The sequence below is a fragment of the Cricetulus griseus genome, chromosome 5 (genome assembly GCF_003668045.3).
Source record: "Cricetulus griseus strain 17A/GY chromosome 5, alternate assembly CriGri-PICRH-1.0, whole genome shotgun sequence".
NCBI classification, from domain to species: Eukaryota; Metazoa; Chordata; class Mammalia; order Rodentia; family Cricetidae; genus Cricetulus; species Cricetulus griseus.
Window position 1 is genome coordinate 89,375,879 of NC_048598.1, and position 71,604 is coordinate 89,447,482.

A 71,604-nucleotide genomic window follows, 5' to 3' on the forward strand; every position below is an offset into this window, starting at 1 on the left:
CCACCTACTCAGCCTCAAACCCAGGGCCTTGTGGACTTAAACATTTCTAAGATTGAGATTATCTGTTGCATGTGTCTATGTGCACATTCATGCATGCGTGCATGTATGTGAGCACATGTGTGCCATGACACACGCATGGAGGTGAGAGGCCAAATTGCAGGACCACGTTCTCTCTATCTTCCATGTGGAACTGAACTTAGTAGGTCTTCAGGCTTGTCACACATCCACCTACTGAGCTATCTTGCTGGCCTTTCAAGTTTTTGCCCACAAGCAGCACAGTCAATGCTTCCGCTGGCCTAGCTTTTCAGACGTCTCCATTCTCCTCTCACAGATATGTCTCCCTCAGTCACTCTGCAGTCTAAGCTTCCTTAGAATCCCTCTGCTAGCTTCCCAGTGTCCTCAGGATGAGGTGAAACCGCTTTGTTTTACAAGGCCCTTCATGATGTAACCCTTAGTCATGTCTGTGTTCTGTCACTCCAGACCTTAGGAGCTGCATGCAGCCTTCTGAAGGAGCCTGGCTTTGGTCTCCCATGCTGTTAGCTCTGCCTGCCTGTTCCCTCTTCCTGTGAGTCACCATTCCCCTCCCCCCCAAGAGCTCAGTGCGGAAAGCTTTCTCTGTAGGATCAGAGTAGCATCTTCAGTAGTCCCAGAATCCCAGAGTGCCTGTGGCTGTGGACCCTCCAGAGCTGTGCTGAGGAAGTGCCAGCCTGTTATTGGTCATCATAAGCCTGGAGTCCAGGCTCTGCAGCTATCATGTTTTCTCACCCTCTTTCTCCAGCCTCTGCTTCAAGAGCCCCAAACTAGAGAAGTTCTTTATCCTTTCTGACCCAGGATAAACTGGAGGGAAAGCATCAATTTTTGCTTTTTTTCCCCCATAATTGTGATAAATATACAAGCTTCTTGTCAACAGCCTGGCTTGATACATGGTTAAGATCCCTTTTCTTTTGTACTTATTAATAACACAGATATCTTCACAGAAAGGTAATTAACCATAGAGGAGACAGGACTGGCTACCCACCCAGGCATTGTCCCTTAGGATCCTAAAGTGTCATAGAAACCACAGGCCTCAGGACCTGAAAAGCAGTTGATCATTTCAAGGCAGACAGAACACTGTGTGTTCCACATAGCTGAGCCACAGCTGGAGACCCCAATCAAAGGCAGAGCCGGTGCGAGCATGGTGTTTGTGTGTATGTTCCTTATCTCAGTCCCCCGGAAAAATACAAATGAAGAAGCAACTGAAACTTCTAGACACTTGCAGTGAGAACTGGGCCAAGAAGCCTGTCTCCTCATCTCCCCTTCTCTCCATCATTAATATGTCTGCCTTATTAACTCCAAGGCATCAAGGCTCAGTGGTACCCTACTTCCTGGGACCCCTCCTGCTACAGGGGAGCTCTTCTAGTTTTCTTTCTCCCCTTAAGTGCCTGTCTATTAGTACATAAGAAAGTTCTCTCTAACACCCTCTATGGTCTGCAAATTTCCACTCTTCAGAATTTCCAGACAAAGAAACCTCAGGGTAACTTTGGTGGCAGTTGAGTTTCTGGGGCCCTAGTTCCTCAAGAAAGGCTCAGTTGTCGTCCAAGACTCCCCGATAGTCTTTATCACTAGGAGGAGCCTGTGAAGGAAGAATTCTCAGTGGACTCTGTGATACTAGAGCTGACTGAGGGTTACTGTAAAGGAGAGTTTGCCAAAGAGACTAGAAGGAGGAGCAAGAAGGGCTCTCTGGTCCCGTGTCCTCATGAAATGCTTCTCAGAGAGGGGACCCCTTGCATTTTTGGAGCACTTTGTACTTCTCAAGAGTTCCCAGCCCCTGCTTACTATAGTAGCTATTTCAGGGAAGTAAGATGTAGGGTCATGACCCCATTTGAGAGATGAGGAAAGCAAGGAGCTGAGCCAGTCCCATGCAGTGAGAGAATCACCTGCACTACTTAAAAAAATTACTAACCCTGGTGCCTGCCCTGGTTCCTTCCTGGGTAGGGCCTGGCCTCAGCATTTTTCCAAGCTCACTTTGAAGAGTCAAGTGTGCAACTAGCTTTGATAGCATGGTCATGATTCAGTGTATGCCCCGATTCTACCAACCTCAGCCCAGGCTTGCCCCTAGGGGCAGCTCTGCAGATTTGTAGAGTAACTCTCTACAGCAGTCACAGGTCTGAAGGGCCTGGAGAGGCAGTGTGATCAGAAAATCAGAGGAGGGGCCTGGAGAGGCAGTGTGAGCAGGAAGTCAGAGGAGGGGCCTGGAGAGGCAGTGTGAGCAGGAAGTCAGAGGAGGGGCCTGGAGAGGCAGTATGAGCAGGAAGAGGAGCTCCGACCAGACAGAAAGCAAACAGCTCGAAGGGTGGCAGGCTGCTTTTTATTCATCGTTAATTTAAATACCCTTTAGTCCTCTCTCAGAGCAAAGTGCTGCTCAGAAGGAGAAATGTGTTGTTTTCAAGTGCTACAGGCTTGCCTGCATGCTAGAACCCCACCCCAGAGAACGCAGCATAAAAAAATGAGTTGTAAAGCCAGGGCCAGCTTCCTTGGGAGGAAGGACAGGGGTCTCCTGTCAGGTGGGTGCAGAAAGGCCATCGCTTCTCCTCAGCTCACAGTGAGGCTGGCTTTGCTCGGCATTCAGTGACGTCACGGGCAGGGTGCCTGCTGGTACCAGGGCTTCTCCAGGGTCACAAGAGTCCAGGCCACATGTCTGTGCTACCGAGCCCACGTGGGGCCAGGAATGGCTTCCGCAGATCCTCCCCTTTCCCGCTCTACAGGAGGAACCTCCAGGGTCTCCCAACAACCCCAGCGACACACGGACAAGCCCAGCACCTCTTCTGGATACTGAAGGGCCCTGAGCTGCTGGCTGGCAGGGCCTTCTGGACACTGATAGAGATTTGTGCTTTTTTCTTTTCCTAAGAATGTAAAAGATTACATTAAGGTAGACCCAGGCAGCCCGGCGTTGGTGGCGCACGCCTTTAATCCCAGCACTCGGGAGGCAGAGGCAGGCGGATCTCTGTGAGTTCGAGGCCAGCCCGCTCTCCAGAGAGAGTGTCAGGATAGACTCCAAAGTTACACAGAGAAACCTTGTCTCAAAAGACCAAAAAATCAAAAAAAAAAAAAAAAATAGACCCGGGTGGCCCACAGGCCCTGTGATGGCTGACTGTGTTACTGTCGACTTCGGCCCTCCCAGAAGCATTTCCTCTGTTAATAAGGGCTTGGGTGCCCTCACTCTAGAACCTGTAGGAAGAGGACCCTGCTGGGGGGCGTGGTGACCAGCTATTTCTAGGGGTGGGCTTGGGGCTGGTTGCTGGCGTCTATGTAACACATAAACACATGCACACTGTACATAGAACTCCTCGACACAGAGAGGAACAAAGCCGGAGGAGATCTCTAGAGAATTCAACAGGAAAAAAAATCTTTCTTCTTCAAGTGGCCCCACCTGGAAGGGTCCCTCAAGGAAAGGACTAGTTTGTAAGGCCGCTGTATGTGGGTACACCTGTGCATGGGCACACCTGTGCATGGCATGCAAAGGCCAGGGCTCAAGGGTTGAAGGCCTGAGACTGCCCAGCCCTTAGACCATCCCACCAGGACCTGGGGCCTCATTTGGAAGATACAGGGGCTGACTATAGGTGGCTTTCGTGAGTAACAACACCAACAGCTGCTTCTCTTTATTTACCCGCTCAACTCTAAGAAGGCCTGAGGCTCAGCCCCTGGCCTCTGTGTTCTGTGTGGCTACAACCAGAAGACAAAGGATTATGGGAATCATACTGTGCCATTATAGGAGCTCACAACATTACAGGGCCACAAGTGTGGCCCTGAGGTTGAGAACCTTGGTGAGCTGCCAGCCATGGGTCAGACTAGAGATACCTGTGACTGTGGAGGAGGCGTTGCCATCTAAGGACATGGAGTCCTTCTTAGGAAAGGGGCCCTGAACAATGTCATTGTTCCCATTGTTCTTGCTTCTCGGAGGTTCCCTCAAACAAGAGGTCACACTGCATGACCCAAATGCTCCATCAAGTCCTCTGACCTGGGGAGCCACAGCTTTTCAAGAGCTCAGCCCCCAAGGCATCTGGGGCACTGAATCCTTTGGTCTGGACAGGGCACAGTAATAGGATGTCATACCACATAGTGGGACTGAGACTGGTGTTGTGTGATGAGGACCAGTGGGACAAGGAAAACAATGTTCGTGTGTCACCGGTTCCTGAGATACTCAGAGGACAGACATTTCTCTGGGAAGTCATGAGAGGGAAGGAAAACAGGGGCTTCCTTTCCCTGACCCTGCAAACCCTGGTGTATGCTTCCCTGTCTGCAGCTTTGCCCTATCTGCAGCCAGTCCACCTCCTTCCAAAGCCCACACATAGGAAAGGAACTGAGAACGGCTAAGGCTGTGCGGCATAAGCAACTTAGGGGGGCCTAAGAAGCATGGTGACGGAAGAGTCTGCCAAGGAGAGCTTGGCATTTCTCTTTCCTGGAGGAGGATCCTGGTGGTGGTTCCCCTGCACCCAAGGAGACAGGATTCCACACAGCGCCATGCATTCCTCAGTATGGTGGTTTGGATGTCTTATTAGGCGGTGACTTAGTGGCCCAGCCTTAGCCCCCCTGTGCTGTTGCCAGGGTTCCCTCCCCATGGGCAAACTGCTATTTTGCCTGGTCCAGATGCCTCTGCCATGGGAATCTCTACTTCCCCCTCTGGATGGCTCAGCTCCCCAAGTTATTTCCCGTTGCCTAGGTGACATCTCTAATTGGATGCTTTTAATCTGTTCCTCTTTTAAAGGGATAAGCCTGGTGCTTTACTTCCAGGTCCCGTCAAAAGCCCTATACTGGAGACTTATGAGTATGTAGTCCCTTCCTGGGACCAAAGCCATTATTCAGAGATAGCTCATGGGCTGGCTCTGATGGACAGTCATAGTGGATCCTGGAAGCATAGTTTCTGGAGGGGTCTACCCTTGAAGATTTAGTAATCTTCTCTCTCCTGCCAGCCCTACCTCATTGGTTTCACACCAGCTTAGAACCTGTGTTTAAAAATCAATCCCAAACCAGATTGGAAATTACCCAAACTAATCAAGTCCCAGTGCCCTTGGTTATCTTTTTTTCCTTCCTATCTGAAGCTGGAAGGGGAAAGAGGAGTTGACATTCAAATACGGTTTTAAATGTTATGTGTGAAGCTGGGCTGTGGTGGCGCATGCCTTTAATCCCAGCACTCCGGAGGCAGAGGCAGAGGCAGGAGGATCTCTGTCAGTTTGAGACCAGTCTGGTCTACAAGAGCTACTTCTAGGACAGCCTCAAACCTCGTCTAGAAAAGCCAAAAAAAAAAAAAAAAAAAAAAAAAGGTTATGTGTGTGAGTGTATGTGTGTGCATAAGTGTACACATACTCCAGGCACATTTGTCAGGGAGACAGACAGTATTGAGGTGATAGCATTTGCAGAAATTCCCACCAGAAGTGTTGTATATTGGATCACACTGTGGACGGACACTTTTCTGTTCTGGAATGTTGACATTTCTTTAGCTGAGACAAGGGGCAGAGGTGTGTTTCTTCACAGCTTCAGTGAAGCCTTGGGCATCTGTGCTTCCCTCTGCAGAGGATGAATCTGGGAGATGCTGACCCTCCGCCTGAGGACCACGATCCAGAACATCACTTGTATCTCATGACTCCTCCCATCCGTGGGTTCCAGCATCTCCCTCTCTCTTGCCTCTTCCACCTCCAGGGTAGACTATGCAGAGAGAAAAGAGACCTACCTGGCTATTTGAAGATCTCATTTTGCCTGACCCTAAACACTATGTGGTAGGCACTGGAATTTAATGGCCTGGCATTTGCAATATGGCTGCTTTTGGCTTCCGGTGCTGTAGCCGTCCCCCCACCCCCCATAGTGGTAGAGGGCAGAGCCCCGAATCACAGAAGAGGTGGTTGGGGGCTGTGCTCTTCACCGCTGGGATCTCTAAAAGCGGGACGAGTTGAAGTAGTCACCAGTAGTTAAGAAGACAACAATAACAAAATCTTATCCGAGAAGAGGCAACCAGTCCTGGTTGGTAAAGGGAAAGCGGCCCTGCGTGTGCGTGAAACTTATGAATGAAAAGGTCAGCGGCTCATTCCAGAGATCACGCTGAAGCAGAGCGGGACCCCCAGTCAGACAGCGCCTCTCCCTGCGGGTCCCCCTGAGTTTCCTCAAGTAGAACTCAGGAAGTGAACTAACTGAGGGCTGAGAAAGGCCAGTTAAGCCCCTCACCATTTACAATTTCCAAGTGTGTGTGTGTGTGTGTGTGTGTGTGTGTGTGTGTGTGTAGGGGGGAGATGCCACCAACCGCCGGTTGGTGCTGTGTTTCCTCTCATTGCATAATACTACACCATTCCCTGTGTGTAGTGGCTGTTCTATATATATATACTCGGGAGGCGACATATGGCGCTCCCTACCCCCACCTGTCAAAACTGTGACTATATCACTTCTGACGACCAGAAGGAAGCTGCTAGGCTGGGCCAGGATTCTAAAGGCTGAGGAGGTAATTCGGAGCCATGGAAGGAGGCACCATATGCTTAGGGGTTGCCAGCTGCTTGTGTGCATGGGGAAGGTTTTAGTGCCCGTCTGCAAAGCCAGGAATGCGCTCGCTTTGGTGCAGTATGCACTGGCGCAGGGAGTTGGGCGGGGGATTTGGGGTGCCACTTTTTCTCTTCCTGGAAGGGAAATCTGTTGGGGGCCACGGTTCTCCAAGAGGGGGGCCCAAAAGATCACAGTCTCATCTAAAACTTGCTCTCGATAACGTCAGGCCTGGCCAAATAGTATTTCTTTAGAAAATATTTTTTTTTTTGTCGTTGTCATTTTTTTTTTTTTTTTTTTTGGTTTCGTTTTTATTGGATAAAGATTAAGAAAGCTCCATCTCAGAGAGATCTGAAGCAAACCCGCCCTTCGGCGCGCAGCCCGGGCCGGGTCCGCGGCGCTGGGGGCGGGCGGCCGCTCTACCTGGAGGCGCTGGTCTCTGCCAGCCGGTTGTTCATGATGCCCAGCGCGCCCACGCCGCCCGAGAAGCCGTTCTGGCGTGTGTTGACGCACACGCTGCGCGGGTAGCCGTTGGCCGTCTCGGACAGCTGCTTCTGCAGCAGCGCCAGCGACACCTTGTTGGACGCCGTGAGGTCGCGCATGGAGATGAGCTCGCCCGACAGGCGGCGGCCCTCGGCGTCGCTGTCGCGGGTCGCGGGGTCGGCGCCCATTGCGGCCAGGCGGCGGCGCAGCCGGGAACCCGGGGTGATGGCATTGCGCCTTGCCAGGGGCGCACCGGGCGCCGGGCAGCAGCGCGTGCAGCAGCGGCAGCTCAGCTTGCGCAGCATCCAGTTGAGCACCTGCTTGATGAGGATGGAGATGACGTTGAAGAGCGAGTAGATGCAGCACACGCCGAGTAGGATGAAGAGGAAGTTGCCCAGGCGGTAGAGCCCCTGGTTCCGGTAGGCGGCGTGCTGGCTGCTCACCAGGTCCCCGAAGCCGATGGTGCTGAAGGTGACGAAGCAGAAGTAGAGCGAGTCCACGTAGTCCCAGCCCTCCACGCTGGTGTACATGGCCGAGGCGCAGCATGCCAGCAGCACAGCGAACAGGCCCAGGATGAGCAGCACGTGGTACACCGACGGCTTCCAGCCCGCTAGGCTGTCGGCCTCTGACAGCGCCGAGCCTCGACGGAAGGTGGCGGGCAGGAGGCCGCTGCGGCGCAGCTGACGCTCTCGGCAGGCGCGCATGATGAAGGCCAGCAGCGAGATGATGCGCTCCAGAAAGAGGTTGAAGAAGAGGATGGTTCCCGCGCAGCCGAACAGTCCGTAGGCGATGAGAAAGGCCTTCCCGCCCACTGTGGCTGGGGTGGTCATGCCGAAACCTGTGGAGATGAGAGCCAGGGTCAGCGAGGGCAAGGGGTCCTTATCTGGTGTGGGGGTGTGGCAGTTCGAATACAGATGCTGGATCAACTCCTGTCCCAACTGATTTAAGTCAGGTGGGGGACCGGACAGCACTTAGACACTTCCCTCTCTTGGCGGCTTTTGATCATGGGAACCCCAACAAGATGGAAAGAGACCTTTGCCGTGGGAATATTTACATAGCACGGGTAGGGTATATAGGCGCTAGGATGGGTCCAATAGGATGTGCCAAGCAGCAACAGGTGCGCACACGCTAACTATTGAGCTTGCCCATAAAGCCAACAAATGACACCTGTTCCCCTGACTGAATTTTTTTATGGACTCCCAGGCAGACAGACAGCCTTGTTGGGGTGGACTTCCAGAAGGACACCTTGTAATTGGGATTGCTTACTCGGGGACCAGTAAGAGAGAATGACCAGAAAGCTTTAGTTCACTTACCGAGCTTACACAAGGGTCCCCTCCCTTGGCTCTTAGAGTGCAAATCTGGACATCTGCCACTGGGTTTCTGATCCCTCTCTCTCTCCGGGACCATCATCAGTCACCCTTGCTCAGACTTTAGACAAGGGAAATGTTTTGACCCAGCTGGACCCTGTGGTGCTGGTCTACTGCTGGAGCTTTGTCCTGGAAGGTTTTCAGCCCTTATAATTAAGAGAAGTAACCTACCCACCATCTGTGGAAAGCTGTGCTTTAAAGACATTGTTAACAGATTCCCACAGAAGGACTGGCTGCCCCACCAGTGTGCCCATTAGAGTTGCTTGAGAAAGAGTGGGGGGCCTTGATTCTCTTGGTCCTTAGAGTCTGAGCTCTCTGACCACTGTCACTCATTTCCATGCCCGTGGGAGCAAAGCTTCAGACACGACCCCCACTTTCTTCACACCCAACAGAAAGGGAGAGCCCATGTGCTGCTGTGAGGTATGTCCAGCCCTGGGGAGAAATCGAGGGTGCTTTGTCCCAGTTGGCTTACTGTCTCCTTAACTAGGCCAGAGAAAATACTCCCTAACATTTTCAGAGCAAATTCCTTAAGCTTGTATGCTAATCACTTTCTTGAGTCCCTGGAGGAAATGCCCAAGTTGTCTATTCATTTTACGCTTACTGACTCAAGTTCAAGGAAAATCCGATGACATTACTCACTGGGAAATATGGTTTGTTCCCTGCGTTCCAAGTCTGGCCACAAAAGAATGAAAAATAACAGCAAATAACAGTAACAAGATCAACGAAATGTTAGTGGTTTGCCCAGGAATGTGAAAGAAGAATTTAACAATACTCTAAAGCCAAACTCTTCTTGGGCTCACAAAGAAATAAACTCTGTATTTATTTATATTAGTGCACGTGCAGGTAGAGTGCAGACAAGCTGATTAATGTTTGTAATCCTAGGGTTTAGGAGGTAGAGGCAGGAGGGCTAGGAGTTCAAGGTCATCGCTAGGTACATAGGAAATTGGAAGCCAGCCTAGGATATAGGAGACCCTGAATGGACTCTAGCCAGCTGAAGCATAGCAAACAAGGCCCTGGCAGGCCTTGACCTTCTACACCATTTCATCTTCCTTGCTAAAAACCTTTAGATTACATTCTTAAAGCTAGCCACCAAGGTCTAATCCTTTATTTGGCCACTTCCTCCTCCTGAGGTTGCCTACCAAGGTCCAGCTATCAAAGTATTGAAGCCCAACACTCAGAAGCCCCTTTGGCTCACCTAATTAACATGCCCAATTAAAATTAAACACCTCATCCTAACACAGGGTTTTCCCTTTTCCCTTTATAAACTGCCATTTCCCAATGGGCCATGTCTCCTCTCTATCCAGAGGCAGTCTTCTGTCCCTCCAGGACAAATATCCCTTCCCCCCTCCCTATTCTCTTCCCCCTCTCTCTGTTCCCTTCCCCTTCTCCCTCATCCTCTGTCTCCTGTCTTTGTCTCTTATTTCCTTCCCTCCATCTCTCTAGGGAAAATAAATCTCCTTAGTGCTGAGACCTTGGTCTTGGGGGTCCTGAGCCGATGGCGATCCTTTCAGACAGTCTCAAAAACAAAATAAAAGAAAGTAAATTTAGAAAGTCCTAGATCAGGGGTTGGAGAGATGGCTGGGTGATTAAGAGGAGAAACTGCTCTTGCAGAGGACCTTAGCAGATATCTGAGCACCCACAACAGGTGGTTCACAACCGCCTAGAGCTCTAGCTCCAGGGAGTCCAAAGCCTCTGGCATCCAAAGACTTAGGCACCTGCACCCGCATAGTCCATTCATATGGTTTAAAGCCCTATATTGATAAGCTAGTGCCCAGCAACGTAACTAGACCTCAGTCTGTTCATTACAAGGGAACCTCATTCACTGGGGAAAAAAAATGCTTATAATATGATGAATCTTGCACAAAAAAGAAGATTGAACAGAAACAAGCTGTAAAGAAACTCACTTGCACTGTTTCAGTAATATAATACATTTAAAAAAATTTTTTAGGGGTGCCTACTTGATTGATCAAATTATAAGGAAAAAGTAGGGACTTTCTTGGGGAGAGGATGCAGGGGAATGAATAATGATTTATATGCAGGGATCCTCTAAATGTCACCTGAATGCCAGCTATGTCGGATATGTTAAACTTTATTTTATGTGTTTCCTCACACCTCCATGATAAGAAAATATTCTTGATTTTTACAGTGTTACAACTGGAAGAGACTTTAATCTTCTTTTGTTACAACTCACCTATTTAAGCTTGAGTACTATTTTATTAGTGTTTGAGAGAAAAGCAGCCGGATGTTTTGTTATTTTCCTTTGTCACTGTTGGCGATCACAGCCAAGCCTGGAACAAGGCTGGCGAGTGCTCTACTACCGAGCTCCATGGCCACTTAAGACACCTGAATTTTGACCTGTCCCTCAAGGTGTTAGTGAGGGAGGAGAGGCAGCCAGAGCCTGTCCTGTGATAGGACATGTTTGGAGACAGACAGCCACCTCCTTTTGTCACAATGGCTGCTCTGCTTAGGTGGGGAACAGAACCTCCAGTGGAGGATTCCTTTGTTAAATTCCTAAAGGAATGGAAAGTCCTAAGCCTGGAAAATTGGTGCTTATCCAGGTTATGAAAATGCTGAATCGGATTTTCCTACTTTTCCATTTTTCAGCTACAGTCTCAATACTGAGAACACTCCATGGCATGTAATTCCTCATGCGTGTGTAATTCCTCGTGTGTGTGTGTGTGTGTGTGTGTGTGTGTGTGTGTGTGTGTGTGTATGTGTGTGTGTGTGTGTGTGTTCAGCAGGGTCTCATGTATAATGGCTGCAGATTTACTATGTAACCAAGGCTGGCTTTGAACTCTGGATCCCTTAGTTTATCTCTAGACTGCTGGGATTACAGGTGTGTGACACTATGTCTGGCCAGACACATCCATGCTGGATTAACTAAATAGTCAAAACAGGTTTGACAACTAGGACATCCCCCACCCTGACTCCCTGACTTCCTCATAGGCTAGAAATTATCCTGGGTATTGGTGGGAGATGCATTTGACTTGTTAGAGTCATTGTGTGCCGGCTTCTTCCACATATCCGCAGGCCACCCATGGCTGTGGGGGAACTGTCAAGAGAATAGTCAGAGGCTGGTGTGTGGTGCACTTTAATTCCAGCACTTGGGAGGCAGAGGCAGGCAGATCTCTGAGTTCAAGGACAGGCTGGTCCACAGAATGAGTTCCAGGACAGTCAGGGCTATACAGAGAAACCCTGTCTGGAAAAACAGGTGTGTGTGTTGGGGGAAGATATCAGAGGACAAACAGGCAGCTTTCCTCCCAGATGGGAACTGGCTGAGGTTACAGGAACTTACATGGACTGCACAAATGTTGGATGGAATGTAGGGAGAATTCCAGAACAACCGACAGTGTCCTCGGAGTCTGAGGTCAGCTGTGTTGGCTAGCTGTCTGGGTGGGAATCTGATAGGGACACCTGCACAAGGAGGGAAGGAAGAGGGCAGTGATGAGAGTGGTCTTTGCCTCAAAGGTGGTACAGGTTGGATTTTTTTAAAGATACTATCTAAGGCCTCTTCCTGCTTAACTTCCATGTGGGTGATGTTTGCACTGTGCCCAGCTTACTGTTACTGTTTGGATCTTTTCAAGGGGAGAAGTTACTTATTGGGCACAGCTAGCTTCATATTTGCTATGCATCCAAAATGACCTTTAACTCCTAAGTCTCCTGTTTCTACCTCCTAAGTGACAGCTTTACAACATTCACCACTGTGCCTGGCTAGTTTGGATCTTGAATAGCTTCCACAGTCTCATCTGTTGAAGGCTTGATGCCTACACACTATTAGGAAGTGATGGAACCTTTCGGGTGAGGCCTTAATGGGAGTTTTTAAGGCTAGTGGAGGGCATATCCTTGCAAGGGGTTATGGGACCCTGGCCCCTTTCTCATTCTGTTTTGCTCTTTAGTCTTGAGTATTGATTGACTGGTGCTAGGAGATGAACCCAGGGCTCTTAGAAAGGGCATGCCCGTCCTTAGAGTGGGCAGTGCAGTAAGAGCCAAAAGAGGATGTTAAGGGCCCAGTGACATAAGACAAGTTCCCATCACAACCATGCCCTCCCTTGTACTCAAGCTCCTGAGGCACAGCAGAGGCCAGAGTAGGAGGAACATGCTAAGTTTTGACAGGAGGTGAACTAGAGGGTTGAGTTTGGTACCTGGGAATGAGTCTCAGTCTCAAGGTTGGCACAAAAGCCAAACCAAAGCAGAAGGCTATTTAGAGATAAGGTTAAAGGATGCAAAAGCAAGTTCTAAAAGATGATATACGGAAACGAAGCTGCCCCCTGTGTCAGCCCATTCAACCAACCAATTCCTCTGCATTTGCCCTGCACACCGTGCCTGCCCAGTGTGTATTGGCTCACATCATCTCTATAAGCTATAAAGAGGTAGGTCCCCACTCCACAGAGGAAAACAGGGATTACAGCAGAGCAGTTGCCAGGGCCCCACATCTGGGAAGTAGGGAGTCAGGGAGAAGAACTTTATCCCGAAGTGATGGGGGATGTCCTTCTGTACATATGTTTCTCTTATTGGTTGATGCAGGCGCCCATTATTTGGTACCGACTCCTTTTTACCATTAGAGGAGCGGAGGAAACTACAGATGGCTTTCCCAGTCTTTGACAGGGGAAAACCAAACAAAAGGAGGGAATGGGAGCATCCTTACCCTCGGTGCCAAGAGTTGCAATATCCATGGCACTCTTTACCCTTAATTTTCTAAACATTGACACTCAGGGCCATACTGCGGCCAAGCGCCACACCTCAGAACCTGAAAGGCCAAAGGAAATGGTAAAATGGAAAGATATCTTAACTGGTCTTTGGAGAGGCCCGGATCCTATTCTCATAAGATCCAGGGGAGCTATATGTGTTTTTCCACAGGATGAAGAGAATCCCCTGTGGATCCCGGAAAGACTCACACGAAGAGCCCCTTCGGACCCTCAAAAGTCGGAACTCCACCCTCTCCCCGGGAGTTGAGAGCCGCTATTATCCAGATTAACTCCTGTCCTTGACGGAGAGATTGTCATCATAGATCACTTCAGCTGTCTCCTATTTTAAGGAATGGGTGGGGATGGGATTGTTTGGTGCAGCCTTTTGCTGCGGATTGGTGTTGCTTCTCTGGCTGGTCTGTAGGCTCAGGGCTCAAACTAAGAGAGACAAGGTGGTTATCGCCCAAGCGCTTGTAGCTTTGGAACAAGGGGCTTCCACTGATATTTGGCTAACTATGCTTAAGCAATAGGCTGCCGGCCAGACAGCTCTTGCACACCCGGAGCCTAGGCTCATTGCACAGGGTAGAGTGTCTGGCTTGAGCAGCCCATGAGGGATGTCGAGCAAGGCATCGCACAGAGAGTTGCCCAGTATGCAGGCTTCTCTGGGAGGCATGTTGTCCTGCATAAGGGTTGCCTGCCCTAGTCTCCCTTTCCCAGAAAAACGGCAGAGGACAGGTCGAGAGCGCTTCGGGTCAAGCTAACAGCCTGATGGCGACTCTTGTACACAGTCTTAATGTTTGATTGGGAAGGTACAACCTCTGCCTCTATCCCTCAACATTTGGGTGACCTATTTGCTTGTAAAAATATGAAGCCTTATCATTAATTAATAAAAAAGGGGGAGATGTAGGGAGCCGTCCCTGCATTCTCCATTACAAGATGGCGCCTGCATCCGGCAGGCACCGAATGTAAACAAATTAATGCACAGGTGCTGGGTAATTTTCCATTCCTTGATCTCTGCCTATTCCGTGGCGTCATATGGCCCTATGAGCTGCAGCCAATCATGGGGTGACACGTCCGAGGCGGCGGTTGCCAGCCTTTATTAGGGGACGGGATTCTTGGCTCGGGGTCTCCGCTTTTGTAAGCTTATGCTCTCTCTCTCTCTCAAGATGCATAAAGCTTTACTGCAGAAGGATCCGAGTGTCCTGTGTGGTTCTTGCCGGCGAGACTATCGCGCGGGACAAGGCATCACTGCTCTCCCTTCGTTGTTCCCACCATGGTGGACTTACCTTCTCATAGCACAGATGAGACACACTGGTCAATTAGATAAGAGCTGCCCCAAGGCTTAAGCACAGCACATGAGATGTCTGTTGCTTCTGGATAAAGGTCTGGTGGACCACAGGCAGGAAACTCATCTCTCCCTAGAGGTCACCACAGGCCCACTCTACTCCATGTGGCCAAGACTATCTCTTCCACTTTCCAGTGTGTGTTGGGACTCTAACACCCACCCACACCCCACCCCAAGTCTGAATTCCTGTTTTGCACTGAGGTCCTCCTTCAGCATTTGGCTTTAGGTTGTGAATCTGGCTTCTTCTTGTATAGCTGAACCTTCCAAAGGCAAGATGACCAATACCAGGTAAGTGGCCTTGTGTGCATAGCCTGTTACTATTGTCCCTACATAGAGCAGGGTCAGAGCCCATTCTGGAGTCTCCTTGTGGCCCTCGCTTAGTTTGCACTCAGAGCAGCCACTTGGAAGGGCAATGACTGTACCCCTGGAATGATACTGGATATGTGATTAGCTGTGCAGCCTCTCTATACAGAGGTGACAGCAGGTCTGGAGGTTCCCTGGCAGCTCAATGAATAGCCACTGAGTGTGTTTTTTATTGTCTTATTCTGAGGTCTGGCTCGTTGGACTCACTACACTCCCCTATAAACCATACATAGTTCAGCTCGGTAGACAAGGTAGGAGATGATCCATCTTCCCTCCTCATTAACATGATGGGCACAGGACACTGGCACAGGCTGAGGAGTTGGCCTACACATTGCTTTCCTCAGTAGAGTAGCAGCCCCCTCAAGCCCAGGCAGTTCATGGGCATGCAGGCTGAGACTGGAGAAGGAACCCAAAGCCCCAGCCACAGAAAATGAAATCCCCAGGAAACTGAAACTGTCCCATCCCCCCACCCACTGGTCACACCCCGAAGAGGTGCAATCTGTCCCCAGGTTCATACCAACCCTGCTGTTTATTGTTTATGCCACATCTATGTGCCATCCCAGTCTGCAAGGAGCAGACTTGGGGCTTTATTATCTCACTCTGACAAAAGCTGTGATGCTCATCCCACAGCCTGCCTGCTGCCACCTTTGCTGACAGGGATCCTGCTGACAGGGCCTTTGTGGTTTAGCGTGAGGAATCTGGGACTGAGATGGGCAGATACTGCTAATAGGTATCGTGCACCCCTGGCTGGTAGCCTCTGTGGGACCCTGGACATGGACACTGTCTTCCTATCCAGCCACTCTGTGAAGAGGGTGTAACTACCCCTGTAATGCAGTCAAGGAAGTCAGCATGGAAGTAGGTGCTCACTGACCTCATGTCAGAGGCTGTACCACTCCTGGGCAATGGGAGATGTGGGTCATCACCTTCTAGAACCTTCTGCCAGGAGGTGCTGCTCTGTTGACTCTGGGGAAAGGGGTATGATTTATAGTTCAATCTGGCATTCTTTTGAGACTAAAACTGCCACTAAGAATTTCCCCAGGATGGTGGAACAATCAGGTTGTTACAAAGCAGCTGGGCTGTGTGATTACAGTATAGAGTCCAGGACATGTCCCATGCCAGAGGGTTTATCTAGTTTCCAGTGGTCTGCATTTTACTAAACATCTCCAAACGAATCTGCTATACATCAATTGAAGTCATTATGATATTAAATTTAAGTTAAATATGTAAGTAGGTATCTTGGAGGATGTCTTGGCTGGACTTTGTCCAGCTGCAGGAAGTTAATTAGAATTTTCATTTGGGGCATATTTTTACTAAAAGGTGATTTCTTAGGTGAGCTAGAACTGGAATTGCAGAGCCTGTATTTTTATTTGCTAACCTTGGCAACGCAGACCCACCTGTCTGTCTGGCACTTCCCTAGGAACCCTTTCCTATCATCACCATCTCATTTGCCACTGTCCCGACACAGTTGTGTGTGACCCAGGCTGGCCTTGAACTTTCAGCAATGCCCCTGCCTCAGGACTGGGATTACAAATACTGGGATTACAGACATGCACCACCATACTCCAATACATTTGAATTGGCTAAATTCAAATTTAATTCAACACTCTAGAATTCTAAGACCTATGCTGAATGGTGGTGGTGGTGGTGGTGGTGGCACATGCCTTTAATCCCAGCACTCGGGAGGTAGAGGCAGGCGGATCTTTGTCAGTTCAAGGCCAGCCTGGTCTACAAGAGCTAGTTCCAGGACAGCCTCCAAAGCCACAGAGAAACCCTGTCTCGAAAAACAAAACAACAAAACAAAACAAATAAAAAAAAGAATTCCAAGAATCATACAAGGGCTGGGTGGTGGTGGTGCATGCCCATAGTTCCAGTACTGGGAAGGCAGAGGCAGACAGATCTCTTAAGTTCGAGGCTAGCCTGGTCTACAGAATGAGTTCCAGGATAGCCAGGGCTACACAGAGAAACTGACAGAGGGACAGACTCAGACAAAGCTTGCTGAGGCTCTTCCTCTGGACATAGGAAACAGGAAGCGAGGTGTGGGCTGTGAGGTGAGGGGACTGCACTGTGGATGGAGCACAGCCTGACCCTGTGAGAGAGGAAAAGGGGCTTCCAGCCGAGCTCCATGGGCTGGTCAGGTGAGAAAGACATGAGTAGAGACACCCTGCGCCACAGGTCACAGACCTGGAATTTCAGGCCAGCAACAATCTAGCTGGTCCTACACCACTCCTCTGGGTAGATAACTAGCTGTCTTGATAAGCCTGGAGAGCCAGAGCTAGAAGGAGAGCTGGGAAAGTTTACAGCATCATTGACAGAGAGCTGGGACCGAGGACAGCTAAGAACAGCCGCCATCTAGGGAGCCCTCAGGATCCCAGGCACTGCACCAAGTGCCCCATGCTTACCAATTCATTTAATCCCTGTCACAACTCCAGGGCACCCACCTTGATTCTAACTCACAGCCTTCCCCACCCTCTATGTTTTAACATGTCTCAAGTCGTCATGCACCTGACAAGCAATGACATAGGTTGTTTGGCAGTATTTTAGATTCCTCATGGTACATGCATGGTTGAGGGTATTTATAGCAAATGGTGCCTTAGATTGGATGGACTGGTGGGAATTACTACCCTCCCCATCTGGGAGACTCATAAATGGGATCCACCCAACAGATAAAGATGCTGAAGTTAGTAACCTGCATGGTACAAGTGATAATGGCTGTAGCTAGAAGAGAAGGGAAGAGAAGCATCCACGGAAGAGTTTGGGAGAAATAAGGAAGGCAGCATGCCACAATCCCACTGTGGCAGTGCTCAGACCTAGTCAAATGGCAGCCGCAGCATCAGGAAACATACAGACCATCTGGGTCCCATCAGGTACATCCACAGTAGCTCCTCCTACCCCAGCCAGAGTGACTGGGAAAACCCAGTGGCGGGAGTGTTTGTGCTCAGTTTTGAAGACTGGGATTTCAAGAAAGTAGGAGCCAAACTCCAGGATTGACAAAGGCATGGCACACCCTAGAACTGTACAGAGTCTGGGGCATATGTAGGGGTCAGGCTGTTAGTGTTGGAGTACATGGGTCTGTGGGGAAAAGAAAAGGAGAATTCTGGGAGAAGCTTCTATCTCATAGCTTCACATGAACGGATGCTACCCGGCTCTACTTTCTAGGGACTGAAGAGCTCAGAAGCCTCAGAAGAAAGCCAGGAAGTTGCCATGCCCAAGGCTTGGCCACCTTCTGTGAACTGCTGAGGGCAAGAGCTGTGGTGGCTGTCATGATGCTCCGTCTACACCTGGGACCCACATGAACAGAATACTTCTCTCTAACCCTTCTGCGTTTCCCTCTAAGATACCACTGTGGTTGTGAAGGGTGGAAGGAGGGTATGGTTTTTTCAGGGCCTAGGGAGCCACATGAAAGCACCAGCTTCATGGGAAACACCTCTGGCCATGCGTGGCCCTCGCCTCCTACCACAAGTTCTGCCTGCCCCCATCATGGACTCATTTTTCCCTTGACTGGGCCTCAGCTTCACCTCTGGAATCACTTCCACCTTTGGGCTCTCTGCTGGGTAGGATGTCCATCTAGAGCTAAGTACCAGCTTTGACAATCCCGAGAGATAGATGATAGACAATTGATAGATGATAGATATATAAATGATTGATAGATGATAGATAAATGATAGATATATAGCTAGATAGCTGATAGATAGCAGATAGATAGATGATAGATAAAAAATTGATAGATAGTTGTTTTCAACTAAATCTCAACCCTTGATTTTACCAATAATGACTTGGCAGCTAGATGCTGGATTGAAACCCTGCTAGCTCAGAGAGACAGAAAAAGCACCCAGCTGACCTTGCCCCTCAGCCAATGTCCCAGAGAGTGCTTTCTCTTACACTATCTCAAATAAGACTCCTCAAATTGAATCCCATGTACTTCCTGTGCATCCTCCTGACTCCCTCTTACTCTCTATGGTTTATTCCTGTCAACTGGTTGCTTGCTAGGCCTCTTGACCCATGGTTGATTTTATTCAATTTGTTTACAATATTCAAGCAGAAAGCTCTTAGATTAATGCTGTGTGCTAGGACTGAGCCACACTACAAGTAGGAACAGGTTTTTCCAGTAAATAACAAAATCTTGGGGTTCACACTGTGACCAAATATCCTGAGATAGATAGATAGATAGATAGATAGATAGATAGATAGATAGTTACAGATGATAGCTGATAGACAGATGATAGATGACAGATGGAGATACAGGGCTGTTGGTGGAAGAGCTGAGAATGGGGACTTCTGTTTGTTACTGCTGTGGTTGGGCTAATTCTAAAGGCAGGAGTGTTTGGCTTAGGTCTCTTTGAGGGTGCAGGGCTGAGTGTCCAACTCACTCCAGTGTTTAGTGACTCTGGATACAGTGGCAGGAGCCAGCCAACCACATGGCAAAAGCACTCCCTTCCATCATACTGCCTGGCTAGCTTGTCTTTGGCCGGACCTCTGGGATGATTTTCTCTGTTTAATGGCAGGAGGCTGAGGGCTGCGGAGGACTGAGGGGACAGGGAAGCTGAGAATATAGGACTAAATCCCATGATGCAGACCAGTGTTTTTCTTCCTTGGTGATGAAGATGGAATCCAAGGCCTTGTGCATGTATATGATGAGTGTGGAGTCCAAGAACTCATGTTCAGTAAGCTCCTTCCTGCAGAACTACAGCCTAGCAGCCTCTCAGCCAGTGCTTTTCAAGTCATGAGCAAAAAGCAACTCCCGAGTCCTGGTGCAGCTTCCCTGCAGGGGCTGCGGTCAACCCCCACTCTGCGCCTCATCTCTGGGATTAAACTCTTCTATCCTCACCAGAAATCATTCAACAAAATGAGTTATTAAAAGCCGGCTAACTACTCTTGCCTCCGGGTAGCTACCGTTTAACAGTCTCTCCTGGGGAGCAGCTGTCAAGTGCAGGCCCCTCGGAGCTGGCGGGAAGATGACTCATTTACATAGTCAGGCTCCATCCTGCCCCCAGCTCCGTCCCTGTCTCTCTGGTGACTAATCCCCTTCAGGGATGAGATCACCACCCCTCCTGCCCCCCCCCCCCCCCATCAAAAGAGCAGAACCCCAGCCTCAGCCCGAGACTCTGGGAGGAGATAGAATCAAAGAGCAAACAAGGCTTTTGCTGAGGCCGAAGTGTGGCCAGTCCTGGGGTTAGGAGCCACTGGATGCGGAGGAGACCGACCTTGCCCAACCCCGCTCAGCCCCGCTCAGCCCTGGTCCTTACTCTTCCAACTTCAGAGCACCGAGGTGAGGCTCCAGGAAGTCAGGCCATCTCTCGGAGGGAGACAGAGAAGCCAATGCGCGAAAACAGGCCCTCTAAATAAACCCAATTTACATTGTCAATAAATGTCAGCTTCATCATAATGTATCTGGAATCTTCCCATCTCAGAGGGGCAGGATTTTTAGAGATCTTCGTGGTTCTAGAAGGCAGAGTCTTTCCAACAGTGGCAAGTTCAGCTCTGCTCAGCCAGGTCGTTATGCGCACTCCCTGCCTACCCGTTCAGCCTCGGGCTGCCTTGAGGGCTTCTGTGTCCAGGATGAAGAGATGCGGTACTTAGGGAGTGGGCAGAGCCGGAAAGGCTAGTCGCCAAGCCCTCGGGATGACTTGGTGATGCACACAGAGGCCAGCCTTGGTCTTTTTTGACTATGATGCTCCACATCCTCCCGCAACCCCCACCTCTTTGCACAGAAGACAGCCTGTCGGCTGTCCGTAATAGATAAGAGGACACAATGAACACAGACCCACAGCTTCAAGCTTGGCCCTGAGAAGTACCCATCAGGGTCCACAGAGAATCCTGTGTTTGCCCTGCCAGCCTGCTGACATGCTCTCCACCCAGAGGCTGGCAGATAGGCCAAAGGTCCATCAAAGCAACTACCATAGCACCTCAGAATGTCCCTTAGAGCCTGGAAGGGGTCAGAAGGGGTGAGACTGTCACTGCTGAGCAGAGGACCTAGGCTGGGCTGGTTCTAAATGCGAACGTTGTACAGGAAGCAGTGAGTGGAGCTGTGGAGTGAATTGAACCTTTGGAACCCCAGGCCTGGCACCTGCTGATAATTTTGAGGCACAGTCCAAGGTCATTACACAGGTTTTGGGTGTTAGTATTCAGGCATCTGTGTTGGCCTGCCCTTAGGGTTCTGACAGGACATGCCCTCAGCTGCAGCCACTAAGAGCAACACCTGTGCACATTCACTATGTTCCCTTTTAAAAGGGCCCTGCTCCCCAACCCCGTTGTAGAATATTATTTTAAGGTGTGTTACTTTTGTTTATGCTCTGGGACATTTGTTGAATAATGTAAAGAAGTGTTTGATTAAATAAAATTCACATGGAGTCAGGAGACTGGGTCAGCAACTAGCTGACAGGAAATTGTTAGGGAGGAGCCAGGTGGAGAAGCGTTTATAAGGACGAGAAAAAGCACAAAGACTTCTTGAGAGACTTGAAGAGGTGAGCTGCTTGCTATTCGGCCTCTCTGGAAAGCAGGATTCTGTTTCAACCTTTGAATCTTGAGTTCTTTAGCAGGATCGAGATTTAAATAAGCTTCTTTAGTTGCTTTGAAAGAACAGAATTCCCTCAGGCTTCAGGCTCTTGTGGTCTCACCACTGCTGGTGTAGTGGTGGGACTGCAGCTGTTAAATATGATAGCTGTACTTTAAAAGGCAGCAACAATTAAAAAAAAGAAACATCTCTTTTCCTCTGTCTGTCTGTTCCTTTCTCTCTGTCAACCCCCTTCTCTGTCTCTCTTTTCTACTCTGCTGCTCCTGTCTCCAGAGGCCGGTCTCCCCATCCCATTCACTCTTCCCTAATAAAAACCTTTCCACCTAAGCTCTGTCGCATGGTGTCTTTCTCTCGAGCGCCACTTTTTAAAATTACAGCATGGAGAAGGAACAGATGTGACACCCAAAGTTTTCCCCTTGTCCTTGAGGCCCTGCTCAGCATACAGGTAAGAGGATATAACTGGTCTCTCTTGTAAACACCTGCCAAGCTGTACCGTGCGGAGAGGCTACTGCGGTCAGGGTGCCTGCCCTGGGTCTGTGTCGTGAGTTGGTACTGTCCTCTGTGTAGAAGGAGATGGAGGCTGGTGGTGGTTTCAACAAGAATGTCCCCCACAGGCTCACAGATTTGAATGCTTGGTCATTAGGGAGTGGCACTGTTAGTGGGTGTGGCCTTATTGGGAAAAGTGTGTGGGGGGGTGGGGGGGTGGGTTTTGGGGTTTCAAATGATCAAGCCAGGCCAACTGTCCATCTCTCCCTTCTGCCTGCAGATAGTAGAACTCCCAGCTTCCTCTCCAGCACCATGTCTGCCTGCATGCCACCATGCTTCCAACCACAACTAACCTCTGAACCTGTAAACCAGCCCCAGTTAAATGTTTTCCTTTATAAGAGTTGCTGTGGTCATGGCGTCTCTTCACAGAAATGTGATATTGACTAAGACGGGTGGGGCCGAGTTTTGGAGCTGTCAATGACCTTGACCAAGGTCATAGAATAAGGCACTGCAGTTGTAGTTCAGGACTGCTCACTGCCAAATCCTTGTTCCTCCTCCATTACTTGCCTTTTCCTCTCCCAGTGATACAGAAATGGCCTCTGACACTGTTCCTCTCTACACTGTAGCTCACACAGTGTCACAGAAGCACAGCCTGGCAGTGTCACGTTCTGGCTGTCTGAGCTCTCACTGCTTTGATATTCAGGGGTGATGGACTTTCTGCTCTCCCACCATGTGAATCAACTCATCGCTAGCTGGCACTTCTTACATTTTTTTTTTTTTCTCAAGATAAGATTTCTCTGTATAGACTTGGCTGTCCTGGAACTTGCTCTGTAGACCAGGCCTTGAACTCACTTAAATTTTTCTTACATTTATTATTATTATTATTATTATTATTATTATTATTATTTTGGTATTTTGGTTTTTGAGACAAGGTTTCTAGCTCTGTATATCAGGCTGGCCTCCAGATCCGCCTGGCCTCCAGAGATCCGCCTGCCTCTGCCTCCCAAGTGCTGGGATTAAAGGCATTTGCTACCACCACCTGGCCTTTAGTTGTTTTTTATTGTACCTATGTACACTATGGCCTGTGTGGGGAGGTCAGAAGACAATTTGCAGGAGTCAATCTCTTCTTCTACCATGCGGGTCCTGGGAACTGAACCCAGATGGCCAGGTTGGGCAGCAAGTGCTTTTGTCCACTGTGCCAGCTCGCTGGCCCACCTAGCAGTACTGTCTTCTCTCAGGCATTTAGTTCCATGTTGCCTGCGACTGCTTCTGTTCTGCTGTTCTCTACTGTCCTGAAGAGTTATTTAGCCCTTTGTGTTTTTTCATTCTGTCTGGCCAGCGAGGACACACAATTGCCCAGGCTTCCTCCTACCCTGGGGGAAATAGCTTTGACAATTCCTGCTGGCACTGTCAGTCACCAGCAGCAGGTACTGTTCCAGGATTGTGGATTCCCTCTTGGATGGAGTTTCATTCCTTTCATGGGTTTCTGTAGTGTTTCTCTGCCTTTAGGCTAAAATTGAGTGGGCTGTGTTTTGATAATGAAGGTAGAGAACGGGGAATTCGATGAATAATGTTGTTCCTGCCCCACCACCAAAGACACCAGGAAAACACCTGTTGAACAAATTGGCTTTACAGCCTCATTGTGACAAGGGCTCATTGCACACTGGAGAGCAGCTCTGTGAAGGGACTTCTGAAGGGCTAATTCTGTGATCTGGGCTTGGCTTTGAAGACTTGGTGGGAAGGCTGAAGGCAGCAGGCTTCACTCCGGATTGGATGCTGCCAGGGAGTGGAGGGAAGTGCTTGGGCACCTTGATCACTCTGAGCTGCACAGAGCACTGCCAGCCGCTCCTGTTAGCCAGACAGGGAGTGTTTGGTTGCCCTTGCCATCTGGTAGATGCTCATCACTTGGTTGGTGTTAGGCCTTTGTTCTCTTAGCTTGCTCCATTACAGTTGTACAGTGAGCTCCTCTGGTGTAGTCCAGTCAGAGAGCAGCACAGCCTTTCTCTGAGCAGCAAACTGACTTTTGGGAGCTGCCTTCATCAATCTCCAAATGGCTCTGTCCTCAGTGTCCCAAGGACATACCCAGTTGGATGCCTGATGGGGGTAGTCCATATATATATATATATATATAATATATATATATATATATATGTGTGTGTGTGTGTGTGTGTGTGTGTGTGTGTGTGTGTGTGTGTGTGTGTGTTTCTTTTATTGGTTGATGAACAGAACACTGTGGCCAATAGAAGCAGGAAGATAGGTGCGACTAGGAGACGAGGAGAATTCTGGGAATGTTAGGCAGCAAAAGCCTGCCAGAAAGAGATGACATGTAGTTGCCAAAAGAGTAAGGGTCTGGACCTTTCTCCAGTAAGATATGACCACATGGAAATACTTAGATTAATAGAAAGGGGTTAATTAAGACAGAGCTAGCCAATAAGAAGCCCTAGCCACTGGCCAACAGTTTTATAATTAAAATAGCATCCATATGTTTATTTGGGGCTGAGAAGGGCAGTGGGACCTGGTGGGACAAGAAATCACCAGCTACAGATGCCATTCATTATTTATTAATTTTTTAAAGATTTGTTTATTATGTATACAGTATTCTGCCTGCATGTATGCATTCCAGATGCGGGCACCAGATCTCATTATAGATGGTTGTGAGCTGCCATGTGGTTGCTCGGAATTGAGCTCAGGATCTCTGGAAGAGCAACCAGTGCTCGTAACCACTGAACCATCTCTCCAGCCCATCATTATTTTCATAAGAGAATTTCCTTCCCAGTGTTCATTTTATCTGGTGGTATCCATGCAGGTGTGCATACACATGGTGAGCATGTCTAGGTGGGGAGAATATAATTTTTGTATGAGATTTCTTCTGTATACTTTTATAAATGTTTCACATTTCTGGGCAAAAATGGGGGCTGTTCCTGCTTTTGTCCTTTTGCCTTGGTGGAGACCAAACCTACAATCTTGCACGTTAGACAAGGAGTCTGTAGGTAAGGCCTCCTAGATAACATATATGGTGTAAGAATAGCAGTCACTGGGAGACCTCAGCATTGAAAGGGAGGAAGCCTTTAAAGGAAGTTTCATTTACCACTCACTGAGGGCCTAGAGTATATCAGGCACCATGCCAGGACCTTGTGAGTCATCAGTGATCCTAACAAAGTTCCCTGCTCTATGAAACTTACAGCCCAGTGTGGCAGATGGATGCCAAACAGCAAACAATATGTAGTAAGTTACATGGCATAATGTGCTAGGTAGAATAAACAGCAGGCCGTGGAAGTGTGGAGTGCTAAGTGGGGGGGGGGCAGGTCTGGTGTGGAGTCGGGGGTCAGAGGAGGTCTCAAGAAGGCATCTGCATAACTGTCCCAGGTCCATCAGCAGCTTGAGCAAAGGCACTGAGGCAGGGAACCTGGGGAGGGGGAGGATGAAGAACACAGCAGTCAAAGAGGTCACCTGGCAAAGCCCAACACACTCCCAGATGACACCTGAGAAGATGAGAAAGCCTAACCCTCTCATTGGTTGGAATAAGAGAAACAAATCCACCAATGATTTTACAAAAAGAGAAAGACACATGATGTCCCGGCAGATGTCAAGCAGCAGTGGGGACACTGAATATGTTTACTGACTTTCAGCATTTTATTCAATTTTAGAAGGAAATGGAAAGAACAGCCGTGTGTGTGTGTGTGTGTGTGTGTGTGTGTGTGTGTGTGTAAGAGGTATATAAGAGGAGACCCAGACAGGGCAGTAGTCAGGAGGAGATAAGGGGACAGATCAAGGCCACAAAACAGAAAAAACTCAAAACCTAAATTTGGTAGGAGGTTAAACACAGAGAAACAAGCTGACCGTGCAATTCCAGCACTCAGAGAGGTAAGAAGTCAGGCTCAAAGGAGTTCAAAACCACCCTCTGCTTTATGATGTTTTATCTCACAAAATCAAATCAGAACAACCCAAATGAAACCACAAGCTGAAATAGAACCAAATAACGAAAAAGACAGAAAGCTCATTGTTCTCTCAGGATGGGTGCAGGGAAGCAGCCTGCTCTGGGCATGAGGGAAGGTAGTCTCTGGAGCATTTCCTAGGGACTCTGAGGGCACCCAGACACCGGAAGTGCCACTTTGCCTCAGAGAAGCAGAGTAAATTGTCCATATATTGAGACATGGTGGCCAAACCACAGGCCCTGGAGCCAGGGATTTGGGTTCAGTCAGCCATAAGCCTCACAGAGACCTTCAGCCAGCTACATCTGTTTCCTTGTCTATCAGATGGGTCGGACAAACAGTCGCTGTACTTCTCAGGGTACTTGGTGGAGAGCAGACATCAATAAATATGACTCACCTGTAATGATAACTTGTTTGTACAAATAAAGCTTGTCTGAAGATTAGAGGGTGGAGCTTGACACTAGCTAACCATAGAGGTCTGTACAGACAGGAAGTGAGATGGCTGGGCAGAGAAAGGAATATAGGAGGGAGGAAACAGGAACTTAGTCTCTTTTCTGCTAGGAAGCTAGTGAGGTAAAAGTGGCTTTGGCTTGCTCCTCCTCCTCTCTTCATCTCTCAGCATTTTCCCTTATATCTGACTCCAGCCTTTTATTATTAAAACCTATTAGAACTCATGCTATACTTTATCAGCTTATTATTGAGATTGGGTACCTGCAAAATAGGGAGAGCCAGGCCACACTTGGCAGACCCCCAGCTTACAGAAGGTACAATAGGTGAGGGAACCATTCTTCTGGCTCATCTATGTGCTCATCTGTGATTGGCTTTCCTAAAGTTATAAAGAGCCTACTATGTGACAGCCATGAGGTGAGACTGCTATGTCAAGGAGCTTAGTGTCTGGCTAGGATGAGAGGGACATTGTCTCCCCACTTTGAGTCTCCAGGAGATCTTAATGAACATAGGCAAAGAGTCCCACTGGTGGGAATTCTAATGCCATCTCTTTTAAAAATATATTATTTGTAAATTATGTGATTGTCTGTATGTGCACAAGTGCAGGTGTCAGTAGAGACCTGAAGAGTGTGTCAGATCTCCTGGAGCTTAAGGTGTGTGTTAGGAACCAAACTCAGGTCCCTCTGTGAGAACAGTACCCACTCCTAACTGCTGAGCCATCTCTTCAGCTCTTCCAAATGCCATTCTGTATCCATATGGTGTGATGGGTTGGTTTTGACTGTCAATTTAACACAGTGTAAAGTCACTGGGAAAGCGTATCTCGGTGAGGGATGGGCTGGGTTGGGGTGGCCTGAGGGCATGTCTGTGATGGATTGTCTTAATTGCGTTAATTAATATGGGGTTTCTCATCCCACTGTGGGAGGCACTATCCCATAAGCTTCGTGCGTTAATTTCTGCCTGATATGGGTGTGGATGTGTCTAGCTGCCTCAAGGTTTTGCCTTAACTTTCCTACAATGATTTGTAACCTGGAATCCTAAGTCAAAATAAGCCCTTTTTATTTTATTTTTTTTTTAAAGATTTATTATGTATACATTGTTCTGCCTGCGTGTATGCTCCTTGCCAGAAGAGGGCACCAGATCTCATTATGGATGGTTGTGAGCCATCATGTGGTTGCTGGGAATTGAACTGAGGACCACTGGAAGAGCAGCCAAAGCCCTTAACCTCTGAGCCATCTCTCCAGCCCAGTTGCTTTTGTTAGGGTATTTATCACATAAAGCTAATACAGATGGGTAATCAGAAAATAGAAACCATAGACTACGGAAATGCTCTCTCTATGATTCAATGCTGGCTCTTGTGCCTTCATGAAGGAATGACAGAGGCATCCATCCACTTCAAAGCCTCTGCAAAACCAGAGGGAGAGCATTGCTGTCCATGTCCCATACATAAGTATCCATGAGATTCCCTCCTCAGCACCCGGAACATTGGTTGCTATGACACTTGTTCATTTTCATCCTTTTAAGGAGCCCTGGCTGGCCTCCCTTTGGCCCAATGTGACCACCCCCCTGGGTGGCTCAGAGCCAAGCACCATGGAGGGATCACTGCCATCCTGGGTCTCAGACTTGATCCTCTCATGCCTTTTCTCACATCTCTGAGCTTCCTTCATCCTCCTCCTGCTTTGTTCTTTTCCTCCAGTCTACAGGACCAATGATGAGCAGCCACGGCATGCTCACGGTGGCTTCTGAAGCCCATACCTGTCTGAACTGTGATCCCCTGCAATTCACATGTCGAGGTCCCGGAGCTCTGAGTGCGCCTGTATTGGTAGACAGCCCCTATGAGACTAACAAGGGCAGCAAGGAGCCTCGTCTGATCCTGTGAGAGGAAGCAGTGAGGGCCCAGAGACACAGAGAGTCAGAGCCATCTATAAGCAAAGAGACTTATGAAGAAACCAAATCTCCGTGTTAGCCTATGGCTCTGTGAGCTGCCTGCCCTCACTGTCAGGGAGCCAAACCAGATTCACATGGGCCAGCAGCTTGGTTGGCTGCAGGAGCCCGCATGGCCAACCCTGGCCGCTGTTTCCCTGCAGCGGAGACAGCAGGGAGTCCAGAATGCAAAGCTTCATTCCAGAGCCTTGATCAGGAGGCTGTGTTTATATTTATCCCACTAACTGCAGGGGGATGTTTATACCAAAGAAATGGCCTCCCCTGTGAGATGGGTCATCGCTTCTGGCTCCTGTAGGTCATCGTCATTGGGCCACCTCCTGGAGGCTGATGGAGGCTACTGAGCCCAAGGACAGATGCCCTTGCAAACAAATCCAGCTCTGCTGTCTCTCAGCTTCATTAGAAATCTCAGTGCTTTGTAGGTATTCAATAAACAGGACAAATGAATGCAGGGCCTGGCAAGATGGCTCAGCAGAAAAAGGCACCTGCTCCAAACCCGAGTTCAAGCCCCAGGACCTATATGGTGGAGAGAGAAAACTGACTCCTGAAAGTTGTCCTCTGGCTTCTATTTGTCCACTATAATAGGCATGCACACACACACACACACACACACACACACACACACACACACACACACACGTGCGTGCTAATATATATGTAATACACTAATATATGAATATACAATATATGTATATATACACATAGATATATATACACATGTATACACACTAATATATGTATATACACACTAATATATTATACACCCATATGTATACACAAGCACACACATATATACACACTAATATATATGTATTTACACACACTATATGTATATACAAATTTTTATGTTTATACTCACACAGACTAATATATGTATGTACACATATACACAGACTAATATGTGTTTATATACACTAACATATGCATACACAGATATATATGTATATAGACACACTAACATATGTATATATATACACACTAACATATATGTGTACATATGCACACTAATATATACCCTAATATATGTGTATATATGTATACTAATATATATGTATACACACATATGTATCTACACATGCTAATATATATATACACATTAATATATATGTGTACATACATACACTAATATATGTATAGATACACATATATGTATATATACACACTAATATATGTATATGCACAGTAACATGTATATGTACACATTAATAGATATGTATACACACGCATGTTAGTCTAAGGCCAGTGAGATGGCTTAGCGGGTACAGGTGCTCGCTGCCAAACCTGATGAAATGAGTTCAATCCCCAGGATCCACAGAGTTGAAAGAACCAACTCTCAGCAAGTTGTCCTCTGACCTCCACACATGTACTAGACGGCAACTCTCGCCACGGCTACCACTAACCACTACCACCAAGAGCAGCAGATAGCTACACTCTTTTAAACGCAGTCACTGCCCTGTGACACTTTCTTCACTGAAGCTTGGGTGGTCTTTGCAGTTTTAGACCATTTTCATACATGTCTTATTTCTCACACCTGCCTAGGTAGGACATGCTGATACCGTGTCTTCAGACGTGGAGTCTGAGGTTCAGGTGACGTTGTGAAGGATTGGTGGAGGGGTCAGAACTCCAGCAGGGACCACACTGTGGCTGAACCTCTCCCTAGGTCTCTGATGCCATCACCAGGGGATCTCAGAGCAGAATCAGGAAATGAGGAAAGCTCAGCTGAGCTGCCAGGGTCTTCTGCTCTGCGGGAGGACACTCTAGAAGGCAACAGGGTATGGCCCTCAGGCATGTGCCCTGTTGGTTTTTCCTTAAACAGAATTTGGACCAAGACAGCCATGATACCCTGGAAGTGGGTGTGATCTGGTCCCCGGGGAGCTGGGCATGGGGACGGACAGCCTCTCACCTCCGCTGTGTCTGATTCTGAGGTCCAGAGAGCGGCACGTTGTGTTTTCAAAGTGAGGCATCAGCACCTGGCCTGTTCTCATAGCGGTTCCTTGATTGGCAGGAGAGTGGAGATCCCTCCAAGGAGCCAGTTCTCCAACATAGGTTCCAGGAGCAGGAGTTCCCATCTGTAGTGCTCTAGCCCGAGGCCTGCCTCACCCCACACAGTGAAAGGCCAGAAACATTCCAGAAACATACCCTCCTCTTACGTTTTTCGCGCTCTCGTGCGTGCGTGTGCGTGTGCGTGTGTGTGTGTGTCTACATGCGTACACGTTCACAGTGTGGATGAGTGCATTTATGCACATATGTGCACATGTGAACGGAGAGGTCAGAGGTCAACCTCAAGGGTCTTCCTCCTCTATCACAGTCCACCTTGTTTTTGAGATAGGATATCTTGCTGGGACCAAAGTCTTGCCAGCTAGGTTAGACTGGCTGGCCAGTGAGCCCCAGGGGTCCCTCTGCTGCTGCTTCCCAAGTAATGGGGTCGCAAATGCATTCTGCCGCACCTAGAGTACTTAAATGGGTCCTGGGGCTCAAATTCAGGTTCTATGCTTATGAGGCATGGGTTTTACCAGCTGTGCCACCTCCCTAGCCACACTGTCACCTCTTTCTATTGGACTCAGTGTGCTGAGCGCAGCTAGCCCTACACCATGACGGAGACACACAGGTGTACAAGCTGCCATCCATTCAACCGCCCAGCACTCCTGCCTCCTCATCCACACATGGAGGCTCCCGTGGTAGAACTGACCAAAAGAGTTCTCCCCACAGCAAACCTCTGAGAGATGGCAACCTGGAGGAGTTTTTCTCCTGGGGCTTCAGCCACTGAGCTCTGGGCCTCTGAGACGTTGCATGCTGTGCCAGGCAGCAGCTGGGAAGCCTTTCTTTCCCAGTCCGTCCCTCTCGGGCCCAAGGATAGCCGTACCATTGTCCCAGTGTTCTTATCCAGACACATGGGTTCTCTGTACTTTTCTCTGTCTGAGTAGCTCAGACTGTAAAAGCTATAATTTCCCAGGGTTTGTTGTAGGTGCCCTTTGTTGGCAGTCGTGGGCTGGGTATGAACACTGTAATTTTCCAGCCTTCTAAATGGCCCCTCTGGAGTAACATGTACCATGCGCCAAACATAACCCACCCCATTTCCCACCCCCAGACAACCCAATTACTCATAGTCTTCACCAGGGTCCCCCTGCGGGGGGTGACCTTGGGGATACACATACTCTTGACCAACCATGGTACACCCTCTCTAAGGAATACTACACATCTAGCAAAAAGGATACTGTAAAAAAAAATAGGGAAAAGCAACACCCCAATTTTTATCAAGAGGAAAGACTCAGGTAACCCTCTAGAATTACCGTAGTAGTAGAAACAGGGAATTTTCCACTTTTTCTTTTTGGCATTTGGTTTCTTTAAAGACAGGCTATTACGTTTTATTTATTTATGTTTATATGTGGACACATGTGTATAATTAATGGTCAGAGAACAATTTTGGGGAGTTCTTTTCTTCTGCCATGTTGGGTGTGGGGACCAAACACAGGTTTTCAGGCTAGGAGTTACCCACTCTTGCTAGCCCATTCTTTGATATTGTTTGTTTGAGGCAGGGAATAACCCTGTAACCATGACTGGCTTGAAACTCATTATGCAGATCAGGCTGGCCTCCAACTTGAAGAGATTCGTCTGCCTCTGCGTCAGAGTGCTGGAATTAAAGGTGTGTGCCACCATGCCCAGCTATGGCTTATTTTGGGAAGGGAAACCATGCATGAGTAAGAAGATAACAGAGTTGTGTGTGTGTGGGGGGGTGGTGGTGGTTACTATCACGGACAGAAGTCAAATCAGAAAGGAGGCTGAATAAAGCCAAGTGACCTGGCAGGTTCCTCAGAGCGACCCGCTAGTGCCCTGTGGATATGTGAATGATGAGGGCAGGTGATGACAGAGGTAACACTGAACACAGACCTGGAGGTCCATGACATGGTCTGCCAATCTAGGCTAGAGCCGAGGCTCCAGCGTGGGTGGGCTCCCCTCGCCCCCATGGAGTCGGCCACACCTAGGTGAGACTCTCAATTCTGTTGCCAGCTGGCTTCTTGATCTCAGAAATCCATGAGACCTACCTTTAGAAAAATTTTAGATGTATTTATTTTATATCTTTTGTGTTGATGTTTTGCCTGCTTATATGTGTGCATGCCTGGTATCTGATGAGGCCAAAAGAGAGCATTGGATGCCCTGGAGTTACAGACAGAAGTGAGGCTGTCATGTGGGTGCTGGGAACCTACCTCGTTCCTCTGCAAGGACAAGTACTCCAATGGCAGAGCCATCTCTCCAGCCCCCACGCCCTATCTTTGTTTCAGTTTCCTTTGCCTGCAGATAACGGTACATGCTGTACCTGCCGCCGCAGGATGGAGATGAGGGTGCAAAATGAGCAAAGTGTGCGAGCTGCTTCTCACTGTGCAAACACCTGATGCTGACCATTTGTGCTGGCAGGTGCAGAGCGAGTGCCATAATATCAAGGCCAAGGCTGAGCATGGAGGGCAGAGGTTGTATTACAAATGCCTGGCTAAATTTCAATTCAATTCTTGTTTTCTTTGGGCAAATGATTTGCAAAGGGGTGAGGCCAACAGGTAATGCATAAGGGCTTCCATGGGAAAGAGCCCAATCAGCACCGTCATCCAGGTATGCCTGGGCCCTGGTGATCTAGCATGAGTCATGGGGTCCTGGTGATCATGGAGTCCTGGTGACCTAGCATGGGGTCCTGGTGATCTAGCATGGGGTCCTGGTGATCTAGCATGGGGTCCTGGTGATCTAGCATGGGGTCCTGGTGACCTAACATGGGGTCCTGGTGATCTAGCATGGGGTCCTGGTGACCTAGCATGGGGTCCTGGTGATCTGGCATGGGGTCCTGGTGATCTAGCATGGGGTCCTGGGCCCTGGCAGTTACATGTATATGCAGCACTGTGTTTTTTTGTTTTTTGTTTTTTGTTTTTATTTTTGGTTTTTTCGAGACAGGGTTTCTCTGTGGCTTTGGAGGCTGCCCTGGAACTAGCTTTTGTAGACCAGGCTGGTCTCGAACTCACATAGATCCGCCTGCCTCTGCCTCCCGAGTGCTGAGATTAAAGGCGTGCGCCACCAACGCCCAGCTAGTATGCAGCACTGTGTGAAGTCTTATATTCTCCTGAATACTTGAGCTCTGTTTCCAAATGGACTCATGATGAGGAAAGATACTCTTACACATGTAGCTGTTAATTCAGGGACTTCAGAGGCCAGCGAGTATTTCTGCTGCTCATTAGTGGAAGTATACACAACATGACTCCCTGTGCTTGGGAATATTTCTAGCCTCCCCAGGACTCCCTCCTTAGGGGCAAGTAGTGTAGCACTGAACTGCGCCCTGATCATCTGCACACTTTCATTTATCTACCACCCCTCTTCAGACCATATTAAAATGGTCTATTAGCTGGCAAATCCCACACTTGTATCTCAGTCCCAATCTGTCCTGGTCTACCCTTCCCCATCTCTGTAAAAGCAAGCCATCTTTTTCTTTGTTAATTTTGTGTGTGACTGTTTTTCCTGCATGTATGTATGTGTGACACATGCATGTAGCATCGGACAGGTCAGAAGCGGGCTGGAGATTGAACCCAGGGTTTTTGTGCGTGCTAGGTAAGCAAGCATAACCGGATCCACACAGCCAATCCCTTACCCTGTTGTTTTCTCCTCAAAGGTGTGTCACCACTCAACTCTTATTTGTTGGCCTGTTGCCTGTCTTCCATAACTAGAATGTTTTAGTAGGGGGTCTGTCTACATGCCCATTGCTGTATCCCTGGGGATTTAAACATGTGCACATACAGGAATCCAACAAACACTTGATGAATAAACAGATGACTAGGGTCATGTTTTCTGGGTGCTGAATTGGAACACAAGGTCTGATAATTGTTCTGGAAAATGTAGATGGGTGATTAGTGTAACCCCCACATCCTGTATGACACTACAAGATTTCCTGAGCTCTGCTTTGAGGCTCTTTAACCCATAAAAATGTTCGGTGCCAGTTTTGGCGGAGCCTATTGATTTAAGGTGCAGCTCTAGCCACAGGCTGCCCTGTGCAGAGGCCGGGGAGAGCGCTGAGTGTCACGGGAGAGCTCTGTACACCCCAGCAGGGAAAACCTGAAAACACCACAGGAAGCGAGTCAGAGCCACACAGACATCCACTGACTCCTGAGTCCTGGAATAATGGAGTGGGGCTTCCTCTAGTAGGTTCTGTGTTCCTTCCCTCCTCCACACTTGGCCCTGGGATGTGATGGGGTCATGAGCTGATAGAATTCACCAGGGTACCAGCTTGGAATAGGCATCTGGGGTGCCCTTCAACTATAAATGGCTATAAAAGCAGACATTTTATGGAAAAAACTATTAAAAAGAAAATAAAGCAGGGAGTTAGATGCAGGTAAAGGACAGTCGAAGGGCAAAGGTTCCATGAATTAAGGTCACTGTTACATGCTGACTTCTGCAACATCACAGCCCCAGTGCCTTTCTCTCTACAGGACACAGGAGGCTGTTGTCCTGAGACCCCGGGGAGGGGGTCTCAGTGCTGAGCCTACTTTGGAGGAAGGAGTTTCCTCCTCTAAAGGCTTCTCCAGGTGCATTGTGGAGAGCTCCAGGCCCTGCTAGCCCCTTGCCATGGATCTTCATATGTAGTCTTTTTTGACCCCCAAGACTTAGTTTATTCTGTCTCTGTCTCTCTGTATGTGTGTATATATCTGTGGGTGGGTGTGTGCACATGTGTGTAGGTACCTGTGGTGGCCAAAAGAGGGCACTGGACCCCTTAGAGCTAGAGTTGCAAGTTGTAGGTGACTGTGAACTGCTCAGTACAGATGTTGGGAATTGAAATCCTCTATGCCTCTTTCCAAAGGGTCCACCAAGCCCTAGCTCCTATCACTGGTTCATCTCACCCAATTCCTTCCTGGGATGCTACATTACATCCCCTCACTCTGTTACTTGAGGGATCTCCCTTGACCCTCGTTAGGCCCCTGTCACAAGGTCATTGTGAGAAAGACTTGCGTCCAGCATCTCCATTCCATCTGTCAGATTCCACTAACTGTAGTCCATTCAAACTGTGGCTACAAAACAGAACACCACAAGCACTGAGAACTCACTAAACAATCCACATTGACAACCCTTTGGAAAGAGTGTGGGATCACACAGTGGGCCAGAACTAAATATACAAGCTAAGTACGTGTCACTCAAAGACTGCACTGCTGCTAGAGACACACAGCTCTTGATAAAGTGAAGGGACAGCTGGCAGTGGGCTGACTTAAATGTTGGTAAACAGCTAAGACAAGTGATTACACAATTACTTGGTTGTTTCTAGGCAATCTAGATGCTGATAGCTTAAGCTAGCTAGATTGCCTGACTACGTGGCCAGGATGCTTTCCTACAACACCCGGGAACTTTTAATGGCTCCCGCTCCAAGTCCATACATTTCCACCTGGCCCTCAATGTTTGCCATTAAGACAATTGCAGGTCATTGTTATTTAACATGCTTGATGCAGCCTGCCCCTGCCCTCACTGTTCTTCAGGCCTACCCACCCTGTCAGACATTGTGGAAAAACAAAAGATCCGAGGTCAGGCTCCTTGGCCAAGATCTGGCCACTCGTATGATGTCAGCTCAATTATGTATTCCTATGAGCACGGCCATCTCATCTTAGAGGGCTCATTAGATACAAGGGTAAAGCATCAACATTCATTGTCTCATATTATCTCCCACTCACCATGAGACACAAGTGTTGCTCCCACTCCTGTTTTATAGATGTTAAGATGGGAACTGGATGTAGTAGTAGGGACCCGTCATCACGGCATTTAGGGTGTAAGGGCGGGAGGATTAGAAAGTGAAGGTCATCTTTGGTTACCTAGTGAGTTTGAGGATGGTCTGAGACTCTCTCTCTAAAGAAAAGGAGACATGTAAAGAGAAGGTGGTTCACTTGCAAAGATGAGGGGTTCAGTGGAAGGGGGAGAGGGATAAAAGAGAAATGGGAGTAAGTGGGGGTGATCAAAACACGTCACATACATGTTGTGGAATATTTAGTTTAAGATGTGTTACGTTTATGCTGTGGAACATTTGTTTTAACGATGCAAAGATGGGTTGCATTCTTTTGTGTTGCATTTGTTTAACTCTGTGAAGCTGTATGACTTTGCCACTCTAAATAAAGAGCTAATAATGAGCTGAATGGCCAGTAGCAAGGCAGGATAAAGGGCTGTCAGGAAGAGAGAATAAATACAAGGAGAAAAAGAAGAACAGGAAACAAGAGAGTTGGAGAAGTGAGAAAGAGGAGGAGAAGAGGACAGCAGGGGCCAGCCACCCAGCTATACAGCAAGCCATAGTGTAAGAAGAAAGATATATAGAATAAAAAAAAGGTAGAAAGCCCAGAGGCATAATGGCATAATATAGTTAAAGAGAAATGGTATAATTTAAGTTAGAAAAGTTGGCTAGAAATAAGCCAAGCTAAGGCTGGTCATTCCATAAGTAAGAATAAGACTCCGTGTGTTTATTTGGAGGGTTGGTGGTGGGCCATCAAAGAGAAAAACAAAAAACAAAAAACACAACTGCACATACATGTACAAAATTGTCAAAAAAAAAGGAAAAACAAGTAGAAACAACACCTGCATAAAATTGTGAAGGTCTACTCATTGGCTCTGTGAACACCAGGTGATGGGAATCTGAGAGACAGGTCCTTGCTCTCATATGCAGGGAGTAGGTGGGAAATAAGACTAGGGTTTATTTGTTTGTTTGTTTTGTTTTTGTGACTAGGATTTCTGAAAAGAATGCATGCTTTTAGGGAAGGCAGGAACCAAGTGAGAGGGGACTATAGTTAGAGGGCCAGGAAGGCTCCATGAGTGGTGACATTTTCACTCTAGACATTGAGGTCTGACTACAGCTGAGGAGTTAGCAATCTGTGACTCATGGATCAGTGTTCCCAAGATTAAGAAAGACAATGCTAATGTCCTGAGGTCTAAGAAGATGTCCAGTATGGCCACAGGGACTTGAGCAAAGGAGAAACACAGCACCAGGGCCCTGCAGGAAATGGGGGTGGGGTGGGAACATGACATTGGGCAGTGGGAATTCATTGGAGGATTTCAAGTCAGAGAGTGAACTGACCTGACCTGACCTGTGTTCTTAAAGATCTTTGGCAAAATGATCTGGTGGCTCATAACTGTAATTACAGCACTTAGGAGGGTGGATGCAGGGGGATCAAGAGTTCAAGGGAACCATTGACTACATGGTGAGTTATAGGCTAGTCTGGGCTATATAAGATCCCTCCTTCCCCTTTTAAGGATATCTTTAGTTTTGGAAAACAGGCTGTCAAGAAGCAGAGAAGAAACTAGAAGCTGGCATGGGTTAGGTCCCTGGGCAGCATTCCACAACAGATCATGCAGAGGACTAGGGGAGACTAAGGATGGTGAGGCAGACAAGGAGCAGGGATCATGATAGGTTTTGCAGGTTGAGCTGCAAATAATGGATTGGACATGGAAAGTTAGGAAGAAAGAATTGGGACAACTCTGTGGTGTTTGGTGACATTTACTGGGCTGAAGACCAAGAAAAGATGAGCAAAGGTGAGAATCAATACTCTGGCCTTGTACATGGCTTTTGCTTGTTGTCTTATTGTTGTTGCTTTTGAAACCAAATCTTACCATGCCTCCTGGCTGGCCTGGAACTTGCTATGTAGACCAAGTTGATCTTGAACCTTAATCCTCCTGCCTCTACTTTCCAAGGGCTGATATTACAGGTGTGTACGCACCAAACCTCATTTTTTTTCTTGCTGTGCGATTACTCGTCATTGCAAGGGAGCAGATAGAACCTGTCTGAGCAGTTGGAGAAAAGCATTGCTTTCGAGAAGCCAAGGAGCCAAGGTCATGGCTGAGTCATCCAGAGTGACTGTCAAGGAGTGGAAATAGATTCAGTGAAGGAGCAGGAGGCAAGTGACAGAACGCAATCCCAAACTACGGCTGGAGTCCCCTAGCACTTCCCACTAGCACTGCGCACACAGTGAGCTAGCTGTCTGCTTATGCAGGATCCCTTGTCCTTAAACTGCAGGCACGAATGATGCATACCTACTGTCCACACAGTGCTCATCCGGGAGTTTTGTGAGGCCATTTCTCCCAGTCAGGCCCACAGCCCAGTCTCTGCTGGGCAGCTCCGTGGCCTGCACCTGCTGCAAGCTGTGCAACCTATTGTACACTCTTCTCAGTGGCCCAGGAGGTCCCGCATATTTATTGCCTGTGAATTTGACCAGAAGGATAGAGGCTGCCCCAGGCATTAGGGACTTGCAAGGCAGTGAAGTACAGCGTATGTGACTGCTGGCTTTAAGTTCTGTCCATTTTTAGTGTGCTAGGACAGCAGGCTCAGAGCAGCCCTGCCATTGAGCACTCCAATACTGGAGTTTTCTTTTGCAAAGTGAATCATTATCTGTCGTTTCCTCCCTCCTCCTTCCTTCCTTTTATCCTCCCCTTCCTTCTTTTGTTTTAAAGGTTTTTTTGTTTTTTTAGAAGGGTTCTCAGGTGAGCTTCAAACTCATTGTACAGTAGAGGATGACCTTGAACTAATTCTTCTGCCCAGCTTGTTGTTTGGTTTGTAAGTGGAGGTTTTCATACTTTCCCTCCCTCCCTCCCTTCCTCTCTTTTTCTGCCCCCCCCCTCTGATTTTTCAAGACAGGGTTTTTTCTCTGTGTTATAGTCCTGGAACTTGCTTTGTAGCTCAGGCTAGCCTTGCACTCACAGAAATCTGCCAGCCACCCGCCTCTGCTTCCCAAGTGCTGTAAAGGGATATAAAGGCATCCACCGCCACCACCAGGCCTTACTTTCTCTTTATCAAGCACCCAGGTAGACATGGGAATCCTAACCATTTGTTCAAATGACCATTTATTTTGAGAATGTTTTGGAGCCATGTGCTATCCTTAATTCTGTGGGAAGGAGAAAGCCAGAGACACAGGCTCTTCACCTTCCAGGGACCCATCATCTGCAGAGGAGATAGATGCTAACCAACGATTCACAGTGATTTCGAACCTAACAGGAAGTGTATGACTGGTGGCATGCTGGCAGTGTTGGGGCTGAGGTCCTCCATGTCTGCACTGGCAGGGGCAGAGGTTTCTATATCTCCTTTAGGCTTGGCTAACATGCCACCTCAGCTTTCTGAGGAAAAAGAGAGAGCTCTCTGATCTAAACTCTCCAGGCCTCCAAAGTGCTGCTCTCCGGCTGTGAGTGCCAATGTGTTTTCTTCTCCCTTCTGCAGGAACTGTCCCTGCAGCATTTCTGGCAGGGTCTGGGGTGAGCAGCCAATCAGACTTTCAGAAGGCACTCCGAATTCGGAGCACTTGGCAGAGCAGAGAGAGATCTCGGCCATTTGGAAGGGAAAAGGGAAGGCACGTGGGCTGTGATTCAGGGTTTGCGTTGATCTCCACTGTAACTTTCCAGAAAGCTGGGACACCCAATTCCAATAAAAGCTTCCCCGAGTATTTCTGGAGGCATCGTGGAGGTGCTGGGCTGTGTGGGTGGGTGTGGCTTTTCTTGGTTTTTGGAATTATATTTTTTACGGATAAAAACTTCCATTGGATTTGTGAGCCAGTGTCCATCCAAGTGGTGTGTCCTCACTCGGCTGGTGAAGAAGGCACAGGCAACATAGGGGCTAGAGATGGAACTAAAAGGGGGCTCTCATGACTGAGGGACACAGCTAAGACCAAGACAAGCTGGACTCTAAGGCAATGGGAGAAATAGTACCGGAAGTAGATATTCTTGTTCAGGACTGAACTTTCTCCACCATGCCCAGAGGAGGGGGCCGGACAGTATTGTGTGCTGCGATCTTGGTTTTGCACCAGCAATTCTGACTCGGCCAGGTATCTTTATATCTAAAAGCCCTTAATAGTGGTCAGGACAGGACCCATTTGACTCAAAAGCCACAAAGACTACACTGCTAGCCAGGGGAGTCCCAGACGACCCAGCTGGCTACCCAGCTGCACACCTGCCAGCTTCGGAGAGATTAAGCCAGTGGCTAGACAGAGGGACCAGAAACATGTTGCTCTACTACCCACAAGGGTGGGATTGGGGGAGGAGGATGGGGGGGCACAGCTTGCAGTTTCCCCAGCGGTCCAAGCTTTTCAGTTATCCATCCATTCATTCTGTCCATTCAGCACGAGTTGACTAATTGTGCACTTTATGCCAAGCAACATGCTCCAAGATTGATAGAAACCACTTTTGCTCTCTCATTGTCTCTAGACAGAGAGCCCACTTCATACTAGTCATTCAACACTCGATGCTGATCAGATCATGATTACTTTACTGGCAATGTTGCTAAGACAAAGCTGCTGCTGTGAAGAAGGTATGGACAAATCACGCCCCCCCCCCCCCACACACACAATGTGCTGGGTCATGTGCCAGCTTTGGAACACCCTATGTTCCCCTATGCAAGCTTACTTTATAGTGGGGGAAGCTGTCACAGACATGAGCAATTAGCACATGTCTAAGGGCTGTAAGAGGGGCTTCACACCCAGGACCCTGAAGACCAATGGGTAGGAAATGGGAAGAAAAGGAAGGGACTTCTAGGTGGAGGAAACAGTGTGAGCACTGGCCCAGTGGCTTTTGGATGTGCCTGGAGCAAGTTCGGGTAGATGGAGGAGTTGGAGGTGCAGTGAGGAAGGGTAGCACAAAGTTAGGTCTGGAGAAAGGTTATACTACATTGCTCAACAGCTGGGCAGGGTTTACCTTTGGGCTACGACCTTGGGCAGATTTTGCCTCATATCAACCCTTGGAAGGAGGCACCATGCCTGCCTGCTTAGTGGCCTACTTTCAGAGAGGTGTGGGCTGTGGGATGAAGAACAGGCAGCCCTTGCTTTAGCATAGCCATGGAGGCTAGCACAGCACAGCCTGATCTTAAAGTTCCTAGACTGCAAGTCAGTCCTGCCTGAGAGTTTCTTCTTCACCTCTTCCATCTCCCACCCAGGGCAGACCTAAGGCTGGGCCATGGGTCTTCCTGTGTTGATGTGGGATGATGCTCTTGTACACTGTAAAGCTTTATCACTTGTATTGGTTTAATAAAATGCTGATTGGTCAGTAGCCAGACAGGAAGTATAGGTGGGGCTACCAGACTAGGAGAGTTCTGGAAAGAGGAAAGGCAGAGACACAGTCGCCAGTCAGGTGCAGAGGAAGCAAGATGAGAATGCCACACTGAGAAAAGGTACCAAGCCATGTGGCTAAACATAGATAAGAATTACGGGCTAATTTAAATTGTAAGAGCTAGTTAGTAATAAGCCTGAGTCATAGGCCAAACAGTTTATAATTAATATAAGCCTCTGTGTGTTTATTTGGGACTGAATGGCTGCAGGACTGGGTGGGACAAAAATTTCCATCTACACTATGTGTAAGTCGGGAATAGCAGATAAGATCCTGGGTAGTCAGGACCCCAAGTCCTTGTTCTGCCAGGACTGACTTGTATGACAATTGTCACTTAACCTCTCTGAGCCATCCTGCCTTTGTATCTACCAAATGAGAGTTATTATTATTTTTTTCCTGTCCAAAGGGTGTGGGGAGGTTTCTGGGAAAACATAGATGAAGGGACATGTATTAGACTGACCAGATGACATTTAGCAGGAAGGGGAGTCAGCCAAGGAGATGACGAGGGTTTGTTTATTCCCTTCAATCCCAGGACACGGGCCCTGAGTGCTTGCATGGTGGTCTGGAGAGAGGAGTTGCTGGGATCATTCTCCAGCAACCCCTACCCGGTGGTCTTGCCACAAGATCCACCCAGAGGAATTCAGAAAGAAGCGCCTGGGCCAAGTTTGTTACTTTTAGTGTCTCAACCTCCTTCTATGACTTGAGAATTGCCAAGAAACAGGAAGGTGGGAAGGACGGGGCTGCTGACAGTTCCATGGAGACTGGCAGGAGACTGGCAGGGAGGGGCAGTAAAGCACTTAGTCTTTTGCCAGATCATGTGCAAAATGATTGCGACCCTAGATGGGGCCTGGAGATGCAGCTCAATTGGCACCTCATAAAACAGGTCATAGTGGCACATGCCTGCAATCCCAACACTTGGGAGAAGAAGGGAGGAGGATAGTGAATTCAGGGTCATTCTCAGCTACATAGCAAGTTCAGGGCTAACCTACACTACATGAGACCCTGTCTCCAAAAACACATAAGCAAATAAATAAATAAAATCTAGCTAGGAAAGCTCAAAAACAAAAACAAAAACAAAAAAACCCAAAACTTATTAAGAGCACGCTTCTAGTCCAGGTCTGTAATCCAATACTGGGAAAGTAGATGCAGAAGGATCAGGTGTTCAAGGTCACCCTCAACTGCACAGCAAGTTCAAGGCCAGCCTAAGCTACATGGGATCTTGCCTCAAATGCAAACCAAGCCAAGTCACTATAGTAATGGTTATGTAACAGCACAGGACCATAGCATGCCCTAGAGACAGAGGTCATCTCGGAGTGGCCATGCCACTCTACAGGTGTGGCAGAGACCCAGAGGGCCCTGCACAGGGTGGTGAGGTTGGGGGAGCTTCAAGGGCAGCCCAGGACTCACCAACAAGACCTGGCCAACTCTGGTAAGCTGCTGTGGTGCTGTGGCCTCGCCAGGCACACACACAGAATAAGCCCTTTCAACCTTTAAAGGAGTTCATGGGCAAGAATCATTTTTTATTTTTGGTATGAGTGCTGGCTAGTTTTATGTCAACTTGGCACAAGCTAGAGTCATTGGAAAGGAGGGAGCCTCAATTAAGAAAATGTGTCCACAAGATCTGGCTGCAGGAAAGCCTGTAGGGAATTTTCCCAATTAATGATTGGCTTGAGAGGGCCCAGCCCATCGAGGGTGGGGGCCACCCAGGTTGGTAATCCTGGATTCTATAAGAAAGCAGGCCATGTGGAAGCAAGCCAGTGAGCAGCAGTCCTCCATGGCCTCTGCATCAGCTCCTGCCTCTAGTTTCCTGCCCTGCTTGAGGTTCCTGTTTTGACTTCCTCTGATGATAAACTGTGATGTGTAATCATATGCCAAAGAAACCCTTTCCTACCAACTTGCTTTGATCATGGTGTTTTAACACAGCAATGGTAGGCCCAACTAAGACAGAAATTGGTACCAGGAGCAGGGTATTACTGTGACAGACCTGACCACTGTGTTTTGGGAGGATTGTGGAGGGACTTTGGAACTTTGGGCTGATAGAGCCATTGAGTATTCAAACCTTGGTGAGCTGTTCTTTGGGGGCTTGGAAGAGAAGATTGTTGAGAGAAATGCAGAGGATGGAAGCCTGGCTTGTGAAGTTCCAGAGGGAAGTTTGAGAGTCACTTACTCAATCAGGGTCATTGCATATTTGAATTAAGAATCTGAGGTTTTGATCAGCTGAGGCTGAAAAGTCAAACATGAGTAGCAAGAGACCAGCACCACTGAAGAGAAACCTTTGTGTTACTGGGGCAATTGATGCTAGTTACCTGGGGCTGAGAAATTAGCTATGATTAAGGAGAGACCAGTGCTGGGCTATAGTGGCACACCCATTGAATCCCAGCACTTGAGAGGCTGAGGCAGGTGAAACTCTGAGTTTGAAGCTAGCCTGGTCTACAGAGCTAGTTCCAGGACAGCTCGAGCCACACAGAGAAACCCTGTCTCAAGAAGAAGGGAGGAGGAGGAAGAGGGAGAGAGGAGGAGGAGGAGGAGAAGGAGAAAGAAGGAAGAAGGAATGAGGAGAAGGAGAAGGAGAAGAAGAAGAGACCAGCATCACTGAGGTGAAGTCTAGGAAGAATGTCCTCAGAGTCAGCACACAGAAGCAGTGTTTCAGAGGTGACTACGACTGTATCTCGCACTGGCAGCTGAACATGGTAGTATACAAATCACATAGGTAGTACTAGTTCTGAAAGCATAAAAGGGTCATTGTGGTAGTTTGAAAGTAATTGGCTGTCATAGGCTCAAAGAGAGTGGCGCTATTTGGAGGTGTGGCCCTGTTGGAGGAAGTATGACAGTTTCCTCTTCTGCCTATGGATGAAGATGTAGAACTCTCAGCTCCTTCTCCAGCACCATGTCTGCCTACGTGCTGCCATAATGACAACAGACGAAACCTCTGAGACTGTAAGCGAGCCCCAATTAAATGTTTTCCTTTATAAGACTTGCTGTGGTCATGGTGTCTCTTCACAGAAATGGAAACCCTAACTAAGACAGTCATGGAGAACAGTTGAGGCCTTGTCCTAGGGGGCCAGGAGAGACGATTGGCAAGGGTGAAGCCTCAGTGGCAGTTAAAGACCCAGGATTAAAGAGGCCATATAGAGAAGTTGAGCTTTGGCACCATGAAGAGAGCCTAGAAGAGGCTATTGGTCAAAGTACAATGTATTACAGTATTTTGGAGATGCCAAAACCATGGGGTGACTACCAAGCACAGCAGCAGCAGTGGAGCCCTGAAAACAAGCTGTGTGTGCTACAGAGGGCAGAGCTGGAGAAGTGACTCAAGTCCTTTGGATGAGCTTAGAAGATGGGAGTGGATCCCAGACATTGGATACTGAGTTATTTACACAGTTGGAGTTTGGCTTTGCTTTAATTATGACTGTGCCCTGGTTCTTCCCTCTTGAAGTAAAAAAGTATTTATCTTTTATTTTTCTAGGAGCCTACAGCTGAGAAACATTAAATTTTAAAAGACTTTGGATTTCAAAAGAGATGGATATTTTAAAGAAACCTAATTTTTAATTGCTTAATTTTTAAAACAGATTTATTTATTTTCATGTGCATTGATTTTACCTGTGTGCATGTCTATGTGAGGGTTCCAGATACTGTGGAACTAGAGTTACAGACAGTTGTGAGCTGTCATGTGGGTGCTGAGAATTGAACCCTGGGTCCTCTGGAAGAGTATCTAGGGCTCTTAACTACTGAGCCATCTCTCCTGCTCCTAATTGAATTTTTAAAGGCTGTGAATATTTGTAAGTTTGTAAAATGTTTTATATTGTGATATCTTTATTAATGTGTGATCTTGGGGATGAATAAGAAAGGAAAGGTTATGGCTTAACAGTGATGTATTTGTGTGTCAAGTTGACAAGGAGTCAGTTATGCTGGCTCGTTTTATGTCACCTTGGCACAAGCTAGAGTCATTGGAGAGGAGGGAGCCTCAATTGAGAAAATGCATCCATAAGATCAGGCTGCAGGCAAACCTGTAAGGAATTTCTTCAATTAGTGATTGATGTGGGAGAGCCCAGCCCATTGTGGGTGGAGCCACCCAGGGCTGATAATCCTGGGCTCTCTAAGAAAGCAGGTTGAGCAAGCCATGTGGAGCAAGGCAGTAGGCAGCATCCTTCCATGGCCTCTGCTCAGCTGCTGCCTCTAGTCTCCTGCCCTGTCTGAGTTCTTGTCTTGATTTCCTCTCTCTGATGATGAACTCGTGGTGATATCTTGCTTGTACAGATAAAGCCTGTCTGAAGGTCAGAGAGTGGAGTTTGCCACCAGCTAACCATAGAGGTCTGGAGGTCTGTACAGACAGACAGCAAGTGAGATAGCTGGGCAGAAACAGGATATAAGCTGGGAGCAGGGACTTGTGCTCTTTGTCTGCTGAGATGATAAGGAGGCAAGGTATGGTGGTGGCTTGCTCCTTCTCCTCTCTGTTCTCTCAGCATTTCCCTCTATAGCTGACTCCTGCTTTTTATTATCTAGACCGATTAAGAACTCCACTTACACAAACTGTGATATGAATGTAAGCCAAAGAAACCCTTTCCTATCCGCTTGCTTTGATCATGGTGTTTTAGCCCAGCAATAGTAACAGTGTGTGTGCATATCATCAACATGTGTGTATAAAGATTTATTGATTTGTTTATTGTGTGTATGAGTGTTTTGCCAGCACATATGTACCTCTTGTGTGCAGTACCTGCAGAGGCTAGAAGAGGGCATTGGATCTTCTGGAAGTGAAGGTCTAGTTGGTTGTAAGCTGTCATGTGGGCACTGGGAACCAGCCCCAGGTCTTCTACAAGAGCAACAAGTGCTCTTAACTGCTAAACCATCTCTCTGGTCCCAACCACCTCCTTCCCTCCTTCAAATAGTCTTTGGGTGGCCTTAAACTTGAAACTGCAAGGCTCTGGGTTTTCTACCACAGTCACCTCAGCATGAGTTCTCTGAGACCCAGGGGAAGCAAATGGAGCCAGTCCTTCTGTGGCCCAGGCACCCATGTCATCAGTGACCTGTTGATGTGCCAGGAGTTTAGCTCCATCCAAACCCAGGGAGGTGACACCCAAGACAGGGTTCAAATCCCCCTTCACCACAGCCACTGGCCACTAGAGGAGATCTAGTTGCTTCTAAGAACTAAAATTGGCAGTTGGCTATGGAATGACAGCACTTAGGATAGAACTACCTAGGGCCAGAGCCCTGAGCAGCCAATCACAGCATGGGTGAGGACTAAAGACCTTCTCTGCCCTCCACAGGCACCTCCTCTGCAGTGGGCTTCAGCTCTTCTCAATCCCGTAGAAAGTGGGATGCTTTGGGGCCTTCTTCCAACTATGTCAGCTCCCGTGGGGCATATGCTACTGTGAAGATCTGAGGCTGCAACTTCTCAGTGTGGGTTCCTCAGGCTTCATATACATTTTGCTTGTGCTGGTTGCTGGCCCATGTACCCGTTCCAGAACCTGGGGTCAGTGGCACTGGACAGAGGCAAGGGGAGGGCCGAAGCACTCAGAGAAGACCTGGGGCTGCAACTGCCCCAGGAACAGACCAATGGCTTTTGGTTGTCCCCTAACTTCTCTTAATATGAACGGCTATATTAAGGACTCACAGGGAGGCAACAGGAGTCCCACCCTAGCCGGAAAGGTGGGGACCTTGACTACAACCAAGCACATACTAAAGGCTGTGGCCACCACCTTTAGACCAGGAAGTTTTACAGACAATCTCTTCCTCTCTCTCTCTCTCTCTCTCTCTCTCTCTCTCTCTCTCTCTCTCTCTCTCTCTCTCTCTTTTGAGACAGGGTTTCTCTGTGTAGCTTTGGAGCCTATCCTGGCACTCGCTCTGGAGACCAGGCTGGCCTCGAACTCATAGAGATCCACCTGCCTCTGCCTCCCGAGTGCTGGGATAAAAGGCATGTGCCACCAACGCCCTGCCTCTTCCCTTCTTATTTCATGTATAGTTGCGCACTCGCACTTCTAGAAACCTAGGTACTGGCTTGGGAGAACTTTGACCTAATTCAGTCTTTGACTTCCCTTTGAGCAGTGTTTGCAAGAACTTGAGGCAACTTCAGGGCCACTCTGTACCTTGTGTAAGATAAGGCATAAACTTAGCCCCTTCTGGACTAGTCCCAGAAGGACTTTAAAGCTCCTCAAAGACTTCAAGGGCCAAGTGTAATATTTTATGCCTGCAATCCTAGCACTTGGGAAATGAGTTCCAAGCCAGCCTTAGCCATATAGCAAGTTGCAGTCAGCTCAGGCTACATAGCATGACTCTGTCTTGAGGAGAGGAGAGGAGAGGAGAGGAGAGAGAGAGAGAGAGAGAGAGAGAGAGAGAGAGAGAGAGAGAGAGAGAGAGAGAGAGTTCAGATAGTAGATGGCATCTGAGGGGGTGAGCCAGTGGTTGGGATTCTTGCCTTTATCTCCAGTTAGCACAGCTCTGCTAGTCTGTTCTATAGTGGGTTTTGAATGGCTTTTCTTTTTTTTGACAAAGTGTTCTTCTAAATGCTTAGAGAAAGTTCTAGAAACTCTTTGTGGTACCTGCAGTTATAAAACTAGAAGGTTGTTTTTTATCCGTTTGGTGCAACTCTGAGCTACTCAAGACTGGGGCCCTTGGGCAGAGTCAGCACTGAGTGGAAAAATGCTCCCCCTCAGCTACCCGAGACTCAGAAAAATGAGGGTCCAGATGTTCCTTTTTGACAACCTGTAACTGTCCCCATCTGTTTCTCCTTGTCCTTCTCTCAACCAATGTTCCCACAAGAAGCAACAGCGAAGGCTGAAGATACCTCAGTCTGGTTCATTGTGATCCTAGAGAAAACTTATATATATGGCCTTCATCCTTGAAGCAATTAGCAGATGGCTATGCGACCTCTGTGAGGATTTGTAGCATCTCACTTCAGAGAAGAGCCAACAATTTCTCCCTTCAAGAGGGCTGGCCAGAAGCTGTGAAGACAGCAACACCCACTGACTCAGCAACTTCCCCAGCAGTGCCCACTGACTCAGCACTTTCAGTGCTAGAGACTCACCCTGAGGAGATAGATGCTCTACTGAAGGAACAGGCCATATGCGTCAAGATGTTCATGTGGCATTACTCGAAATAGCCCAGCCAGGGAACTACCCAGCTAGCCTGCAGCAAGAAAGCACCAACTACAAAGAATCTTATGCACTTATTAAAAGCCACATGTGCAGGCCGTGTGGAAACATGGACTTGACATTGATGATACAACAAAGGGAAACAGTGCTGCCCACATCGGTTAGGTCCTTTCGATTTTCTCACTGCAGGGGACCCCCCCTGCCCAAGAAGAGTTGTGTTGGAGCAATGATATAGCATGATTGACTTGTTCTCTGAATCACTTAACAATCACTGTTTACTGTGACCTGGGTCAGCTATGAGGTGTGTGTGTGTGTGTGTGTGTGTGTGTGTGTGTGTGTGTGTGGTGGGGGAGAGAGGGCAGACACGACACAGAGAATAGGAATGCATTTCCTGTTCATCTCCTGCTTCAAATCCAATGTATATCTCACTGATGGGGGATGTCCTTCTGTATATATGTTTCTCTTATTGGTTGATGAATAAAACACAGATTGACCAATAGAGGCAGGAAGATAGGCAGGGCAAGGAGATGAAGAGAATTTTGGGGAGAGAAGGCAGGGAGAAGCCTTGGAAAGGGACTCCATGTAGAGAATGGGAAGATAGGATGCGCCAGGCATTCTCTGGTAAGATAAGGCCATGTAGAAATACATAGATTAGTAGTTATGGGTTAATAATAAAGAGAGATCTAGTCACTAAGAAGCCCTAGCCTTCTGCCGACAGTTTTATAATTAATATAGCATCTGTGTGCTTATTTGGGGCTGAAGGGTGGCAGGACCTGGCAGGACAGAAACCTTCATCTTCATTTCCCCACATCCTTCCATTCTGCCACAGCCATCATTTTCCAACAAAAACCAGTTAATGAAAGAAGGAAATGAATGAAGGCACCCCCTTAATTCTGGGACATGTATGTCATGCCAGGTGTCAAAACCACCTCCAGCTACATTACATACGTGTTAGAAGAAACCCAAATGAATTATGGTAATGACAATTTGGTCTTATAGTGTCTTAGTTTCCTCTGCAGCAAAAACATCTTTTAAAAACCGGTGTTTCTTTTTTTTTTAAGTGTGGGGGGATGTGAGTGCAGTTAGGACTTGCTACTAATCTTGTGGCCGAATAACTAAGTGTGCTTAATTCTGAAAGCAGCAAGCTAAATTATGCAGTGCCAAAAGTGACAACTCTCGTACCTACACCATGTCGTCTCTACAGGCATGATTTTAGCTTCACAGCTAAAAAACCCTGCCAAGGGAACCTAATAAAAGGAAGTGAAAATATTTCTGTTGCGACCAAGCTGCCATTTGAGAACGACTTTTAAATATGTTCTCTATGCGTAAAACTGACGGCAGATGCGTAATGAAAGCCCCAAGGGACAGCTTCCTTTTAATCTTTTCAAAGCAAACCAATAAAGCGGCCTTTGAGACGTGAGGTGATGGATTAATAGTCCTTGGATGGTTCTGCATTTCTCCAAACCAGAGTGCTGCTGCTAAAAGCACAGTTGGGAACTAGAGGAGAAAGAACCGCCACTGTCTTCATCATTAGTTCATCTGATCCCAGATAATGATGTGTCAAAGGTCACACTTGCATCTGCCTTGAATGCTGTTCCTTTGGGTGATTGTTAAATGGAGGAATGCAGACACCAACATATTCACACTAAAATAAACTTAATCCCCCCCCAGGGAATATGTCACAGGGAGTAAATGGAAGAAGTAGTAATTACCAGGGTTTCAGATCTGTGTGAGCAATCAAGATGAATAATTTAGAGTATAAAGTGGACTTTTAAAATATCTCACTCGAGCTACTCAGATGACTTTTTATATTGCCTCAACTACTGCTGAGTAATCACAGGCACGTTTCCCCATGGGGTCTGTGCCGTGTTTACGAAGTTGCAAAGTACCCAGCTCAGGATATGGGGCCCCGTTCAAGCCAAGTGTTAGGACCAATATTCCCTCTCACTGTGGTGTTCGGTCTGACCTTGAATACACATGGCCAGACTGAACCTTCTTTTATGCTGCCTACTACTGAAGGCCAGGTCCTGTCCTTTTCATTACCTCCCCTAAGTACATGCTCTTGGGAGTGAGAGTTCTCGGACCATACATCAGAATGTCCCCTCCTTGCTAGGGCCTGGCTCTGATTCTCTGTAGTTTGTATTGACTCTTGCCTATCCAGCTATTTAAGGCCTATGGCTGCTTCTGACTTATTTGCCTGAAACATCTGTGTGATCCTTCAAGTTTTTTTCTGTACTTAATCAGTTGCTGCACTGACTAGCAAACTAGTCTCTGCCTTGGTGTCAGATGTATGCATATATACAAGCAGACACACACACACACACACACACACACACACTCACACAGACAGACATTATTAATATTTCAGTTTCACACAAGGATATTCCCACTGCTCTATTATGAAATTACTGTAATACACGCCACACGAATCCAACTCTGCATTGAGGTGAGTCCCTCATTAACTGTGTGACCTTGTATAGACCCCCTAACACTACCACACAGACTTGACCTCTGTTCTGGTCTCTCCTCTCTGTTCTGGTCATCTTTGGTGAGGATAGATTAACATATGCTGCATCTCAGCTGCCCACATTGAAATACACTTAGACCCCTGGCATATAGGACAAAGCTTAACCTTTCAAAAACACAGCACTGGGCCTGACACACACACAATGCTTCATGGTTATGAAGTGAATGAAAGCATGTCTATACTGAAACTATACAGATCGTTTAATCTGAGCCAGATAAAGAACACCAAAAGAAATGCTCTATTTCATTGCGCAGGTCCAACATAGTTGGACCTCTGAATTCCATGCTGTTGCATGAGCCACACACCCCCAGATGATGGTTGATCAAGTAAAATCCTGAACATGATAGTTTCCCTCTTCCTTGGATAAGGTGGCAGACTAGAGAACCCCTGGATATTCATAGATAGCTGAGCTTTGGTTCCCTGTGTGATTGTATCCATAACTGTATCAGTGATATTCAAGTGGACATTTAATGGGAAGGGCATATATAAGGAGAAAATAAGCTGGCGTATATAGGTCTTCACTGAAGTCTCTGCCACCCATAGAGAAAGTGGGAAGGCTAATCATGCTGGTTGGGGACTCAGCAGAACTTACTTGGTGACATAAGAGGACCGATTTACACCACTATCCCTACATGTTGCAGCAGGCTAGCACACACAGCAGTGTCGGTATCCCCACAGAGGGCCAGTTCAATCCTGAGCCATCCTCAGGCTGGTACTAATGTGCCCCTGCAGATTTTGGAAGCAACTTGCTAGGTCATTCATAACACAGCCATAAGCTTTGGTGTGGCCTGTGCACACTGCCTGTCTACATCTAAAAGGGAGAACACGGTTCCTTCCCACTTGACTAAAGAACAGCCAATCCTGACGGCAGATAAAAGATTGAGGCACGGCACAATTTCCAAGCGAGCTGATTTGATCTTGTGCATGGAGCCAAAGCCTGGATTCAGAGTCACTGCTGCCTCTAAAGGACAGTGACACTCATGAGAGACACACAGTGAACACAGGTCACAGGAATAGGCTCTTTGGATGGATCCACAGCCCATTGGTGAAGAGGACACTAACAACAGCTTCTGCTTCTCCTGCAGTTCCATTAAGAAGCTAGCGAAAGATAATGTGACAAAATATATTCACAGGTGTACCTCTAGGTATAAGAAGCCCCAGGGACTGTTTACAAGAAGAGTCCATGTCAACAATGAACTATGAACACATGATGTCATCCTCCAAGATTAAGCACCCTTACTACTTTTAAAGCACTTAAAAAAAAAAAAACCTCTAGTTGCTATAGCAACTCGATGCAGCTCTTAAAAGGGGATTTTTGAGGGGGGTCATTTTCTATCTTCAATCACCATAACAACATGATATATTTTTAAAGGGTATTTTTATCTAATTTGTGTAGACTTTAGACTCTATTTAAAATAATCAGATCAAGCATGACATGGGAGAAAAATGATTGGAGGCAAGGAAGCGCTTCCACAGACTATACATACACACACAGAGAAATGCAGAGAGACATCTCCCTCTGAGCATATCCGGAACAAACCTGCTACCTGTCTCCCGGCCTCCAGGCAGCAGTAGGCAGGTAGTCCGTGCCCCGAACTCTGAACGGGCACCAGGAGGTGTTTATAAAGTTCCTCCCTTCTTTGCCCTGAAAGTACAGCTCCTTCCTCCCAAATTGCACCAGCCAAAGATGTCTTCGGGGGACTAGTGTGACCAGCAAGCGCCTCTCCTACCCTGAGAAGGAGTGGGTTAGAGACAACCAAGTCTTGTCAAAGTCTGTTCTTCTGCACTAGGTAGAGCTAAATAAATGGGGGAGGTGGCTGTTTTATTACATGATGCCAACCGCCTGGGAAAAGGAGTAGGTGGGAGTGGGTGAACACAGTGGTGGCTGGAGACTGTCTCTTCAGGGGACTTCAATCTAGCTGAAAAGAAGGGTTGGGCCTCAAGAATCTGCACGTTTTCCCCAAGATTAAGAAAACTTGAGCTGTTTATACCGAAAGTATAATGTGAAGGCTACTATCCCCTGGCTGTCCTTAGGCACCACTATTGATTGGGGTGAGGTGGGGGCAAAGACAAGAGGTCAAGAACTTGGAAAAGTCAGGGGTGTGGGAAGGGTACAACCAAGGCGAGTGGAGTCAAACAGTTAAGCGGAAGGGCTGGCTTGTGGATAACGGACTTGACTTTGAGGGGGTGGGGCAGTGTGGACAGGAGAGGAGAATGCAAGGAGGAAATTAAAACGCTGGGAATGGCTTTTATAATCACCTGCTGAGGGTAGTAAGGCCCGAGTCGGGTGGGAAATAACAGCCCTTGACACATGCTCTCACAAACCCCCTTACGGAGGACAAAACCAGGGAGCAGAGCCTGGGCATGGAGCGCTCAAAGTGTTCGGCGCCTGGCTGACACACTAATGACAGCTGATAGCTAAGAGCTAGAGATGGTCCCTTCAGGCCCCCTCTCGCTCCTCCGAATGAAGGAAAGAAAAGTAGGAGGACGAGGGGACGGAGAGCGAGCCCAAAGTAAGCAAAGGGTGTCAGAAGAGGGCCCAGCCTGAGATCGATGGAGAGGGCAGCGAGTGACAGGCGCGCAGAGGAAAGACGCGCGGGGCGCGCCGCTCACCTATGGTCGACACCACGGTGCCCACGAAGTAGAAGGCTCCGGGGAAGTCCCAGCGAGGTCGCAGGGCGTCGGCTCGGACCCCGGCGGCCAGCGCGGCCTCGTAGTGCCGGAGGAAGGCGCGCAGCTCCGGCTCCGCCACGCCGTGCGCCGCGCTGAAGTTGCGCAGCGTGGCGCCCCAGCGCGCCCGCGCCTCCGCCTCGCCCGGGCTCTCGAGCGCGGAGAAGACGGTGGCACCCGCCACCAGGTAGAGGCCGATGAGCGCGGCCAGCAGCACGAAGCGCCCGGTGTCCTCGTTGAGGTGCGAGCGGCGACAGCAGCAGCAGCAGCAGGAGGGGCGCGGCAGGCGGCGGCGGCAGCGGCGGGGCGGGGGCCGGGGGCTGCGGGAGGACATGGTCCGCAGCTCAACCCCGGGGCTGGGGCGGCGCTCGGAGCCGGGACCGTGACATCCCCGCCACAGGAGCAGGAGCGTGAGGATGGTGGCCAGAGGTCTGTCTGGGGCCGCCGCGGAGCCCCTCTGCAGCCTCCCCGGAACCGGGACGGCACGGAGCCTCCGCCTCCTGCCGGGCGTTCAGGCCACACACCGGTCGTGCGGCCCAGCGGGCACCGGGACTGGAGCGCTTGTCTCCGCTCCCCGAAGCCTTACCGCCTCCCGCGGCTCGTCACTTGCTGCCCTCGGGCTCCGGACTCCGAAGCTAGGCCAGCGCCGCCCGGTGGTCGGAGTCCACGGGGCCCCGGGCCGCATACTCCTCTCCGGACAGGCCGTGGGGTTGCGGACCGGCTGAGCGGTGGAGTCCGGATGCCTAGGATCAGAACCCGATGTCAGGGCACACAGAGAGTCCCCTGGGGCGTCTCATGAAGCTGCTGGGGCTCGGTGGCGCCTAGGCGCAGGCTGAGCGGGCGATCCTGTTCCACCGCTGGGATTGAGCCCGCTTGGGAGCCTCAGAGCCGAGCCGAGTCCTCCGGGGAAGCGGTCCTTTCCCTTCCCTGCTACCGCCGAAGAGCTACCCGGCACGGAAAGGCGGAGTCACCGGAGCACGGGGCGGGGTGTTAGGGAGGGGTGAGTAAGGAAGAGAGGAAGGGGTGGAGAGTTGGGCTGCCGCGACGCCTCCGGGTCGTTCTGGCCGCGCCAGCGCGTCCCACCGGAGCAGGTGTCCCACTGCGGTGCTGGCTGTCAGCGCGCTAGACAACCGCGTCCTTCCTTCCCTGCGCTTGGGCTCCGGAATCTCTTCCCTTCTCAAGCCACTGGGAAACTTTGCTCAACTTGGTGCTTTGAGGTCTCAGAGGCTGGGGCGCGGGCCATCCATCCGGAGCCAAACCCGACTTCCGATTCTCGGGCTCCGGCCTGAAGTTTAAGTTCCCTTTGCTCTCTCTTTTGTTCCTGGAACTAACCGCAGCGCCAGGACTCCGGCGGAGTCGTCACGGGGGAAAGACACGGCCTGGGAACCGAGGACAGGCTCCGGGCGCGGCGGGAACCAGGGCGTCTGCTCCCCCTCCCGACCGAGCGGCCGGCCGGCGTCAGCACCGCGGACAGCGCATCGGTGCCGCAGACCCGGTGGGAGGCCTTAGGCTGCGGGGGCCGCCACCGGGCGAGGTTGCTCACCCGGCACCGCGCTGCTCCCCAGACCCTACCTGTTTTCCCTTCTACCTCCGGGTTGTCCCCTACTCCACCCTGCCGCAGGTGCGGTGGCCGAAACAGCGTGTCGCCAGGGTGCGGACGTTGCGGAATAGAGCCGGGAGGAGGAGTCACGCGCAGGTGGGGGACTTGGGGCCACTAGAGCAGGAGGATCATAGGCCTGGCACTGCTGGGGCTTCTCTGCTACTCCAGCTCACCCTCCTGAGGAACGAGAGCCTGGATACACCCCGGGTGCGATGGAGGGTGAAGAGAGTAGAAGCTGGCTAGGAGAGACGGTGTGCTTTGGAACACCCTAGGGAAGTCTCCTCCACCCTACATCAGAGGGGAAAGAGAGTGAGTGGGTAATGCTTGCAGCTGCCAGTCCTTCTCTGCCCGGCAGAATACAGTTTGGCTAGGGTCATAAAGTTGTACAGTGAGGAACACCCTCGATATAGACAGATAATCCAGGTAACCAGCCTCCTCTGCCTTTTTGTTACCTTCCCTCTTTTATTGGCCCCGAAGAGGATCCTGATAATGTTACGTTATAGATCACAGGGAAGAAAAATACTGATGGTGACTTTTTAGACACTCTGGATGGTTGAGAGAATTCTGGCAAAATGCAGAGCTGCCTCCCTCCCGCCCCCAGCCCAGGGCCAGGCTCGCTAGCCCACAGCGCAGGAAAATGCCACCATCTACTCAGAGCTGTGCTTGCAGCATGGCGGTTCTTATTGTGGATCACTCACTGAACATTTCACAGAGTATGAAGCTGGGATCATCCTACCCTAGTTTGGAGGCACAGGCTGGCACTGCAGGCTGGAGAGGTGTGGAATGCCGTTTGGGAATGCAGATTATGACTAACCAGATGTAGTGGAGACTTGCATCTTAGAGGGGCTGCTCCAGTGCATGGGTAGAGGGGACCGGGCTGCTCTTGGTGTGCACAGAGGGCAAGAAACCCACTCCACTGCGGCCTCCAGACTTGGTAGGCTAGTTGTTGTTTAAGGGGGTAAACCCAGAGTCCTGAGCGCTCTAATTCACTGTGAAGTACAGTGGTAGCTTTATCCAATCCCTAACCATCACCACTGCAAACTACTGTTACTGTCAACTGTTCCCTTCCCAAGCCTTTGCCTCCCCTCAGCTTCCTGCAGGAGTCACCCCACCTGAGTGTTCTGCCAGTCAGCCCCTGTGGACAGTAACAATGGCCTAGCCAGGGACCCCTGGGACTGAGCTCCACTTGGCTGGTCAGCTCCGAAAGAGTTGTGGTTTCAGGAGATGTCTATGGAGATTCCAGATGCAGCTGAACTGCACTGCCAGGCCTCTCCCGGCTTTGCCCAGACTCCCAGATCAGGGATGGTGTTGACTGCCGTGTCCCGTGCCTCTGGGTCCAGCTCCTTGCCTAGCTGGCAGAGAGCCAACCATGTCCTCCAACCTGTGATTCTAGCTTGATTAGCAGAAAACTCTTGGCATTGATTTCAACACGGAGTGGGAAATCTATTTATGTAATAGAGAAATGATGAGTTCCCTGCTCATAGATGTGGGCCCCTTAGGGAAGCAGCCCCATGATGAATGTGGCTTTTGCCCACTAAATCAATATCTAAGCCACCGACTGTGCCAGCTGGCTATCCCCAATGCCTTTACCTCAGTCCAGAATTGTCACAACAACCCTAAGGATAGGGTTTGCCCTGGCAAAATTTCCCCACACAGGTCCATCCTAACCGCTAGCACTGCTGTCATCCTACCCATTTGGTCCAGTCATTTTTTGCTGATGCCTCTAAACCACACTCTCCAATGGCTTCCTAACACTATACAAAATTGACGTGTAAGCCTTTGGGTTTGTGGTTTGGCATCTTTAATTATGTGGTTCCCAGAGCTGGTGATGTGGGTTGGGGATGTCTTCCTAGCTTTACCTGCTTGCTACCTCTTACTCTATAAGCAATCTGCTTCCAACGGGTTCCCTAGGCCACTGCTTATGTTGTGGGCCCCTCTCCTTCAGCTTTTCAAATATGGAATCAGCTTAGATTTTCTTTTCTTTTAAAATTTTGGGTTTGATGTGATTATGTGTGCACAGACATGTGCAAGTACACACTACTGCATATGTGTGAGGTCAGAAGACAACGTTTGGAAGTTGGCTCTCTCCTACCATGTTGGCTCTGAAGAGTGAACTTAAGTCATCAAGTTTGGTACCTGGTACCCTTCATTACCCACCAAGTCATCTTGCCAATCCAAATTTTCTTTTTCTTACAAGACCTTTCCTTTGTAGAAAATTTTGATCCAATTGCTCTGATGCTGGCATTTCAACCACAACCTTCTTGTATCTGCCATGCTCTCAGGAACATCAGACAGGACAAATCAGCAGACACAGCCTCTCTTCCTTCCTCTCTCCTTCCTCCCTTTCCATCTTCTATAAAGAGAAACACAGTGCTGGAACGTTAGCCAGGAAAGCCGGCTAAAGTCAGATTTAAACTCAACTGGTGTCTCCATGCATAGAAAACAGCCAAGATACACAGAATTGGGATGTTCTAATCCCAATACACTACATATGGAATACACTACATATGGAAATACCTGACAGTCATAGCAGTAACAAGTGGGAACTGTTAGGTCAGCTAGTATGTGAGAAAATAAAACATAGTATGCCTGTATAACAGAATGTTCAGCAATAAGTGGAGTACTGATATTGGCAATAACATATAATAATAATAAAATATTTGTATGTATAAGGAAAAAAGTAGCACAAAAGACCACACAACATGAATTCCAGGTCTATGAAATGTCCATAATGAGTAAATTCACAAAGACAGAAGAAGCTCAGTGGTTACTTTGGGACTAAGGATTGTGGTGGTTTGAAGAAAATGGCCCCCATAGGCTCTAGGGCGTGGCCTTGTTGGAGTAGGTGTGGTGTTCTTGGAGGGAGTGTGTCACTGGGAGCTGTCTTTAAGGTCTCAGATGCTCAAGACAGGCCCAATGTGGTGTTGTCTTTCTGCCCCCTGATGATCTGTATGTAGAACTTTCAGCTCCTTCTCCAGTGCCCACCATGTCGGCCTGTGTGCCACCATAATTCCCACTATGATGATAATGAACTGAACCTCTGAAACTGTAAGCCAGCCCCAGTTAAATGTTTTCCTTTATAAGAGTTGCCGTGGTCCTGGTGTCTCTTCACAGCAATAGAAACCCTAAGATGGGTTGGATGCAAATGACAATGGATGAGTGTATGAGGGCAGTGAAAATATAAGGTTGATTGTGTTGATGACTGTATGATTCTGTCAAGAGACTAAAAAGCATCCAGGTGTGTAATGTAAATCCTGGGATTGTATACTATTGAACTAAAGCTCAATAAAGCTGTTTAAGAAGCACAAGTGTAATTGGGTTGACAAGTTTCTATTTAAAAAATAGAAGTAGAGCCAACCATGGTGACTCCTTTTCGTAATTACAGCACTGCGCAAGGTTAAGCAGGATGGTTATGAGTTTCAGACCAGGTTGGCTGCATAGTGAGAATATGTCACAAACAAATAAAAACACTCCCCACCCAAGGAAAATAATTTCTCCCTTCCTTCCTTCCTTCCTTCCTTCCTTCCTTCCTTCCTTCCTTCCGTCCTTCCTTCCTTCCGTCCGTCCTTCCTTCCTTCCTCCCTCCCTCCCTCTCTCCCTCCCTCCTTTCTTTCCTTCCTTCCTCTCTCCCTCCTTTTCTCCCTTTCTCCCTCCCCTCCTCCTTCCCCCCTTCCCTCCTTCTTTTACTATATAGAACAGGCTGGTCTACAACTCACAAAGATCTACCTGCCTCTGTCTCCTGGGTGCTAGAATAAAGATGTGTACTCCCATGCCCGATGAAAAATAATTTATTAAAAACTAAAGTAAGTAGCATAGAGGGGGCTGGTGTTGCTCAGTTGGTTGAGTGCTTGCCTTCTGGTTTCAATCCACATACAACCCTGTGATGGCACATGTCTGTAATCCCAACAGAGGCAAGGGGATCAGATGTTCAAAATACACAGTCAGTTTGCAGCCAGCTTAGGCTACTCATGACTCCTCTCTCTCTCAAAAACATGAGGGTGGAAAATCTGAGCCAGTTTAGCTGTGGTAAAGAGGAAAATGATCTTAAAATTCAGTTTGAACAAAGGAATTTGTTCCAGAAAAAAATGCTTTCTTTTAAAAATTAATCAGTGTTGTCAAAATTTTTGTTAGAATTTCCATTCCAAGTATCAGATTTAAAATGTGCTGGGTACCTCCAGACCTTATTGATCTTCTCAGAACTGCTCAAACACGATTATCTGCAGTTCTTTACAAGTTCTGGATATCAACCCCCTATCTGAGGTGCAGCTGAGAAACACTTTCTCCCATTCTGGGGGCCATTGCCCATGCTTTACAGACACTCTCTGTTTTCATATGCCATCTGTTGATACTGGAGTTCACTCTCTTCATCACTATAGCTCCATAGTATAGTTTGAAGTCTGGTGTTGTTAACTCCAGCATTGTTCTCACTCCTTAGGATTGCTTTGACTATTTGTGGTCTTTTCTGGTTCTATATACCTTGATTTTTTTCTAGACCTGTAAAATATGACCTGGTAATTTGATAACTATTACATTAATTACATATATTAATTTTGGTAGCATAAATATTTTCAAAATATTCATTCTGCCTGTCCAGGAACATGGAACATTTCCCCATCTTTTAGCACCTTCTGTGCTTTTCTTTTTCAGTATCTTTCTTTGTAGAGACCTTTTGCCTCTTTGGTTAGATATATTCCTAAATACTCAATTTTGGGGTAATTAACTTGGATGGAATATTATTTCCAATTTATTTGTCAAAGAGTAAACTGTGAGCATATATATATATGGGGCCTTTTAAGTAAAGAATCATGTTATCTGGCAACAAGGCTAGTTTGATTTCTCTTCCTATTGCCCCCTTTATGTCTTTCTCTTGTCTAATTGCTCTAGCTAAGATTTTGAGCATTATACTGAATAAGAAAAAGGAGAGTGGGTACTTTACCTCATTCTTGATCTTAGGAAATGCTCTCAGGTTGTCTCCATTTAATACAATGTTGACTACAGGTTGTTGAGCAGAACCTTTATTATCTTGAGGTATGTTCCACCCACTCCTAAGATCTCTGGAACTTTCCTCACAAAGGCACGTTGAACTCTGTCAAATGCCTTTTCAGTGTCAATTGGAATAATGACATTATTTCTGTCTTTGATTTTGTTTATATGGTGTGCTATATTCATTGATTTGTGATTATTGAACCAATCTTGACTTTCTGGGACAAAGCCTACTTGGTCAAAAATGTAAGCTTTCCTTAAAGTGTTCCTGAGTTTGCTTTGTATTTTGTTAAAATTTTTTTGCATCTATGGTCATCAAAAAATTTGTTCTGTAGCTGTTTTTATTTGTCTTTACTTGGTTTTGCTCTAAAGATGATGCTGGCTTCATAGAATGAATTTCTTCACTTTCTATTTTGTGGAACAATTTTGGAAGAATTGGTGTGAAATGTAAGTGGAAGGGTGGGCTTGGTTAATGGATACAAGTTATAAAAGGATATAAAGATAATTGTTTTTCTAGTTCTAATTCTGTCATGGATTTTTTTTATTTGGTGGTGGATATGTGCATAAAATATATTCAGTACTGAAAGTGTAAAATTTCATGTGAAGCTTCACAGCTTCTGTTTCTGATGCCAATTTTAACTGTATATAAATTCATTAAGCTCTGTAGACTTTGGATATGGTTAATTTGGGTGTGTCATGTTTTATTTGGAAGGTTTTTTAAATAATAAGGGTTATTTAAAAAAAAAACTGGAGGAAGTTGGTTGTCTTTGTCCTATGAAAGGCTGCTTTTGTTTCCTTCTTGGATGTTTAAAGGCAGCCACTGTCTTCCCTACATTCTCTTGAAATTAGGGTTGTATTTTCTTCAGCTATTTGGCCAATGTTTCTTCATGCCAATGCCACAGAATGGTGGAGAAGTAAGCCAATGTCACTTTTTGGGGTGGTAGAGACAATTAACTGATCTAAGGTGAGGCCAGGGAGATATTTAAAGAGAGGAGTATGGGGGTGGGCAGACTGAGCTAGGAGATGTTTGACAGCCCCCTGAGATGTCTGAGGAAAGAGAAAGCTGGCTGAAGCCTAGGGCTCACATTAAAGGTCTATGAAGGTGTTTAAATGAGTTCACCAGACCCAAGATAAATGATAAATGGGTATTTATTAGGGAAGGACTTATACAAATAAGAGTAAATAACCTCCTCGGTCTTCCTGCTCCAGGAGATGCAGTCTCTGCTCTCCAAAACCCAAGAGAGTGAGCCAGCCCCATCTCTACTATATAAGGGGTAACATCAGCACCTGAAACCACGCTAAAAGGGTGTGGCCACCACTACAAGTTCACTTGCAAGGCAATATGCCACCACAGGTCTAAGTGAGTGAATGGCATGGGACATACTGGTGATGGATGTACCCTAATTCTAACTCCCTGGAGCCATTTGGCATTTGAAGACAAGGTTGAGCCTGAACTTATGGCCCGAGAAGAGGACATCCTTGATACCCAGTGTGTATCTTCATGGGAAGGGTCACGTGATCAGCAATAGATAAGGAATGTCACAGAGGTTGAAAGGTTACAGGCAACCACAATAGCACTGAGGATGTCTTGCTCTTGCACCAAAGCTGTTTTTCTTTACAGTTGCCACTTAAAAGAGAGGGTTCTTAGACTGAATAAACTCATGCAGAAGGTGCCTCTGTTGCTTTATCAGTCCACCAATCTAGAAGTCCTATTGACTATTGGATATGGGATATTGAAGTCTCCAGCTATCACTGTAAAGCTATATAATTCTCCTTCTAAATTTGCCAGTGTTCATTGTCATAAATTTTGGGGCTCTGCTATTTATTGTCTATATGTTTAGGAGAGTTAGAGTTTCTTGTTGAATTTACTGTTTTATTAATATGCAATCTTCCTTTCTCTCTATTTTTTCTTTTCTCTCTTTTTTTTTTAAAGTCTAGTTTGTCTAAAAATAGCATGGCCACCCAGCTTTCTTTTAGTTACTGTTTTTAAAGGATGTCTTTTGGGGGCGTGGAAAGATGGTTCTGTGGTTAAAAGTGCTTGCTGCTCTTTCAGAGGAGCAGAGTTCAGTTCCAGCACCCACACCACGCAACTCACAAATGTTTGTCACACATGCTCACACACACACACACACACACACACACACACACACACAAACACATGTGTGCGAGCACGTGTGGGCGCATACACACATGCAAACACAGATGCACACAGGTGCATACACACACACACACACACACACACACACACACACCTTAAGAAAGAATATCTTTTTATTCCTCCAGTATTAGGGATCAAACCCAGTGCTGTGCACATGCTAAGTACACACTCTACATTGAGTTACATGGGCCACATCCCATGTCTCAAAGTCCACCCCACCCCTGTATTGGGATTGAACCCAAAACTCCACATATGCAAGGCAAGTACTCTACTTCTGTACTATATCTCAGACCCCCAAGGAACATATTTTCCATTCTTTTACTTCCAGTTTGTATCTTTGGATATTAAATGACCCTCTTGTGAATTGCATATAGTTGGATAAAGAGACTCAGTGTCTTAAGAACAAAAATCAACTTAAGGAATTCTTAATTGTTCAGTGATTTCTTGATAAGTTTCTTTTTTTAGGGTGTGTCTCTCTGGGTATATGTGTGTGTGTCTCTCTGTGTCTGTATATGTGTGTCTCTGTGTGTGTCTGTCTGTGTATGTGGATGTGTTTCTCTCTCTCTCTCTCTCTCTCTCCCTCTCCCTCTCTCTCTCTCTCTCTCTCTCTCTCTCTCTCTCTCTCTCTCTCTCTCTCTGTGTCTGTGTGTGTGTCTGTGTCTTCATGTATGAGCCTGTGTCTGTGTGTGTGCTTGTATGTGTGCGTGTATGTATGTGTCTGTGTGTGTGTGTGTGTGTGTGTGTGTGTGTGTGTGTGTGTGTGTGTGTGTGTGTGTGTGTGTGTCTGTGTGTGTGTCTGTGTGTGTGTATGTTTGATGAAATCCAGGGAGTTGTTCATGCTAGTCGAGAACTCTACCACTAGCCTCTTCCTGGTTATTTTAAATAACCGAGAAACAGACATTTATTGAGAACTCACTGGATATGAAGCAGTGTACTAGGTAGTGTATACAGAGCAGTGAACCATGACTGTTTGCATGCTTGTAACAAGTTCTGCTCTCCTCAAAGCCTGGCTGGGGATAACACATATGTATAAAGCACTGAGGACATGCTAGGGAGGTGCCAAACAACTGAGCTTCATTCCCCATCCATATAGTCTTAAAAGAACTGTCAAGTCCAAAAATCAATGCATGCCTCATGTCCTGACCTGTGGATAGGATTTTAAATACAAAAGAGTAGTCAGGCATGGTGGCACATGCCTTTAATCCCAGCACTCAGGAGACAGAGGCAAGTGGATCTCTGTGAGTTCCAGGCCAGTCCGGCTTAATCAGACTGCTAATTGCTAGACTCATGCTTTCTCAGCAAAAAGTTGACCATTTTATTTGAGTGTCAATGGGCCCAATTAAAATGCCCTATTTGGGGGCCCAGTGAGATGGCTCAGCTCATAAAAAGCCATTGCTACACATACCTGATAACTTTAGTTTGATCTCCAAATCCTACAGTGCAGAGAACTTACTCCCAAATGTGACCTCTGACCTCTGTCTGCAAACAACCACATTCACATGCATGCACACACAAACAATTAACTAAAAATCAGTAAAACTTCATTTTCTTTTCTGGGTGTAGTGGTGGTGCATGTTTTAATCCAGCACTCAGAAGATAGAGGCAGATGGATCTCTGTGAGTTTGAGGTCAACTGGGATTACATAGAGATTTCCAGGCCACCCAGGGCTACCTAGTGAGACCCTGTCTCAAGAAAGAAAAAGAAAGAAAGAAAGAAAGAAAGAAAGAAAGAAAGAAAGAGGGAAGGAGGGAGGGAGGGAGGGAGGGAGGGAGGGAGGAAGGAAGGAAGGAAGGAAAGGAGGAAGGAAGGAAGGAAGGAAGGAAAGGAGGAAGGAAGGAAGGAAGGAAGGAAGGAAGGAAGGAAGGAAGGAAGAAGAAAATCCTATATTTCAGCCTCCCTCCCTCATACTTAGCTGTGGCCTTACTTTTCCTTCTTGTTACAGATTGGATGCAGGGCCTTGCACATGGCAAGCATGGGCTCTGACACAGAACTATGCCCTCAGCCCCTAGATGACAGTGTACTTTTAAATTCTAGCAAAATGTTATGGGGGATTCCAGAAATGTCTTGCCTTTTCACCCTTTCTTCTTTCTCGGTTGGGCTTCCTGGAATGTGGGCATAACAGAGGAACAAAATTATGAGAACCTGTTGGCTTCTTTTACAGCAGAAAACTGGTCTTTATGCATTGGGCCCACAGTTGCACAACCTCTTTTACTAACTCTGTATCTGGATGTTCAAAACTCCTGTTTAAACAGGCCAGAGATATTTTGGATCTAGTTGGTACCTTCTTCATACACTTCAAGCTCTCCCTCTCCTCACCCCGCCTTTCCTCTTCTCTCTCAGACCTTGTACCCCATGTTCTCCTCTAGGTGGACTTGCTTGGGCTCTGCCCACCCCTAACAACATTGACCATTCCATATTCCTTTGAGTGGGAGAGATGAGCAGTCAGAAGCTGAGAACAAAAGCAGAGAGAGAAGACATGGAGAGAGAGGCCCTCTGTCGTTGCAGCTGACACTAGAGTCTGGATGAGCTGGAAATCTGAGAATATCAGACAGACATTTTTAAGGGTGACTGGGCAGTTGTTTTTAGCCAGGAAGCTTTCATTTTATTTTTTATTTACTTATTTATTTTTAGATAGGATCTCACTATGTAGTTCTGGCTGACCTTGAACTTGCAATGTAGAGTGGGCAGGCCTTGAACTCAGAGAGATCTGCCTGTCTCCATCTCCTGGGTTCTGGGATTAAAGGTGAGCCCTGGGAAGGTTTTAGCAATGGGATGCTGTCCTAAGGAGCAGGAATAGAGGGAATCCAGGAGAATGTGCAGGGATAATGGGGCACTTGTTCTTAACAGCTTGGTTGTGGCTGTGACACCTGTAACAGAGGACAGATCACAGCACAGAACACCAGGTTAATGTCTAAGAACTGAGAGGGAAACTGAAGCAAATGGTCTTGGCAAATACCACAGAAGTGAGCCTTGGGAAACTGGTTGAGGGTTGTAGAGTGAGGTGGTATCTGCAGGGGAAGCTTCAGTGGTGGTTGGGAAAAAAATAATAATAACCATTATTATTATTTTGGTCTTTGAGACAGGGTTTCTCTGTGTAGCTTTGGAGCCTATCCTGGAACTTGCTCTGTAGACCAAGCTAGCCTCAAACTCATAGAGATCCACCTGCCTGTGCCTCCGGAGTGCTGGGATTAAAGGTGTGTGCCACCACCACGAGGCTGGGGGAAAATAAGTTTTTAGCTTCGTGTACAAGCACCAGGCTTCAGGATAAGGAATGTTTCCAAGGACAGGCCTGTTTGAAAGCAGAGCACATGGACTGGGGATGTAGCTGGGAAGGTAGCGTGTTTACTTAGCATGCAGGGAGCTGGCGGTTGCATTCCCACTACGTATCTGCAAGCCCTGAACTTGGAAGGTAGAAGCAGAGGATCTGAAGTTCAAGGTCATTCAAAGCCAGCCTGCACTACATGAGGTGTCTCAAAAATAAAATAGAACGAACGAGTCTCTCTCTGCGGTAGAATATTATTTTAAGATGTGTGGCTTTTGTTTATGCTTCATTTGTTTAACTCTGTGAAGCTGTGTTACTGTGCATCTAAAACATCTAATGGTCTGATAAAGCGCTGAATGACCAATAGTGAGGCAGGAGCAAGGATAGGAGGGGCTGGCAGGCAGAGAGGATAAATAGAAGAAGAAATGAGGAAGAAGAGGAGGAGCAACAAGAGAATGAGGGGAGCAGGATGTCAGGGCCAGCCACCCAGCCACCCAGCAATCCAGGGAGTAAGATTTACAGAAGTACGAGAACAGGAAAAGCCCAGAGGCAAAAGGTAGATGCGATAATTTACATTAAGAAAGGCTGGCTAGAAAAAAGTCAAGCTAAGGCAGGACGTTATAACTCACGATAAGCTTCTGTGTGTGTAAATGTTTGGGTGCTGGATGGTGGGCCCCTAAAAGAACAAAACCTGAAAGAATAAAATACAAGACAATCTCTCCCTCCTCCTCCCCCTCTTCCTCAGCACTATTTCCACAACTGAGCTCTGTGCCAGGCACCATGCTTTCAAGGATTCTAACTCATTAGAGATTGTGTTGGTTACAATGACTGGACAGGAAGGAGAGTGGGAAGGACACAGGGGTAACTGGAATTCCAGACAAGGATGCTAAGGCACAGAGAGAAGTCAGAGGCACTGACCTATAGCACATTTCCAGTCTCCTCCAACAATGGCTTCAGTGGACGGAATTGTACCTCTGGGTGGTCCTCCCTCCTGCATCTGAGCCAGTAGAATTCCACTGAATGCATACTCAGCCTCTGCTACACCTCTTATGGGACTGTCAGCTGGAAAGATGAGAGAGCACCATTTGGGAGAGTGTAGGGACTGGCTCCAGAGAGACTGGCTGGATGCTACACTCAGATATGAAGTGTCTCTCCTAAAGGTTCTTGTGTTGGAGGCCTGGTCCTCAGCTGCCAGATCAAGTCACTGAGAGCTAATTGGGTCATGGGGTCTTTGAACTTATCAATGGATTAGTTCCTTGAGGGAACAAACATGATGACCTGAGTTAGATCCCCAGCACTGCTAGCAGAAGTGTTCTCATCTCAGTGCTGCATCCCTGCAGCTCATTGGCCAGTCTACCCAGCCTCGGTATATGCCACTACTTCATTACTTTACTTGATGAATAAAATTCCAGTGTGTGGATATGCAGCATTACCTATCACCACCGACAGACACTTGGGTTGTTTATGCCTTGTGGATATTTTCTTCTTTTCCTCATTCCTGGTTGGCCTAGAACTTACTATATAGACCAGACAGGCCTTGTGCTCCCTAAGGACTTGGGTTACAGGTATGTGCCACCATATCTGGATGGCCCTTTGGGTATTATTCTTGTAGTAGTGGTCATTGAACCCCAGGACCATTGGTCATGCTAGGCAAACACAACACCATGGAGCTGTATCCCCAGTTTCTCATTATTTATCTGTTTATGATGCTTGCAATAAACCAAGGAACTTGCGCCTGCTAGACAAGTATCCTACTGCTAAGCAATATCCAATTTCTATTTATTTATTTATTTATTTGTTTGTTTGTGTTTGTGTGCTGGGCATCCACCCCAGGACCTTGTGAGTGTGAGGCAGATACACTCTACCCTTGAGCTGTATCTCCCAGTCTCTTTGGGGTATTATTAATAACACTAGTGCGAGCATTCCTGTGTATTTGCTTAGAGACCTGCTTTCAGTTTGTTTTAGTATTTTCCTAGGAGCGGCACTACTGGATCACACAGTAATCCTATATTCAGTGTTTTTGCAGAACTGCCAGGCTGTTTCCACAGTGGCTGAGCCCAAATCCCTTTTTTATTGCCCCGTCTGATATCTGCTACATTCCACAGTTGTGTCTTTTTTTTTTTTTTTTTTTTTTTTTGGTCCTCAGGGCCTCCAGCAAAATGTCCCTCACTAGTTTGAAATTTCCCTTAACTAGTGCCCACAATGGTGTAATCTGTCTTCATTGAACTGCCTAGTTTTTATATCAACCTGACATAAGTTAGCGTTATCTGAAAGGAAGAAACCTTAATTGAGAAAATAAGTTAGTGTTATCTGAAAGGAGAAAACCTTAATTGAGAAAATGCTTGCATAAGATCAGCCTGCAGGCAAACCTGTGGGGCATTTTCTTAATTAGTGATTTATAGGGGAGGACCTAGTTCACTGTGGATGGTGCCATCCCTGGGCTGGTGGTCCTGGGTTCTATAAGAAAGTAGGATGAGCCGGGCGTTGGTGGCACATGCCTTTAATCCCAGCACTCCAGAGGGAGAGGCAGGTGGATCTCTGTGAGTTGGAGAGCAGCCTGGTCTACAAGAGCAAGAGCAAGTTCCAGGACAGCCTCCAAAGCTACCGAGAAACCCTGTCTAAAAAAAAAAAAAAAAAAAAAAAAAGCAAGCAGGCTGAGCAAACATGGGAAGCAAGCCAGTAAGCAGCACCACTCCATGGCCTCTGAATCTGCTCCTGCCTCCAGTTTCCTGTTTGAGTCTCTGTCCTGACTTCCTTCAGTGTTGAACAGTGATATGGAAGTGTAAGCCAAACAAACCCTTTCCTTCTCAATTTGCTTTTGGTCACAGTGTTTCACCACAGCAATTGAAGCCCAAAGACATCCAGGAATGGCTGCTGCTGGAGAGCCAGGACCCGGGACAGTCTCCCTCTTCAGCACACCCATGCAGTGTCTGTCCTTCCATGCCTTCCACCAGTGGCCTTCTCCATAGCCTCCCTAAGAAGTCATTGGATGGTTGAGGTGAATTCAAGGTTGGACTGAGGCTATGGGACAGTCTCCCCATAGACCCAGGCTCTTGGGACTGAGATAAACAAAGTAACAGCCATTCAGCATCATCAGGTGTGGGGCTCTTGATAGAGGTGCTATAGTCCTACCCGCAAGGTGATAACATGGGTGGGGATGCTTTGGGACATCATTTAGCATGAGTGTCCAACCCCCCCATTCCTCCCCCATTCCCCCCAATGTCCTTAGAAAAGAGGCCCTCAGAGAGTTGCCTGGCTCTCCCACAGTGTGAGGACCCGTACAGAACTCAGCCTCTTAGAGACGCAGAGCCCTCACCAGACAGACATGAAGTTTGCAGTCTCATGGATCTGAGACCTTCTAGTCTGCAGAAAAGGGAGGAGAAAATTTCTGTTTGTTAACCACCCTGCTTATGGTCCTGTGCTACTGTAGCCGAGTGAACCAAGACACTGACTGCATGGGGACCTTGGACCCTGAACTTTACCGAGCCTCCAAGCGACCCTAAGCAAGTTCCTTCCATCACAAAGTCTCCATTTCTCAGTTGTCAAATGAAAGGGGGTTTGATTCAAAGATTGTCCCCACAGTCTCATGACCTGTGTCCTCGCTCCACCTTGCTCTCAAGCCCTGCCTCTTAGTCTTCCTGAAAGCCCATGATTTTCAGCTGGACGGAGACGCACAGAATGCAAACTACCTGTGCTGGCCCCCTTTCCTCGCTCGCCCAGCACGGTGATTTTCATCAACTGACCACCTGGGGTGGGGCCGGGGCAGCTCCCATCAGCCGCAGCAGCAGCAGCGTCCTCTTGCAGCTGCTCTGTGCAGAAGGCAAGCAGTGGCTACCTCGGGAGATGAAACAGTTGCTTCTGAGTGAGGGAGGGTGAGCTATGCTCCCCTCACCTGACCCTTAGCGACGCTGGAGCTCCCTGGACTGCGTGGGAAAGGCAGCTTCCTGTCTAAAGGCTCAGCCAGGAGCACATCCTCACCAGCAGCACTGTAAGTGCCCCCACATGCACGCCCACTCAAAGGGACCTTGTGGGGCTAGCAGCTTCATCTGGGGGCCCAGGACCCGCCCTTCCTCCCTTCCTTCCCGGCTTCCTGTCCCAGAGCTGCCATAGAGCCTGCACCCTGTGGCTCCAGGTCCCCTGGAGAGTGCAGCTCACTATCTAGTCTTCCAATCAAATGCTCATTCAGTTTTGCAACAGATATTTAATGTGGGAAAAAAAGCTATAACAGAGTAAGTTTGTTTGTAATAATTGCTTTTATTATTGCTTAACATTTATAAATCCAAGAGTTGCAAACGACAACTTTTTGGAACTGTGGTTTTAAGATGAGTTTTAATCTAATCCCTGGAGTTGAATTTTGCTTGATTATTTTTTGCTGCCATATGGGGCAGGCGCTCTACTCCAGAACCACATATTCAGTCCATATGTGTATATGTGTGTGTGCATATATAACATTTACTTTGGGGGCACTGAGTATTGAACCCAGAGTTTTGTGCATGCTAGCTCTCTACCACTGAGCTGTATTCCCAGCCCTATACTGGTATTGTAAGTATGACATGATAGAGATTAGCCCTGAAGTATGCTCTCTGTGGAAGTGGGGGCAGCCTGTGGTTTGAGGAATATTGGTGCCATGAGTTTTTAATAGCCAACTGGATTAGACTTAGTTACAACTTAGACTCTGTGTAACTCCTGGGGTTCCATGTCCCAGCCTTTGATGTCCTCTTAAGGAGCCACGGTTACACGGCTGCTGGCCCAGGAAGTGCTCTTTGCTAAGGATGCCATCAATTGGGATTTGATAATGAAGAGCAGCGGATAAGGCTTTGAGAGGGGAAGCCTTGGGTGGTGGTGTCCCTGTTGTATATGGACCCTGGTGTCAGTCAGGGGATGTGGTGATGGCCAAGGGTGGGCAGGTGACTGAACGGGCTGTAAGAGGTTCCCAGCCCTGAGATGAGGGCTTTCAAGGAAAGTCTGGAAGGGCTGCAACCCTCTGAGGTTTTTGTGTACTGCCATGGGTACACTCTTGGGCTGTCATCACTTAAACCAACTGCACTTCCGCAGTCAAAGCAGAGGATACAGCACCCTGGGAGATAGTAAATAGACAGCACACCATGACCATGACCATAGAAAGGATACAGACTTCATTGATGAGTTCAAGGCATCCTATGCTTGGCCTGTCTCGACCCCCAAGCATCCTGGTGTGTGTGTGTGTGTGTGTGTGTGTGTGTGTGTGTGTGTGTGTGTGTGTGTGTGTGTGTGTGGTGCATTTGGGTACATCTATTCATCCACCCAGTGGCACCTGGGCTATGGATAGGCCAAGGTTAATCTAATCTCTACTAAAAAGATGGGGCTGGCAGAGCTCACTTGCCCCTTCCTTCTCATTTCTCCAGGGAGTCAGAGGGAATCCACCCATGAAGAATCCCCTGGTCATGCCCATGGAACCTGCCTGTGTGCTCTTCTGCATGGGTAGAATAGACAACTGTCTCTGTGGTACATAGAATTAGAAAAGACAGGAGTTGTAGCTGGAGCTCCATGGCAGAGGGCTTGCCTAGCACACACGAGAGGCTGGGTTCAATTCCCAGCAGTATGTGCAAACACACACACACACACACACACACACACACACACACACACACTCACATACACTCACATACTCCAAAAGTGCCCTCCATGTGATTTTCAATGCACCCTCCATTGTGCCTGATAATTATTAGTAGGTCTTTGCCTTTGAGGTTAAATAATCTCAATTGGATAAGCTTATGGAAAAGGGATGATGGCACACTTGAAGGTCCCTTTATTTATGCTGTATTTCTTTCCAGGTACAGTCCCCCTTCTTGACTTCTGGAACAGGCATGGGACAGGTGTGTAGAAGCCCTCAGTGTTCCTGACTTGCTGGCACTGCAAGGAGGACTGGGCAGGCAGGGGAAGGGATAGGCATGCTGTGTGTGGCTGTGGTGAATTTTAATTCAATTCCATCTGTGTGGCTTACTGAATCAATGTTGGGGAAACACAGCACTCTCCTGGGAGGAGAGGTGTTTGGTATAAATAGAAGGTATTATCACTGCAAGGCAATTGGGGGACGTCATGTCGCTCATACATACAGCTCAATGCAGCAGGCAGAGCTCCAGCCGTGGGCTGCAGGGCAGCCAGAAACTTGCTTTCATTTGCTCATCCCATGAGACAGAGCCCTTCC

At 47.9% G+C, this 71,604-nt stretch overlaps 1 protein-coding gene across 1 annotated transcript; it reads right to left on the reverse strand.

Moving 5' to 3' along the window:
* Positions 1-6,778: 6,778 nt before the first annotated feature.
* Kcnk12 (potassium two pore domain channel subfamily K member 12) lies at positions 6,779-54,359 on the reverse strand. Its single transcript, XM_027417994.2, has 2 exons — positions 53,358-54,359; positions 6,779-7,822 (listed from the first exon to the last, which is right to left on the reverse strand). Exons 1-2 carry the CDS (start codon positions 53,746-53,748, stop codon positions 6,921-6,923), a joined length of 1,293 nt encoding a protein of 430 aa, XP_027273795.1. The 5' UTR covers positions 53,749-54,359; the 3' UTR covers positions 6,779-6,920.
* Positions 54,360-71,604: the final 17,245 nt, after the last annotated feature.

What these genes read in the sequence shown, in the direction of transcription:
- Kcnk12 (XM_027417994.2), bottom strand. Translation starts at nt 53,748, where the DNA reads ATGTCCTCCCGCAGCCCCCGGCCCCCGCCCCGCCGCTGCCGCCGCCGC. An exon ending in CACCGTGGTGTCGACCATAG is followed by an intron (nt 7,823 to 53,357) that starts GTGAGCGGCGCG and finishes TCATCTCCACAG; the next exon opens with GTTTCGGCATGACCACCCCA.